Source organism: Schistocerca cancellata, chromosome 2, assembly GCF_023864275.1.
Source record: "Schistocerca cancellata isolate TAMUIC-IGC-003103 chromosome 2, iqSchCanc2.1, whole genome shotgun sequence".
In the NCBI taxonomy this organism is placed as follows: Eukaryota; Metazoa; Arthropoda; class Insecta; order Orthoptera; family Acrididae; genus Schistocerca; species Schistocerca cancellata.
The window spans coordinates 1,135,055,582-1,135,127,670 of record NC_064627.1 but is presented as its reverse complement, the minus strand read 5'-3'; the positions used below and the strand labels follow the sequence as shown (position 1 = coordinate 1,135,127,670).

The following is a 72,089-nucleotide window of genomic DNA, read 5'->3' as shown; positions in this document are numbered from 1 at the left end:
TAAAAGCAGCAGGAGATTGAATTTTGCGCAAGGTAGGGGGCAGTTTGTTCCAGAGGCGGACAGCGGCAACTGAGAAGGAGTTTGCAAAAGTTTTTGTTTTGTGAGTGGGCACAGTTAGGATACCAAATAAGAGTGACCTCGTGTTTCGATTATGATGGCATGACAGGTTTTTAATCTCTGAAGCAAGGTACTGGGGTGCTTGCGCGACGAGGAGTCTGTGAAGTAGACATAGAGTGTGATAGTCACGCAATTTGTCCGGCCGCAGCCACCCTAGCTCGGAGTATGAAGCACTAACATGATCATATCGGCGAATGTTGCAGGTGTAGCGCACACAGGCATTCATGGTTAGCTCTAGCCGTCTTTTATTTTTACTACTCGTGCCTTGCTGAATCACATCACAATAGTGGAGGTTCGGTAGAACGAGTGCTTGCACGAGCTGGCGTTTCAAGTCCTGTGGAAATATGTTCCGAAACTTTTTGAGAGCATAGAGACAAGCAGACGTCTTTCGGCACACTGCGACTGTATTCTCCGCCCAGTTGAGATGCTCATCCAAAGTTACACCCAAGTTCTTCACTGTTTTCTGATATGGTATTGGAGTACCGTCGAGCAGAATAGGAGGTAGCCGTTCGCGGAAATCTGAACTTATTAATTTCTGATGGGCTATTAAGATTACTTGCGTCTTTTTTGCATTTAGTTTAAGCCCCAGGTTTTTCGCCCATGTCACTACTGAAGACAGATCATCATTCATCTGAGCGATTGCAGTGTTTACGTCTTCAGGTCTGACGCTTAGGTAGAGTTGGAGGTCGTCGGCATAGAAATGATATTTACAATAGGACAGAACCGACGAAATATCGTTGACATATAAAGAAAACAAAAGTGGTCCTAAGACTGATCCTTGTGGCACTCCCGAGGAAACATGTTTCCAGGAAGATTTTTCATTTACGCAGACAACACATTGCTGTCTGTCTTTTAAGTAGCTTTCAAACCATCTCATTGCACTATCAGAGAAATTAAGCTGTTGCATTTTTCTGAGCAATATGTCAAAGTTAACAGTGTCAAAAGCTTTGCTGAAGTCCAGTAGCGTCAATACTGTTGCCTTTCGATTGTCGATGGCACATTTCAGGTCATCAGTTACTTTAATTAGAGCAGTGTTTGTGCTGTGATGTTTACGGAAACCGGATTGAAATTTGTCATATAGGCTGAATTCATGTAAGTGTTCAGTGATTTGGTCATGAACAATATATTCAAGTGCTTTGGAAACAGCAGGCAGTATGCTAATTGGTCGGTAATCACTAGGCAGTTGCGGGTTTTCGATCTTAGGGATGGGTCGAATTATGCTTCTTTTCCATGCAGTGGGGTATATTCCGTTCACGAGGGAAAAGTTAAATATGTCAGTTAAGACAGGTATTAAGATATCGGCAACATTCTTAATCATGGTTATACCGATACTGTCGTTGCCTATTGCATCAGAAGAGATTCTCATTATTGCTTTTCTTGCCGTATTTGTTGTTACATGTTTTAGATGGAAGGTATCGTTGTTAGTTATCCTGTTTGGGGACTCTTGTGGACGGTAATTATCAGCCGTGCTGGTATTCAGTGGTGCAGAGAAGAATTCATTTAATTCGTTAGCTGACACATGAAAAGTAGTTTCCGATTTTGCCTTTCCGACCCCCAAGCTACGGAGATTCTTCCATAGAGTCGTGGGCGTCAGATCGCTGCATACAAGGGAGCGAGCGTGCCTGATTTTAGCATTGCGAATGCATTGTTTCACTCTGTTCCGTAGCTTTCTGTATTCTTCGAAACGCTCGGGTTTCGGATCTGCCTTGAAACGCCTGTGGGCAGCATCCCTATTAGTCATCATTTGACGTAATTCAGCTGTCAGCCATGGAGCAGGAGATTTTCTTACACGGATTGTGCGCACAGGAGCATGTTTGTCATAGAGGGCAGTGAGTTTATCACCAAGTTCATTAATTTTGCCGTCGATTGTAGGTTCTCTGATTATTTGATGCCATGAGATTTCTGAGCAATCGGCTGTTAGAGCGTCATGGTCAATACGTTTCATGTTCCTACAAGTTATGTAACGCGATTTGATCCTTGGGGGCTGCACAGAGTAGGCCAGGAATATTACATCATGTGCTGAGAGGCCAGGGGCCGATGTTTGCCCAACATCTCTTACTTTGTCAGTCTGTTTCGTTGCGATTACGTCTATAAGGGTATGACTGTGCGCCGTATGGTGTGTAGGTTGTAATGGAAGAATGTTCATGCTATTGCAACTAAACAGTCTTCTTAGGTTTATTGCGGAGGGAGTGTCTCTTAGCAGGTCTATGTTCAAGTCACCCATTACGATGACATGTTCATATTGACACTGAAGTGAATGTAATTCCGACTGGAAGGAACTCATTGAGTTTATTTTTGGCGGCTTGTACACGACGCCAGTCAAGAATTTCCGACTTTGTATATTTATTTCAATGAACATGAATTCAGCCTCTTTTTCTTCAGCAGGATTTGACGTACTTAAGACTTTCGCTTTGAGATCTGTTCGTATATACGCGCCGACCCCGCCACCTCGCTTTTTTGATCTGTCTGCCCTAAGAAATGTGTACCCTGGGAGATGAATAGATGCAGAGGATATGTGTGGTTTCAACCACGTTTCGGATAAGAGGATTACGTGGTAGTTCAGTTGGTTGAAGAGGAGGCTAAGTTCTTCGTAATGTGCAGGTAAAGACTGGATGTTGCAGTGAGCTGCTAAAAGCTCTGACGCGTTCCGCTGGGCGGCCTGGAGTAGGGTGGCAGACTGGTTTGTCCCTTTGTTGGGCACTACCTGCCGCGAGGGGCACTGGCCGGTGCTTCCGCCAAGTGACATAACACAGGGGTGTCCGAGATTTTGCGCGCCCTGTTTGTGACTCCGCGAGTGCCGAAAGAAAGGCGACTGCAAGAGATTTCCTGAGGTTGCGGGAGTATAGAAAATGGATTAGTGGTATTCGGTGCAAGGAGAATATGACCAAAATAGTGACGGCTGTGTGTCACTGTGTATCCTATGTCGTAAGAGGAGAAATGTAATTAGTGTATTTGAAACAGATTTGGGTGGAAATTAGGGAAAGGGGAGAGATTTAAGACGCCGATGCTGCCAGCAGAGAGAAGTAAGCTTAATAATTAATAGATTATCGTAGGAAGCTAGAATTAAATTGAAATTTACTAAAGTGATACTGGTAGTGATTATTGTAGGAAGCTACAATTGGATTGAAATTAGCTAAAGTGATACTGATGGTGATTTTTGTTATGAACAATTTAAACCTAAGAGATGGGTGATTACTGAACTAAAGGAGAGAGTAATAATTGCAGTAGAACTATTACAGAATGGAAGAGAATAAACTGAGAAAATGAAAAAAGTATTAGCAGTAACTAAAATTAAGTAATGGTTAGAGCTATAGACACAAAAAAATAGTGAAAAGTTAATACAGTTACAAACACAATTAGTTGAAGGTACAAATATGGGTATAATTGAAAAAATTAATACAATTACAAGACTATATCAGAGTATAGGGCTGTTACAATTTGCAAATGGTGTTAAGTTTGCACTTTTGGCTCGAGTAGCTTCACTTAATACTATTCAGTTCTGTCATGTTTGTGACTGTCTTCTTTCCAGCTGCTGTCTTAATGATTACTCTGCCATCCTGGGTCCACACATTCTGAAGACCGAAATGGGATATGGCACTGTTTAAAATCTTTAGCCGTTCGTGTGTCAGATCTTCCCTTATTGTAAGCCCTGTCCTTGCTAACTTCTTCTTCTGGGTAAAGATCTCTGCCCTTTTTCGGTACGAGAGAAATTTAATTATTATTGGACGAGGTTTGGTAGCACCTGGTAGTTTTCGTCCCACCCGATGGCTCCTGTCAATGTCTGCCTTGGTCACTTCAACACCTAATTTTTCACGCGCAACCTCTATAAGCAGGTTGTCCGTGTCTTCTTCCTTATTTTCTGCTACTCCAAACAGTCGTAGACTATTTCGCCTTTGGTACTGTTCTAGCTCGTCTGTTGCGGCAGATAGTTTCACTTCCAACTCTCGTGCCTTTTTCTCGTATTCAGACACAGACTTTTTTAGTGCTGTAATTTCGGCAGTATTGGCCTCAACAGTTTCACGCATTTTGGCCAATACTGCTGCCGTTACAGTATCTGATATAGTGCCTGCTATCAGATCGAGATTGTTTTTATCGCGAAGCGCAGCGTTTACCTCAGAGCGGACCAGCTCCGCTATACAGGGAGCCGCGGCCGCACCTTCCGCCAAGAGCAGACCCGCCGCACCTGCTGCTTCCCCGCTGCTGGGCGCGCTGCTGTTGGCTCTTCTGTTTACCATTTTCTCGAAGATATTGGCGGAGCACAGAAAAAAAAATAGCACTACTGCACAGAACACTGTTGTTTACACGATTTCCACTTGTACTAGACAACACCACCTACGAGAACACCTTCGAAATCAACTAAATTTCGCGAGCCGAGCTTAACACGTGTTACACTGCAGCCGCCATGACACGCGGTGTAGGATCCGTATCAGATGGAACTGACAGAGGACATCAAAAGACTTCAAGGAGGGGCAGCTCGTTTTTTATTGTCACAAATAGGGGGGACAATGCCACTGAAATGACCTGTGAATTGCAGTAGCAGTAATCAAAACGAAGGCGTTTCTCATTGCTGTAGGATATTCTTGTGAAACTTCAGTCACCAGCTTTCTCCTCTGATTCCGAAAATATTCTATAGGCGTCCATCTACATAAGGAGAAATGACCATCGTGATAAAATAAGAGAAATCACAACTCGCACAAAAAGATCTGTGTTCGTTTTTCCCGCGCGCTGTTCGAGTGTGGAAGGGCAGAGAAATAACTTGAAGGCGGTTCGATGAACGCTCTGCCAGGCATTTAATTCTAAATTGCGTAGTAATGTAGACGTGGATGTAGTTGGTTGCTGAACCTCAATAGATGAAGTCTGGCTAATCCTAGGCTAACTGTAGCAGTTCCTTTGCGTTTCCACTTCACAAGCACATGACCAACAGGTAATCTGGCAGTTTTAGAAGGGTTGAAACGTTCTTGGTGGATTCGTTATTCAAGTGACATCCAATCATTTGTCCTTGTTTGAAGTTACTAAGCTCTCCTGGCCGAACTATTGTGCTGTTGCCGCATCTCTATTGAGAACACTACATTCCCTGCGTCTTTTTATACTAGGGGAAAAGGCCTTGCCGCTGTGGATACACCGGTTCCCGTGAGTTCACCGAAGTTAAGCGCTGTCGGGTGTGGCCGGCACTTGGATGGGTGACCATCCAGGCCGCCATGCGCTGTTGCCATTTTTCGGGGTGCCCTCAGCCTCGTGATGCCAATTGAGGAGCTACTCGACCGAATAGTAGCGGCTTGCTGTCAAAGAAAACCATCTTACGACCGGGAGAGCGGTGTGCTAACCACATGCCCCTCCTATCCGCATCCTGAAAATGAGGATGATACGGCGGTCGGATGGTCACGATGGGCCACTTGTGGCCTGAAGACAGAGTGCTTTTTATACTGGCACTCCCGCCTCACATAGAAAGTGGTGGTCAACTCCGCGTGATATGTCTGGATACTTTTCATTTCAGATAGTGCAGAGGCAAGAAAGAGGGACTGTAGTGCTGAAAGTTTTGATGCTTGGTTTAGGGAGGTTGGTTGGTTGTTTCGGGGAAGGAGACCAGACAGGGAGGTCATCGGTCTCATCGGATTAGGGAAGGACGGGGAAGGAAGTCGGCCGTGCCCTTTGAAAGGAGGTTTAGGGAGGATGTAGGGAGGAGGAGGAGGAGGAGGAGGAGGAGGAGGAGGAGTAGGAGCAGGAGGAGGAGGAGGAGGAGGAAGAGGAGAATCAGGTATTACGAACTTTGTATAAACTTGAGCTGTGTGTGGACTCATGTCGACACCTGCGCTTGCGGAACCTCTTTGCTTTCGTTGTTTAGCAGCAGTTTCTATGGTCTCTCACGAGGCAGCGACATTGCAGGGCCTCGAGCGGGATTTAAGATCACCCTTAGTTCACACTGAGGTCTGTCTGCTGTGGCTGAGTAGCTCGAAGGAGCCTCGCTGGATCTCAGACTATGCGCATTAACCATGGACTTCCGCGGTCGCTGTACCTGCTCGGCGCTTGTTTACTTTGGGTAGCGTGTCTACGTCTGCTAGAGAGTCGCTGCTTCCCTTTGTCTGTGCGGCGCCGAACCACACTCTGCAGTTCGACTGGTGCTGTTTCCTGCTGCCTTGGGGGGTGGACGGCGCCAGAAACATAATCTTTGTTTTCCTGGGTCCGACGGAGGAAAAAACGTGAGCACCACGCAGTTAAATAGCCGCTGCAGTTCGTGAAAACGTCTGTGGTTTTCCACTAAATTTCGTTTGATGTTCTTGCCATATGCTCATTTAGTTTACACTCCTAAACCTTGCTTTGATGAAGTCCTTAATGTGGCTCAGCATCTCGGTAGTAATGACGTGCCAGCGCTAAGCGTTTACTCCATTATAAGAGAGCTTGCACATTATCGTGCTCTGGTTGCAAAAACTTTGATAGTCATGCAATTACAGATATCGAAACGAGTCTACATGTTCTACACACTGTACACAAACGAGAAAACATAGATTTACTGGAACAATTAGAGATTTTCGTCCATAATAATAAATCATTCCACACCACGAACAAAGTGACTTAGCAAACAACTCATTCTTTCTAAATTTCAAAAAATCTTTAAACCTGAAAACCTAAACAACTCAGGACAAAAAAGTCTTGCAGAATCCTAGCCACGCGCGATTAGCCGAGCGGTCTCAGGTGCTACAGTCATGGACTGTGCGGCTGGTCCCGGCGGAGGTTCGAGTTCTCCCTCGGGCATGGGTGTGTGTGTATTTGTCCTGAGGATAATTTAGGTTAAGTAGTGTGTAAGCTTAGGGACTGATGACCTTAGAGTTAAGTCCCATAAGATTTCACACACATTTGAACATTTAGCAGAAACCTAACGTTTATTTCGTAAGTAATGATCAGTGTTTATTTATCATGAAGGTAAATGTCGGACGTAATTTCAGCACTAAAATTGTACATGAAATATTATCCAAACTCATCGTGTAGCAGAGTTTATAAATAGGACATGCCAAATTTGTAATATAAATACATGGTGTTTTGGAAATAAGGAATATAATATAAACAGATATATGCTTACTCTCTCCAATGTGCAACCCAAGTACTGAGCAAAGCAGCTCTCTGCTCCAACACAGACTCTTAGAGCATAACTTTTATCACGCTCTTTGGTTTATTTACATTTTGTAAAGCGTGTTGTAGCTGTTACCTGTGGCAAAATTTGTGAATGGTGTAAAATTAACGGCATTGGAAAACATACGTTAAATTTCCCAAACCAACGTGAGCACCAAGAACAAACCAGTAGATACTAATATTGTAAGTAACACAAATAAATTAATGTGAACAACTTTAGCCACATTCAGTGTTTATATGTTTCGTTTATACATTTTGCCACAGTTACACGTCCCCACAGTGCTGAAAACACGCAATCTGATGATGAAACGCTAAGCGATTAGAAACCAGTAATGAAATATAAAAATTGGAGAATAAAACAAAAGGCGACTGGTTGCAGTAATTTCTGGAAACCGTTATTCAGCACAGTCGCAGTGTTCCACTCCATAACGTTTGAAAGGTTTAAGGTTAGAAAAACCCATGTCTGTGTAGTAATTTCTTTTGTTATGTAAATTTTCCCCTGTTAACCGTTTATGAAATGTACAGGGTGTTTCAAAAATGACCGGTATATTTGAAACGGCAATAAAAACTAAACGAGCAGCGATAGAAATACACCGTTTGTTGCAATATGCTTGGGACAACAGTACATTTTCAGGCGGACAAACTTTCGAAATTACAGTAGTGACACTTTTCAACAACAGATGGCGCTGCAAGTGATGTGAAAGATATAGAAGACAACGCAGTCTGTGGGTGCGCCATTCTGTACGTCGTCTTTCTGCTGTAAGCGTGTGCTGTTCACAACGTGCAAGTGTGCTGTAGACAACATGGTTTATTCCTTAGAACAGAGGATTTTTCTGGTGTTGGAATTCCACCGCCTAGAACACAGTGTTGTTGCAACAAGACGAAGTTTTCAACGGAAGTTTAATGTAACCAAAGGACCGAAAAGCGATACAATAAAGGATCTGTTTGAAAAATTTCAACGGACTGGGAACGTGACGGATGAACGTGCTGGAAAGGTAGGGTGACCGCGTACGGCAACCACAGAGGGCAACGCACAGCTAGTGCAGCAGGTGATCCGACAGCGGCCTCGGGTTTCCGTTCGCCGTGTTGCAGCTGCGGTCCAAATGACGACAACGTCTATGTATCGTCTCATGCGCCAGAGTTTACACCTGTATCCATACAAAATTCAAATGCGCCGCTACCATTGCTGCACGAGAGACATTCGCTAACGATATAGTGCACAGGATTGATGACGGCGATATGCATGTGGGCAGCATTTGGTTTACTGACGAAGCTTATTTTTACCTGGACGGCTTCGTCAATAAACAGAACTGGCGCATATGGGGAACCGAAAAGCCCCATGTTGCAGTCCCATCGTCCCTGCATCCTCAAAAAGTACTGGTCTGGGCCGCCATTTCTTCCAAAAGAATCATTGGCCCATTTTTCAGATCCGAAACGATTACTGCATCACGCTATCTGGACATTCTTCGTGAATTTGTGGCGGTACAAACTGTCTTAGACGACACTGCGAACACCTCGTGGTTTATGCAAGATGGTGCCCGACCACATCGCACGGCCGACGTCCTTAATTTCCTGAATGAATATTTCGATGATCGTGTGATTGCTTTGGGCTATCCGAAACATACAGGAGGCGGCGTGGATTGGCCTCCCTATTCGCCAGACATGAACCCCTGTGACTTCTTTCTGAGGGGACACTTGAAAGACCAGGTGTACCGCCAGAATCCAGAAACAATTGAACAGCTGAAGCAGTACATCTCATCTGCATGTGAAGCCCTTCCGCCAGACACGTTGTCAAAGGTTTCGGGTAATTTCATTCAGAGACTACGCCATATTATTGCTACGCATGGTGGATATGTGGAAAATATCGTACTATAGAGTTTTCCAGACCGCAGCGCCATCTGTTGTTGAAAATTGTAACTACTGTAATTTCGAAAGTTTCTTTGCCTGAAAATGTACTGTTGTCCCAAGCATATTGCAAAAAACGGTGTATTTCTATCGCTGCTCGTTTAGTTTTTATTGCCGTTTCAAATACACCGGTCATTTTTGAAACACCCTGTAAATGTAAGGAATTTTCCTGTGAGAGTGTTTCAGCATATCTACTGAACGGAGCAACTGTCTGGGGCGTCGGCCTGGTTACCGTATTTGGCTGATGGGCCCTCACAAGCTCAACATTTATTGCGTAATAATATTTTGTCAATATATTGCGCGAAACTGCGAGGCCAAGAACCGTACAATATTGTTGCGCATTATTTATGTCCCGCGCGTCAGAACTTCGTGTTCGTAGTGAACATGTCGAACCTCGCTGATATATAGCTGGTATGTATTGCGGCTGCAATCGCTTGTGCTGCAAAAAAGAAAACCAAGAGTGTGAGGCAATGGGGTGGGGGGTGGGGGGGGGGGGGGAAGGCTTCGGTTACGTTCTACACACGCTGATGTATTTGTATTTTACACCAGCACTGTATCAGTTGTTTGCATGTCCACAAATCACGAAATCTCGGCAGAAATTACAGTATATTGAATAGTATCGTTCTTAGTAGGTACAGTATATTGCGCAATGTACTGAGCGTGCATTAATATTTTTAACGCTCTGCGGTCTCTTTCCACACACAGTGCAAACCGTCAATTCCGCTCTCAGGCACAATACTCATATGCTTCAGCCCCCTTTACTTGCCTTGAACTTTGTGCTCCTATAAGTAATTGATAACACCTAATGATTTTTAATGCTCTCTTTCGTAATTTTATAAGTCGCTTCTTCTATCATCTTGAGTCTTTTGGCGTTTTACACACATTGTAAAACTGTTTTTAATTCAGTGAGTGCCTCCGAGGACATTTTATAATGTTTATAAATCTTAAAGAATTTGTTTGGATATGATTTTAAAAAGGAATTATTTCCTATTGTAGAAACATTTAAGGTTTTGCTAACATATTTGGGAATTTCCTGGAGCTTAATGGTTCGTAATTTCTGTCTTTAACTTGGCCTGTGTGCCGAATAAGTATTTCTTGTCGTTGTATTTTAAAGTTTGGCCTCTGTGGTAACTAAATAAATTTGTATAAAGGTAATTATATTTATGCTCACCATGCTACCACTCCCAGACCCTAGCTTACTGTCATTTCAAAACCGTAGTGGTATATGATAGAACAGTATAGGCAATAGTGGTGGTGTTTAGAAGGTACACTGAATAGAGAGATGTACAAAGGGCAGTCAAATGAAAACGAGACAGATCGTAAAAAATAAGTAAACTGTTTATTATTTCAAGAGCAACTGCCATAACATTTAATACATTCATCCCATTGTGAAAATTTTCGCGGTTGTCTCCATAACCATGACTGTACCGAGGCGTTCACCTCTTCGACGGGCGAGAATGTCTTTCTTCAGGGCCCCAAACATATGCAAATCGCATGGGGAGAAATCAAGACTGAATGGAGGACGTGTAAGAGTTTCCCAAAGAAACTTTTGCAGCATACTCGGAGCAACTTTAGCAACATGTAGACAGGTCCACATGTTGCCAAGGTTGTTTCGAGTACTCTGCAGAAGTTCTGCTGGGAACGTCCTCCATACAGTCTCGATTTCTCCCCATGTGATATCCGTATTTTTGAAGACCTGAAGAAAGGCGCACGCTTGGTTCGTTAGGCAGCCACAAACATTTTTGTATGAAGGCACTGACCCGCTTGTCTCACCGTGAGATGAGTGTATTAACAGTTATGGCGATTACTTTGGAAATAATAAACAGTTTTCTTACTTTTTTCCATATGTTTCGTTTTCATCTGACTCCACCTTATATACGTGTAAGAATGGATGACCAACAGAGACAGAGAAACAGCTGAAGTCCGGCAAAGGCAAGCACTGCTCGCCTTTCCCGGGAATGCAGGTAGCGATGTGGAGCAAGCTCCTCAGGCGATGAAGCTGTGCAATTTTATTCAACCCGTGTAAGTTGCTGCAGCCTTCTGGAGGTTACTGGCTGCGACCTTCTTAACAATGACAATGACATGCAGTTAGGCACAAGAGAATAGCCACTGAAGTAGTTACCTGGAGCTTAATGGATTCCAAATATTATTTCCCAGATGATTCCCTATGCACGCACTTTACGAGGTGCATTCAAGTTCTAAGGCCTCCGATTTTTTTTCTAATTAACTATTCACCCGAAATCGATGAAACTGGCGTTACTTCTCGACGTAATCTCCCTGCAGACGTACACATTTTTCACAACGCTGACGCCATGATTCCATGGCAGCGGCGAAGGCTTCTTTAGGAGTCTGTTTTGACCACTGGAAAATCGCTGAGGCAATAGCAGCATGCCTGGTGAATGTGCGGCCACGGAGAGTGTCTTTCATTGTTGGAAAAAACCAAAAGTCACTAGGAGCCAGGTCAGGTGAGTAGGGAGCATGAGGAATCACTTCAAAGTTGTTATCACGAAGAAACTGTTGCGTAACGTTAGCTCGATGTGCGGGTGCGTTGTCTTGGTGAAACAGCACACGCGCCGCCCTTCCCGGACGTTTTTGTTGCAGTGCAGGAAGGAATTTGTTCTTCAAAACTTTTTCGTAGGATGCACCTTTTACCGTAGTGCCCTTTGGAACGCAACGGGTAAGGAATACGCCCTCGCTGTCCCAGAACATGGACACTATCATTTATTCAGCACTGGCGGTTACCCGAAATTTTTTGGTGGCGGTGAATCTGTGTGCTTCCATTGAGCTGGCTGGCGCTTTGTTTCTGGATTGAAAAATGGCATCCACGTGTCATCCATTCTCACAACCGACGAAAAGAAAGTCCCATTCATGCTGTCGTTGCGCGTCAACATTGCTTGGCGACATGACACACGGGCAGCCATGTGGTCGTCCGTCAGCATTCGTGGCACCCACCTGGATGACACTTTTCGCATTTTCAGGTCGTCATGTTGGATTGTGTGCACAGAACCCACAGAAATGCCAACTCTGAAGGCGATCTGTTCAACAGTCATTCGGTGATTCCCCAAAACAATTCTCTCCACTTTCTCGATCATGTCCACAGACCGGCTTGTGCGAGCCCGAGGTTGTTTCGGTTTGTTGTCACACGATGTTCTGCCTTCAGTAAACTGTCGCACCCACGAACGCACTTTCGACACATCCATAACTCCATCACCACATGTCTCCTTCAACTGTCGATGAATTTCAATTGGTTTCACACCACGAAAATTCAGAAAACTAATGATTGCACGCTGTTCAAGTAAGGAAAACGTCGCCATTTTAAGTATTTAAAACAGTTCTCATTCTCGCCGCTGGCGGTAAAATTCCATCTGCCGTACGGTGCTGCCATCTCTGGGACGTATTGACAATGAACGCGGCCTCATTTTAAAACAATGCGCAAGTTTCTATCTCTTTCCAGTCCGGAGAAAAAAATCGGAGGCCTTAGAACTTGAATGCACCTCGTACATTGGTCGCAGAGAGTGTTTGCATATTTCGAGTGATCTTTTTTCGTTTCATACACTGTTGATCTTCAGCATACCATCATTAAAATACAAATAAATTTTTACAGTTTAAGCCAACAGCTTATTGAGTATTTAAAAAACGACAATAATCAAACTAATGTTGACTTTCTTACATAAAACACAGCTGACGAAGGAGAGTGCGATGCTCTAATACAGGTAACAGTGCTGTTTCCATTGAGTGAGTAATGCATCTTATTTGGCATAATGGTTACTTTCTAGAACGTGTATTGGGTGTGGGAGGGAAGGACGGTGGGACGAGGAATAATATGGATGGGAATAGCTGTTGAACATTGGGAAGTGTGTGACTAGAATGTTTGAGCTCAAACAGGCAGGTATGGGGTTGGGCAGAGGTAAAAGGAGTGTAAAACCCCAAATGACAAGCTCAACATAAGCCGCAAGAAATTAATAATTGTTGCTGTTTTTATATCTCGTTATTATTTTACATTTAATATTGAGTCGTTCTAGCCAACTACATGTGTTGCTATATGTGTGTTGAATCGACATACTAGAATACAAGGGCAGACACAGATAGAACAGCATTCTTAAAATAATCAATTGGGAGGTCAGCAAAAGAATATGTTGACTTTAACAAAGAGTAATTACATAACGCTAGTAAAGACTTGTATCATTTTCAGGAGAAGAGTAGCTCCAGCAGTTGAAAAAGCGACACTCACTCACAACTTAGATTATAACACACGGAATGACACACGTACTAAATGTCACAAAGAAAAATTGTAGCATTTGATATTTTATGGCCATAACAACCCTTCAGCAAAACATGCAATCAATAAATAATAAAATGGAACAATGTGAAATTGAGCTCCAGTCGTTGAAATGTGCAGTAGCTTGTGTCACCTGAGCACTGGTGCAGTGACACAGAAATCCAACATGTAGTACAACCATTATATCAAAGGACAGACTCTTATGGTAATATCGTAGAACTACATCATATGGTGGAGGATCATGCACTAATGTCATAAAAGGAACACAGTTCAAATCAAGACTTCAGATTAGTACATTAGGTGAAGACAAACATTTTGAAATGTCAACTGTAGAGTTAAAAGGGCTTGATATCATCAAGAAATTAATAATTTTGTGTCTCTACCTATCTCTTAGTAGCGCTTTGGACACTTTTTTCAGTAAATTAAAACAAGTTGTAAATAAAGTCTCAAGTACAAAAGTCTACATAATTATGTGTGTAGACAATTATAAACACAAAAATAGCAAATGGAAGTAGTAGCACCTTCAGAACACATTCTTCAGAGCTTTGTCATGTCCCTATTGGACAATGATTCGAATGGCTCTGAGCACTATGGGAATTAACTTCTGAGGTCATCAGTCCCCTAGAACTTAGAACTACTTAAGCCTATCTAACCTAAGGACATCACTCACATCCATGCCCGAGGCACGATTCGAACGTGCGACCGTAGCGGTCCCGCAGTTCCAGACTGTAGCGCCTAGAACCACTCGGCCACTTCTGCCGGCCCTGTCGGACAATAGTACAACAACAGTTGCTACAATGACTGCATCAGTAGTAGACCATATGGCGACAAATATAGAAAGGGGCATTTGTACTGTAGCCATAAAAGCTCTTGGATTATCAGACAATTTCTGCTAAATAATAACAGTAAAATCGGGTGTGGAAAAATTTCCTAAACAGGAAGCCTACAAAACACATTTATCAAAATACAAATTGTTTTCTACAGAACTAGAAAACGAAACTGGACTGAAGTGTATAGAGAAACCAATTTAAATGTGGAATTCTCAACATCATTTTAGTTAAACTTCGAAAAGACATTTCCAAAAGTGCCGATATCGGTAACAATGCCCCACAAACACAAATGTGTAACAGCAGGTATTATTAAGTTTCCCAAACCCTTAAATACCTCACTTCAAAAAAAAAACTTATAATGAGAGTTATTAAATTATTGGCATACACACAAAAAGATATGTAAGGAGTTGCAGACTGCTGCAAAAAAGTCAGTTTATGAATATACAGTGCAGAGAAGAAAAGAAAGAGGTCTCCAATGTCATAAAAAAAGAAACTAGGGAAATACAAACAAAGGGGTAATAACATACTGGTAAGGGAGGGGGACAAAGTAAGAAATGATCCACACCACCAATCAGACTATGTGAATTAGCATTTTTGCGTGTATTGTGAGGTAGTTACAACAAAAATTCGCAAATACTAAAATAACAGCTGTAAATCATATGCACTTAGAAAAATGATGTCACTGGCACCACAGAGTTTGAAGTCAGTGAAAGTGTACAAAAACTAACAAATGAAAAGTCAATAAGCTTAAGTACCATTGCGTTTACTGAAGCAACGCTTAGAGAGCGTACAAGTACCCTCAACAAATGTAATAAATTAATTCATCGCATCAGGGAAATTTCCAGAGTATTTAAAACAGGCAAGTTGACCACTAAATTCTTTGCCACACTCATATACAAAGCACAAATCAATACGTATTTTACTTACATCGACGAGGTCACTATCCTCCATGCACCCTCAGTGCCTAAAATTCCCCCTCTTGCACACGTATAGTGCCACAATAAACTAACAAATTACTAATGTATCCCCAAGTAAAACCTATAAAATTATCCCTCCAAAATTACTACCACTAATTACAAATTAGAACAGCTTTCCATTTCTCCCCTTTCTGTATATACTCTTGATGGCACCGATCACTGCCTTAAGTCTGTTATGAATATCGACTTCCTCACTCCAACCCTCAGTAACTATGGTACGAGCAATCTGATTTTCACCTGTTAAAAGTCTTTTAAATTTTACTTGCCTTTTTTCATACTGAAATCCAAATTCTAGGAATTTCCCTACACAATTAAGCGAAGTATTGTATTTGCACAGGAAGTCAGTTCCTACAATTACCTCCTTTACTAGACCACTTACTACAAAACATTCAATCTCGAATTTATTTTCTCCACATTTAAATTCTAAAAGTATTTGTTGTCTTATTGGCTTACTCGTACCACCAACTGCCATTTTAATCCGAACGCCAGTGACTGGGAAGATTACTAGTTTCCTATTTTTTGTCACATTCATAAAACTTTCCGACACCGCTGACACAATACTACCTGAATCTAGAAGTGCGTCTTCTATTTCTTTGCCAATTTTAATTTCGATAATTGGCTGTACATTTACCATTTCCTTTCGTTCTAAATATTTCTCCCTTAATAAATAATTTTCTACGCCTTGTCCCTTCTTTTCCAATTCTAGCGTATTCACACCCTGTTCTATCCATTCCTCAATCTCATGCTCATCCCAGAGTAATTCATTAAATATTTCCTTCGCCCCAAATTCATTCCTTCCCTTTTATAAACCCCTAGCAATTTTAAACCTCTCTCTTTTCCACATATGCGGCAGTAACGATCGTAACGTTCTACCATACCAACGCCACTCAGTCACACTAAAATCACATTCCTCCTTCATATAACAATTCGTACGAACTTCATTACACAAACAACCCCCATCCACACAATTTACTTCAGCACTCTCTAAATTTTCTGTTAGTTCTTCCACACCTTTCGCCGATTCACTACCCACAGCAAGCACAACATTACTGTCTTTCCTCTCCAAAATATCGAAACTTGCAGCTTTAACAAAATTACACATCAATTCACTGTTAAACACTTTATCTTCCTCAAATAATACATCGATGCCTAAACCATCATCACCATAAATATTCATCTCAGAAACCTTATCTGCTGACATACCATTTAAATCACGACATAAATTCACATAAGAAACATTTCTTTCCTCCATCGACAAATTAACTTTACTTGTATCAAACACAACTTTATTCTCCACTGCAACATTACACAAATTGCTGCTACCTTGTCGTACAATTTTGGGACTTACAGACTTGCTACATTCCGCTGTGATCGATCAAAAATCAGCACACACTGCCATTTCTACACACTTTTCATCCAGATTAACCCCCGATCCTACTTTAGATACATTCTCACATTCATACTCTGACAAAAATTTTAGATTCACACATTCATCAATAAGTTTCGTTTCGCCTTCATTCGTGATTAGAAACGCTTAAATTCCTTCCTCCGAAGTATCAATACCAGTAGCTTTTACATCATTACATAAATTACCATTACTCTGTTTCTTTAAACAGAAATCATCTACCTCCATCAATACATTTTTAATTTCAACTGCTGGCGAGACCAATGCTAAGTCTCCCTTAATAACATAGACGCTTTTCGCCGAAACACAATCACCCTCACTTGCAGCTGGCGAGACCAATGCTACGCCGTCTTCACTAAAATCGACGCTTTCCGCCGACTTACAAATACCTGCTACTACAACACCTTCCTTACTGCAATTGCTACTTTTTGCTACCACCTCTTCAGAACTCTCCACACAATTTTCTTTCACAAAATTAATCCACTCTTTAACTTCTTTTTGAACAACTGAATCTTTCCATTCATCACCATTCATCATCATTCATTACGCATTCATAGCTTACATCATTCCCCGAAAATTTATTCCCATTACTTTTACTTAAATCTCTCACACATCTATGCTTCCACCGTTCACGCCTGCTTTTATTGAAAGAGCCATCTATATAGCCTTCCTCTTCAATTCCCATTTTGATAATTACAACCCGGTTTGCTCTGAGGTTTGAACTTAAAAGCCCTCTCTAATTTTTCTACGAATTCTAGAAATTCGTCCAAGGAATCACATGGACTATGAACCAGATACCACTGCAAATTTTCGGGTAATCGCCTTTTTAACGTGGTGATTTCCGTTAAAACCCTCAACGGATGTTTCACATTCAAATGCTTGCCAAGTTCGCGCTTGAAAAAATCTCTCATCATCCCATTACTGTACCTGTAACTCAGCCCGTTTAAAAATTCATTTTGAATCTGTTTTGCCTCGCTCCAAAATTTATCGAAAAAACACTTTTAGAACTCTTCGTACGATTCGCACGAACTACATTTAACATTAGCCCAATACTGTGGATCTCCCTCAAATGCCGTTTAACGTATTTTATTTTCGCTTCGTCCGACATGACATGAACAAAAGTGTCCCTACACGCATCCAAGAAATTTACTGGGTGATATCTTCTGTCATCCAATAACACATGTACTATTGAAGCTACATGCCTTTGTAATTCATACCAATTTAGGTGACACCAATAGCTTTCTAAAGACATGTCGATCGGCAAAATCGGATGAACCGTTAGGATTTTGGAAATTAGTTGCTGGGTGTTACTTGTATAGTTTACAGTCAGATACTAAACTTTAAACTAATAAAGATATTGGAAACCTAATTACATAATCAGAATCGTCATGCGAATAATGGTAATATACGTGTTTCTTTTTGAGATATCATGATTCCTCTGGCTATTATTAATTTCTACATGAGCTGTGAAATGTCTGCCATTATGGTTTCACAAAGACTGCCATCTTTGGCACTCCCAGCATACATATGTCCTTCATCGACGCAAATCACAGTCCTCATCACAGCGTCAACATGGAATTCCCAGCCGTGCGGTCGGCCTGGACCACGCGCTGGGTCCGCCCACCCCTCTTGCTCCAGCCGATGCTCGGCACCACGCAGCTGCTGACGAACTGCGGCCCGCCGACAGGCCCCCAAACTGTCACGCCAACTCCGAACTTGGAATATTTTCAGTGCGCAAAACTCGCCTGTTACCTCACAACTGGAAGCACCAAAAATAAAAATAAAAACCGATATTGGAAATCAGGTCGTCAAGAAGATGACTCAGGCAATCTCGGAACCAAAAGATCAGTTAAAGCTAATTGTTCGCAGGTCGCGGAGATAGGAGAGGAACAACATTCACTGAAATGCACAGTCGAGTCTCGGAGAAAAACAGCTTACTTTAGTACTCTTGTGAAAAGAGTAGAAGGTACATTGGAACATGTTGAGTAAAATCTGGCACTTGAGATTTCAAAAATGGTAATAAATTAGAGAGTATTAACGCTTTTGTTAAACAAGAAAATTCCCAATTTAGCGTAAAAGTAGTTGAGAACAACCGAATTTTTGAGGAGAAAGTTTAAACTTTTAAAACTAACACCGACCAGCAAATTTCAGTAATTAGTAATCGCATCAGTGACTAAAAAGTGATGTTGATAACAGAGTGTACAATTTTAGTAAAAAAGTTATTAGAGCTTCAGGAAGGGGTAGTGGTAAAAAGTTTCATTAGCTGTTGTGCATGGGGAATTTACCCATAAAATGCTTCCCCGGGGACGGGAAACTGCACTCTACAGACTTGATCAAACACTGTAACGAAAACGTTTGAGAGTTGGCAATACTCTCTTAGGATTTAAAGGTTGGCTACAGCGTGCATACACAAGCTCTGGAATCTAAGATATTGTTGTCACGCTTCGCAGCCCACGGATTAACTAGTGGCAGTTTGGAAGCCAGTGTAGGAGCCCGCCTGCTGTGCTGCGCACGTGTGTTGGGCGAGGGGTCGTCGCCGAGCTGCCGTACTGCCGTGTCCTCCAGCAGCGACACAGGATTTGGTAGTGAGTAGATATTTTTTATAATTTGCAGCGCGCTTATTAATTTAAAGAAAAGGGTTTGTGTATGTGCATAGCAGCAGACGGTAATTTTGATAATAATACTAGTTGAATTCTTAAGGGAAACCATTGTTAGGCGAATAGATTAAGTATTGATTTTCGTCATTGATTTCTTTTGTAATTGTCAGGGAATTGTTTCACTATGTATTTAATTGAGAAGTATTTCAGTCTGTCTCAAGAGTTTGATTAATTTGTAATATTGCTTTAATGCCACAGGAGGTAGATTTACATACGAAGCGATTTTTCAAAGAGCTTCTAGCGTTTTGTTGACTGAATGAGAAAGAATCGCTTTCAGAATATAGTTTTGGAAAAAAAAGAATTACGTGTTTTGGTTATCATTTATCAGGTTTAGATTTGACCAAACCCTTTCTCTTGAATTATATGTAGTTGTAGTAAGCAGCAGCAGCCGTAGCAACAGCAGGAGCCGCCATACAGAACATGCATTGCACTCAGCATGAATAATAGGTTTTTTTATGTTTTTGTTAAATAATGGAATGCAGCAGATCAAGCAATGACAACAGAAAGACCAAGTAAGTTATTTGTTGCGCAGAGGACCAATTAAAAATACTAAAGTTTAGGCGATCTCTGTAATGGCAAAGTTAACAAGAGTACAAGCACGAGCTTTTCAGTAGAAAACACGAGATAAGAAGATAGAGCTCGCGACTTTCACTTTATGTGTAACATGACCGATGCTTCAAAAATAAAATTTGATAAAAATTTGCCAAACAGAACACCAGTTCTGAAATGACATTTAATGATTTCGAAAAGCGTTTCTTAACGCAATTTTGGTCTGCAGCAGAAGAAGCGCTAATTAAAAGTGAGTTTCTGAACGGTCCAATCTATAGAGAGAGTGATGGTACCATGAAATCGTTCTGTGTAAAGCAGCTCGAAAGTTAATTCATCTTAACTAGCCATTCGACGAATTAACAAAAACATGCACTGAAACGTAGATCACTGAATAGAGTTCAGTGGGGACTGTTCTGTGGGTGAGATGAGTCTGCTGAATAATTTCTCAAATACATGCTCAAGCCAGACAGACCATATGAAAGAAATAAGAGACCAAATTTTAATCAGAATAATTATGAAAGACCGTCACATGGAAGATGGGCTCAGAACTTCAACGGTGGAAACTAGGAGAGGAGAAATTACTGTAGCAATCACAACGAGTTCCATCACAATGAAAACAGACGAAATTCTGATGGCAATGATAGAGTCAGAAACTGGAATAGTCGTTCTGATAACCGAAATAGGTCATTGGGGGGCAGTGAGCAACAACAGACAAAATGATAACCAAAGGCCACATGATGATAGGAATATACCTTTAAACGATTAGACATCCCATTGGGAGCCTATGAATTTGGGGAGAAATACTTGAACAAAAACCAGGCTAGGCGCAACCAGATAAGACATGATAAGAATCAGGGACGTCTGTCTTCTAGACATAATGATTTCAGATCATTACTTAATAGAGATAGTCACAGAACGCGTCAGATGAACAAAGTTCAATTCAATAAATAGTTCTTGGAAGTAATGAGGAAAGGTACAGAGAGTAAAAATGATACCAAACATGAATCAGTAGAAGAAGTAGCTTTAGATGAAGAAATCATTACAAATTTGTACGATCAGAAGAGGAAACTAAAGTAGACAGTGCTTTTTATGAATTGTGGGATAATGAGTAGTGCAGAAAATTTTGCAGGGAGTCACGACGTTGTTACTGGCAGATCAGATGATCTCGTGGAAATAGCAGAAGATGTATTAGTGTTGAACAGTGTGGATGTTGGGAATGTAGTATCTGAGAGTAGTGTTGATGAGTATGATGACGATAATTGTAGTGTAGAAGAGTTTGATGCAGAATTCGATGGAATGATATATGAATTTAATGATTATGAGGTAGGTAGCAGTGACAGAGGCTCTGAAAATCTTCAACTTGAGAATTATATTTTACCAGTACAGTTCAGTAATCCACCAGTGCATAGAAGGTTTAATAGTGCAGACAGTGTGTCTGATGAGTCACTAAAAGCAGTATAGTGACAAGATTAAATCAGAAATAAACTAAAACAATTTGAGAGGAGTCTCGTCTCTTTAAGCCAGTAAAATCTGACCAACATGACTCTGTGGCTACTGACTAACTTATTTCTGACAGTCGTCACTATACAGGGCGATCTTAGCAAAATACAACCGGAAGGGAAAAATGCTGTGACAGATCAAATGGTTGAAATGGCTGTAAGTGTTGTGGGACTTAACATCTGAGGTCATCAGCCCCCTAGACTTAGAACTACTTAAACCTAACTAACCTAAGAACATCACACACATCCATGCCGGAGGCAGGATTCGAACCTGCGAGTGCAGCAGCAGCGTGGTTCTGGACTGAAGCGCCTAGAACCGCTCGGTCAAAGGGGGCGGCTGTGACCGATCAGGATTTTGGAGACACAGTAGATTTGTTACATGAAAACCAGGAAAACAAAGAAACTGAAACTTATGGGAGTCCTTACATTCATAGTAAGACTGAAGGTTGGCAAGGCTGTAGCTTGATTGCTGTAGGTAGTCCCAAAAGTGCCGTATCAAGGAAATTAAGGGAAAAAATAAAACTAAGTACAGATTTCGTAGAATTACCAGTTGTTGGAATAAAAATAAGAGAAGCCACTTGCAAGGTTAGGAGAATTGTAAATAGGTAAGTACTTTTATCTTTCTATATAAAAATATTCAGTTCACAAAGGCTGTTTTGTTGTCTCTGACCTGAATGAAAATGTGTTGTTGGATATGAAGTGGACACTGAAGAAAGTGGCAAGTTTTTATTGGGTGAACCAGAAATTTATATTTACAGAAGCGAAATGGGAAATAAGTTGAGTAACAAATATATTCATTCAAAACTGAGGAGACAGCAGCATTCAAATTCTAGAAGCGAGTTTTGCAGATGACAAGAGATAATGGGGAAAAGTCCGATGATGACGAATCTAGTAGCTTAGTTGAAGCAAAATTACAAGAGCCTCAGAAATTAAGTCCTGATCAAAAATAAATTGAGGGAATTGCTACGAGATTATTATGATGTATTCGAAGGAAATCTGGTAAGGTAAAGAATCATGAGTGTAGACTCAGATTAAAGCCACATGACCCTTTTTTCATAAAGCCATATGGGGTACCAATCTGTAGACGAAAAACTGTAGAAAAGTAATTTTAGAGAGAGAAGTATTAGTGAGTATAACATTACATTGTTACTGGGTTCTAAACATGGTATTAGTGTCAGAGTAGTGTTAGAATCGAGACACCTGAAAAACTTTCTAAAATGAGAAACAGATCTTCCTGAGAGTGCTGACGAGCTCATATATAAATTCTAACATATGACGTTTATGACGACAGTCATACTCATAAATAAAGGAAAACTGCAGAATGTGGAACCCCACAACGTGGCACTACAAAAAACTTGCGCTAATAGCATAGGTACATAGGGAACACACATGACACAAATCTGTAAGTCCACTGTATTGGTGATACATTGAGAAAACCGTCCTGAATCACATGTGCTACAAAACGCCACTGTTTCCTGCGCAGGTACCCCGACATCAATATGGGACATGCTCACCATGCACATGTACACAGGCCATGCAACGGGTTGGCATACTCTGGATCGAGCGGTCGAACATCTGCTGGGGTATAGCCTCTCATTCAAGCACCAGTGACTGTCAGAGCTCCTGAAGTGTCGTAGGGGTTTGAAGATGTGCAGCGATACGTCGACCGAGAGCATCCCAGACATGCTCGATGGAGTTTAGGTGTGGAGAACAGGCAGGCCACTAAATTCGCCTGATATCTTCTGTTTCAAGGTACTCCTCCACAATGGCAGCTTGGTGGGGCCGTGTATTATAATCCATCAGGATGAAGGTGGGACCCACTGCACCCCTGAAAAGGCAGACATACTGGTGCAAAATGACGTCTCGATACACCTGACCTGTTACAGTTTCTATGTCAAAGACATGCAGGGGTGTACGTGCACCAATCACAATCCCACCCTACAGCATCAAACCACGACCTCCATACAGGTCCCTTTCAAGGACATTAAGGAGTGGGTATCTGGTTCCTGGTTAACGCCAGATGAAAACCCGTCGAGAATCACTGTTCAGACTATACCTAGACTTGTCCATGATAGCACTGTTTCAATGACCATGTACCGTGTTCTTGACACCAGGCTTTACGGGCTCTCCTGTGACCAGGGGTCAGTGGAATGTACCTTGCAGGTCTGCGGGCGAATAAACATGTCTGTTCAGTCGTCTGTAGACTGTGTGTCTGGAGACAACTGTTCCAGTGGCTGCGGTAAGGTCCCAAGCAAGGCTACCTGCAATACTCCGTGGCCGTCTGCGGCCACTGATGGTGAGATATCGGTCTTCTTGTGGTGTTGTACACTGTGGACGTCCCGTACTGTAGCACCTGGACACGTTTCCTGTCTGCTGGAATCGTTGCCATAATCTTGAGTGCACACTTTGTGGCGTACAGAGGACCCATTCTACAACCTGCTGTGTTTGACTATCCTCCAGTCGCCCTAGTTATCCACCCCTTATAACGTCACCAATATGAGTTCTTTGAGCCATTTTCAACACATAGTCGCCATTGGCACATCTGAAAACTCTGCACACTTACTCGCTGCACCGTACTCTGACATGCACAAACACACCTCTGCGTATGTGGACAGATGCCAGCGCCACCATGCGACGACCGCAGGTCAAAAGCAGCGCATTTTCATACCCCGAGGTGATTTAAACTCGCAAACCGCCCACCAGAGCGTTGTTTCACCATGTATCAGCATTATCCTTAATTTATGAGCATGAGTATAGTTTGGACCTCACCTCTGGATTTCATCTGCTAGCACTGGAACCAAATTCAAGGAAATTTACTGCATTTTTTAATGGGGAAAGAAGCTGCCAATACTGTATTATACCCTTTTGACTCAATGTTTCTGTTACAGAGATTATTAAGGCTTTAGATTTTGTTTTAGGAAAGGAACTTCTGACTAAATTAACAATTTATGTTGATGATGTTTTGATCACTGGGGAACGTTGGGAGAATCATTTCAATACATAGAGGGAAGTTTGCAACAAATTAAGGCAAGCCTGGGTGCTTCTAAAACAAGTAAAATGTAAATTTACTGAGAAAAACTAAAATTTCTTGGCCACAGCATCTCAGAAGAGGGAATTTCGCCAGACCAAGAGAAAGTCGAAGCCAAAGCAAAATTCCCAATTCCGTAAACAAAGAAACATTTAAGTCTGTTTTTGCCTTGTGTGGATACTACCGAAAATTCCTGAGTAATCGAGCTTTAAATGCATCCTGTTTGAACAAACTACTCAAGAGAAATGCTCTGTGGGTATGGTTACAAGGTTGCCATGAAACCTTTGATAACCTAAAGTCACTGTTGTGTAACAGTAAAATATTATACAGGTCTAATTTACCATTCCATTTCGTATCACGGCAGATAGCAGTAACTATGCTGCGAGCTCACCTTTTCCAAGAAGTAGAAGTAATTTACCATGTAGGAGACAGAGCCATCGCCTTTGCTAGCTGAACGTTACAAAAACACGAGCAATCTGAAAAGGAATTGTTGGCTATTTATTGGGCTTTTGTCATATTCCGGGCCTCAGTCTGTGGTCTACATAGACCATAAAGCACTGATCTAAATACTGGGACGTTAGTTAGACCATGGCTGGACAACTCTCTTCCTCCAACAATTCATTTACATCATTAAGTATATCAAAGGCAGGACAAATTAATCGCCGACGCACTATCAAGACTTCCAGTGGGGGATGATTTTGATGATGGTAGTGGGAAGTGTGAGAAAGACTTCAGGATTATGTATCTAAAAGGGGTAAGTGATGAGCAAGAAATTAGAGACATTTGTAATGACAAGCCATGGGAAGCTAGTTAAGAGTTATCTGAAAAAGTAGGAAAGTATTATAAAGTATACAAACGGATTTTACTTGGGTTAAACAGTACTGACCATGATTTTTGGAAATTATGTTGGCCTGAACAATACATTGATCTCTTAATTAAATATACACACACAAGTTTTGGGCATTATGGAACATTATGAAATGCATATCAGACTCCCGGAAAATGTTTATTTCTATGATATCGCTAGGAGAGTTAGGAAGCTGTTAGCGAACTATAACAGAACCAAAGAGTGAAAGTGACGAATCAAACTTGCAGAAGTTTTCTGCAGAATCTTCTGTGAAAAGACTGACATGAACTTGTCTCAGTAGATCTGTATGGAGCTTTACCAAACACTAAAGATCGTTTCCGCTATGTCTTTGTCATGATTGATGTATTTTTGAAATTTATAAAATTGTACCCACTTAAGAAAGCAGCTAAACAGGAACATTATCTTTAAAATTAGGAGGGACTACTTCATTAATGTGGCAAAACCGAAAAAGATATTGTCTGATTATGGGACACAGTTCACTTCTAGATCATGGAAATCATTTACAGAAGATGAAGGGCTAGACTGTATTTTGATATCTGGCTACCACCCTTCGAAAACCCTACTGAATGATAGAATGATACATATGCAAAATAGAGAGGTTGTTTCAAACTTATTGTAACAGGAACCATAACAGCTGAATTGGTTGTGTAAGCGAGTTTGAAGACATCTTGAACAGTATCCAACACTCCTTGAGACGGTGTTCTCCTTTATGAGATTTTGTTTAGTAGCAGACAAGCCTACATAACTGGTAAAATAGTGGAATTCCCAGCACACAAGTGCATGAGCAATCAGGAGAGAGAATAGGTTGTTAGGAAAACAATGGAAACTTAGGGAAATGTTAGGAGACAGAGACATGACAAAAGACTGAAACCGATACACTTCAGAATAGATGATATGATGCTTTTTAAAACTATAAAGTCCTAATCAATTCTTGACATTTATATTCGGGTATTCAGAGTGCAAGGCAACAACAACCATAAAGCTTATAGACATCTGTATCCAAGATCTGGCAGACTGTTTGGTCTGCGAAATGTGACAGAGTTAATACCCTATAGGCCAGCGAACAATGCTAAATACTGATAAAAACGTGTCGAAAAAAGAGACCATACCTTTTGTAAATAGTAACCTATAATTTTGTGTATAAATTTTGCCTTATTCTGTATGTGTAATTATTGTCATGTGTACCTCAAGAGGACATACAATCTCTGTACGAGTATGTCAAATGCGTGGTGAGCATTACACATCCTAGCTATGTAGCACCTTTCTTCTTTTTGGTTTATCAGTGCTGCATCTTCCCCTCATTCTGTAAATTGGTCAGTGCAATTATCACCTACTGTCATGGTTAGTTCAAGTAATGAAAAAAATTAGTACTTAACTCAGGAAGATTTACTGGTCTTGTTTACAGAAAACTTTGTGCTAAGTTTTCTTGTGTTTCACATGTATCCATAAATACCTTAACTAAGACAAATCTTACTGTAGAACTAGTCGACATTATACTTTTTGAAAAATCATCATAAGACAAGTAAGAACAAATCCTGCAAGTAATGCAAGAGTAAATCTAATGATTTTTCACAAAAATAATGTGTAGCATGTGAGTATAATGAACTGCTACATAGTAAAGAAAAAAAATAACTAACTTGACCTTTGACTTTGACACAGATAAGACAGGTGTTGCATTTAAAGTCTCTTTTGATTTCTTTTGCCTAGATGCATGCATTTTAAAAATTTTTACTTGTCTAATATAAAAATCTGTGAAAAAATTTGACTGTAGAAGAATATTTTTTCTGCATGTCTGCTGTAAGGAGAGAACGTGTTATGTACAGGTTGAGTTGGCGGTCGGAAGTTTCCGTTTCTCCAGCTCTCACAGAACGCCAGGTAAAGTCGGAGAAAACTGCTACAACCTGCGATGAAGACTCTGTCTCTCTTGGTAGTTAAAGTACTCACAATCGCCATAAGATTTTCTGGAAACACTTGCAGAATGAGAAGGTTGAACAACAGTGGCAGTGTGATATCTTCTGACTAACAAACTCGTCGTTTAGGGAATATCTTGAACACATAAGCCGATGGCGAAATGCTGCATGTCGTTCGGACCGTGATAGTAGCAGATTCGCCCAGTAGTGTTAATTTGCGAAGTAATCACCATGAACTGTACTGCTAAACACACTAATCGATTTATGAAAGTCCAGGGATCCAACACCAAATAAAAGTTCGTAGATCACATGTACCTCCTTTTTCACAAAAATAAATTTTCGATACTCGGTAACTGCAATTACAAGTTGTATCTCCTCTGCACTTCAAATTACGTCCATATGCAAACTTATCTGACCTCCCAAAAACAAACAATCTCCAATCGGCATTCCTGTATCCAACAATTACAAAAAGCATATAGGCTCTTTTTTCACAGCAAACTGCATTGTCATCTCAATTATGGTAGCACATCATCGCTGGTACTTGCAGCCAGAATATTACAGTAACATTACATTTCATAGGGACATTACAAGAAGCTTTTGAAATAATGAACTTGATTTTGTAAATTTATCTATAGCATATAACTTCACTTGTGTACCCACAACTTTGACTAAAGACAACATCCAAAGCCAAGAACACAGTCAGAAAACAGGTAAAAACTCCTGTAGCAGCTAATATAGAATAAATGATGGTAAGAATCTAAATATTTTGTTTCTACAATACGACCACTGGTCATAAATTATGTTCTTTTTCATGTATTACCAATTACTTTTTCACACGAATATCTATCTACCCATGTGCTTATCCCAACCCAGACTTAATATGTAATATTGCGCACTCATAGTGGACTGTGCTATTGAAATGATGGTGCTAATAATAAAAGAAAAACTCTGACAGCCTGTAAGTAGGCTGCTTAGGTTTTTATGTTGGTAACGCCACATAGCACTCTGTATGAAAATCACTGACTGTGCTGTGTGTAATCTGTGGCTGGTTGGCATTGTTGGAATATTCGCTATTGTAGTATTGGGCAGTTGGGTGTGAACAGCACGCAGTGTTGTGGTCTGTCTGTACTTTGTCAACTATTCAAATTTTTTCGGAACCACTGCGATAGTATGAGAGTTTTGAATGTTGTATTTGGTAAGGGATCATGATTTTTGATGTACGTATGAGGTAGATGACTTTATTGAAGGTTTTGAAATTACTGAAAGAAGCTGCGACGATTTTGAGATGTGATTGATCTGTTATGATGTTATTATTACGACGACTATGTGTTTTATGCTGTTGAGATATGTTTATGATCAATAAGCTGATGCTATATGAGGAATGTGATTATGTGTTTATATGTATATGAATAATGAACACAAGTTAGGGACTCTGGTTTGTGAGAAAGGATGTTGGAAACCAAGAATCGTACTTTAAGAGTTATGACATGTGTGTCCATGCGTGAATGTGAGTAGCACAACACTGTTGTTCATGAGATTTCGCTTCTATGCATTTCTACTGTAATTTTTCGACCTGTGAAATATTTTAACATGAGACTGTCACTGTAGATGAAAATGTTGTCGTAAATAATTCAGTAAGAAAGCTAAGTGACCTTGACGTAATACACTGTAGGTGCCCAGCTATGCAACAGTTGCCTGGGAAAAAAAAGCCGTGCATTTCAGAGCCACAAAAAAAGGAGAGGCCATTAACCTCGCTATTGACATTTTTTTGTAGAAAGCATTGCAAATACGACACGCTCATACTTGAAAACATATGACTTCACTTTGAAGCTCGTAATTTCTGATATTTACTGAAATGCCTAATGAAATGACGAGAAACATTATACGTCTATTGTCTTGCTAGTTGAGAGATTTTTTACTGCCTTATGAAATGCCATATGGCTAGTGAATGACGATTCACTCCTTGCTTTATGTATATATTTGCTCATTTTGTTTAATATCTAATTTCTAGCTGCACTGCAGCATTGGTTAAAATAAGACTTAATAGATGCACTAATAGAAAAGTTTTCTGTCTACATACCCAGTAAAGAATAACTTCATGATCTACTTTCTTAGAAAAGGGAGCACATATAGACATTTCCCTTCACAATTTTTTCAACGATTTGGTAAATTTTTTGATAGAGTAAGTTTTTGTGATGCATCATTCTAATGTTAAGAGCTGATTTAGATATTAGACATTTCCTACCTTTCCTGTAATATTTTTTCTGCTTAAGCTTTGTTAAGTTTAGATATAAGTTACTGCATTTGCTGCTGAAGTTTACCTGGCATAGTGCTACTGAATTTTACTTTGTGTTACTCTGCTAAGCCAGTTTTACTACTGATTTATTTTTCTTGTTGCTGCACATTGGCTCATATTAGTTGTAATGTTGCATTTGCTTTGCTAATTTAGATATACTGCTGCTTGATTTGCCAGTTTGCATTTTTTTTGTCATTGCTGTTTGTGTTAATTGTTTTGCACTGCTGCATTGCCTTGTCCATTAGTATACATATCTAAGCTCAACAAATTTATGTTAGCTTAAGAGGGGATAGGCTATATAAGAGAATGAGTTGCAATGAATTGGAAGACATGCATTGAGAAGATATAAGAAAAAAAGTTTGAGAAAAAAAGTAGTGTACAATGAAGAATAAGTATTTTGAAAGAGGATATGAACAAAAAAGTAGGGTTAAGGGACAACAGGTACAGATAGGACTTTTTGGGAATAATGATAAAAACTAGGGAGATCTCCAAGAAGTAAAGAAAGTTTTGTTTGCAAATCAAATACAATAAATACTGCAGTACCAAATGTCATACAGAAAACAAACCCTGTCCTTTCTTTTTGTGTTATTCCTCTATGTGTTTATGTACCCTTGTGTATTTGTGTTCATCCTGTCTTTATGTGTTTATCTGATAAGAGTTATGTTGTAGAATGATTCTAATAATATGTTATTTACACGTAAAGACATTATTTATTCTGATCTGTTTTAATGCTCATATGTGAAGTTGATGTTCCGAAAGCTATTCTGATCTTTTATATATTTACTTATGTCATAATTCCTGTAACACTGATGCATACGTTTATTTCTTTTCTTTTGTGAAGTTCTTGTTACTACAAATGTTATCTGTACTATTATATTCTTTAATGATGTATTTTGCACCTTTGTCATTGTATTCTCATGTCGTAAATTTGTAATTGTATAGACACCAGTTCTTCAGATTAAGTATTTTCATTTCACTGCACACATTTCTGTTGGTCATAGTATATGCACAATATGTGAAAGAAAAGGGACTGTTAGTGCTTGCATGTGTGTTGATAATTCAGCAAGGGTCTGGTTACTAGCATTGCTGGTTTTAAGGACATTTCAAAAAATTTTTTGTGATGCACAAGTTGTGGTTTATGGACTTGCTATATTAAGTGCAAGACTCCTCAGTGCTGATTGTGCACCCACACAGTTGCAACAGATGGCTGCTAGCCATCTCTACCAGGACTGCAGTGGGTCTACACCTTTGATGGCCCACCAATACCATTATTTCTACAAGGACTACAGTGGGTCTGCACCTCTGGTGGCCCACCAATACCATAATCTCTACCAGGACTACAGTGGGTCTGTTCTGTGATTACCTACCTACAAACATTCTTCAAAACCTGGACTGACTCTGCTGCGGGTGTGCTCTATTGTGGCCCATTACTTGTCTGCATGTTCCGTTGGAAGGACCACACTACTTCTTCAAGGCTGCATGGAAATCCACTACTTCTGTGTGCATTTTCTTTTACTGATCAGACTTTGTGCAATGTAATTACTACTGTGATGAATGATCAGGACTGTCTTTATGGACAGTGGACAATTTTTGCTTTTGACCAACAGTGTATCAATAATTGTGTGCATTTGATATATTTGTTAGCGTTAATATAAAAAAATTAACAAGTATGTACTGGGCACTGCCCAAAACAATTTGTAAAATTTTTTGTGGGGAGCATGGGGGCTACGTAAGTAGGCTGTTTAGGTTTTTATGTTGGTAACGCCAGGTAGCGCTCTGTATGAAAATCACTGACTGTGCTATATGCAATCTGTGGCTGCCTGACATTGTTGGAATATTCGCTATTGTAGTGTTGGGCAGTTGGTTGTGAGCAGTGTCTAGCGTTGTGCAGTTGGAAGTGAGCCTCCAACAGCGGTGGATGTGGGGAGAGAGATGGCAGAATTTTGAGAGTGGACTATCTGGACGTGTGTCCGTCAGAAAAAGGAAATTTGTAAGACTGGATGTCATGAACTGATATCTATGTTATGACTTTTGAACACTATTGAGGTAAATACATTGTATGTTCTCCATCAAACTCTTTCATTTGCTAATTATGCCTATCAGTAGTTAGTGCCTTCAGTAGTTGGAATCTTTTATTTAGCTGGCAGTATTGGAGCTCGCTGTATTGCAGTTGTTTGAATAACGAAGGTTTTGTGTGAGGTAAGTGATTCATGAAAGGTATAGGTTATTGTCAGTCAGGGCCATTCTTTTGTAGGGTTTATTGAAAGTTACACTGTGTCGCGCTAAAAATATTGGGTGTCAGTTTAGTGATGATCAGAATAAGTAAAGAGAGAAATGTCTAGTACGTTCTGTTTAGCTCAGCTGTTTGAAAATCAAATAACGTAAGAGGTTTACCAGCACAGTAATTTACTATTTTCCAAAGGTGACGTTTCAAGCCATTAGTGGAACAGACAGACAGCAACTGCAGAAATCTACTAAATGTTCCAGCCTGTTCGAGGACAATAGAAGATGCCCAAGGTAAGTTTCATTACACATTTTTATGCATAATGTGTAAAGAGAGACTTTCCTATGTAAATATTCAGATTTTTTTTAAAAAAAGTGGTTATTCAGCTGAAATCTATTCATCTTTGCATTCTTTTGTAAATAGTAGGCTAGAACCAGAAATTTGCTATCTGTTGTAAGTAGCAGCTACGAATTACGATTTTGCAATATTTTGTAAATAATAGAACTCGAGAATTGTGGAACCTCTTTGCTTTTAAAATTTTGAAAACTGGTAGGTTTATTAATTAATAAAGTTTGTGTAATTATCTGTTTTGTCATTGGTTATGTAACTTTTTTGGCACTGCTTCAGACACCATCTCTTACATGTTATACATGGAACTGATGATGAGGATGTTGTGTAATAGGACTTAATGAGGGGCACTTTATGAAATTTTCGATACTGCTCAAGATAGATTTTTGGTATACTACCCAAAACACATTACACAGAACACAGTATGTAATGAAACATCTTTTGCTCCATAATTTATGATATGATAATAATTAATACCTCATGCACTTAGCTTACAAGCCTGCAAAGTAAAAGTAATTAGATAGAATCTGTAATTACCAATAATCCATCATTTTGAAATCAGGCATTTGAGTGAAGATGTCATGATAAAGTTAGCACCAAATTGCAGCGTGTATGTAATCAGAAAATTAATTACTAAGACATGGGTGTTTGGAAAACTGGTTTGTTTGGATAATCGAACAGTACATGTTTATTTGCCAAAAAGAAGTACTGTACAGTAAATTTATTCATAAAAACTGGCATCTCCTTTAGTATTACAAAGTAACATACAAAGGCAACTTCAGTAGGAATATATAATATGTGGCACAGTTTATTAAACAAAAATATATACATATTGGATACGCATTTTGCATGAACAATACACACAGTATACAAAATTAACGTTTAAAAAAATCCTTTATTTTGGACTGTCTAAGCAAGCCTACACGCTTACGAGCAGCTAAGTCACGTACTTTTTTCATTACAGATATCTGAAACTGGTCACTTTCATCTTGGGTTTCCAACCATCGCAAGGCAGTATCTAAACAAGTGAACGCCTCAGAAGCTGTTGGTATACTTTCATCTTCACTTTCTGGAACACTGATTGATGAGATGCTGGCGGCGACATCTTTATCAGTGACGACGTTTACAATCTCGCTGTCCTGCATGATTTGGTGTCCTGGATCTGCATCATAGATATTCATCCATTCATGAACGCCTTCTTCATCACATTCGTGGCAATCTATTTCTTTTAGCATACCGAGAATTTCGGACATATCATTCTGTTCGTCATTTTCAATCATACCTTGTAAATTTTCTTCTGTGTCCAAGATTTTATCCCAGGCTTTCTTCAAATTCTCTTCCTTTACACTATTCCATGCTGCACTGATCATGTAGAACGCGTCTTTCAAGTCAATATTCTTATGATTTCTTAAGAGACTTTCTTCTCCATCCTCTTCTCTTTCTAACAATAACTTACCCAACAATTCTTTCCTGTAATATCGTTTGAGTCTCAATAACGCCTTGGGCGTTAGGTTACGTTAGGTGGAAGAAATATTACCTTTATGAACTCGTCTTTTTCGTTTAAAATATCACATGACGGATGAGTTGGTGCATTGTCAAGGAGAAGTAGTGTTTTCTCCCTCTTCCCATTCTTTAGCTGATGAGCTTTTACAGATGGTACGAAAACGTCCAGAAACCACTTCATAAAAATCGTACTATCCATCGAGGCACTCTTTTGTGAGGTGTACACAGCAGGCAAGGCTGACATATTAACGTGCTTGAAACAACGCGGTTTTTTACTTTTACCAATGACGAACATAGGCAGTCGGTGACTTCCAGAAGCATTAGCACAAGCCAAAGCTCTAATACGACCCTTGCTTGTTTTAGGACTAGGTGCTGCTAATTCATGACGTGAAACAAGAGTTTTTCTCGGTAAAGCTTTCCAGTTAAGTCCAGTTTCGTCAGTATTGTAAACGTTTTAGAGAGCATAATCTTCTTCCCTTAATATGACCCTTAGTTTGACTTTGAAAGAATCAGCTGCTGAAGAATCAGCCGACAGTTTTTCTCGCTGTATTGTAAGCTCACGAATGCTGTGTCTTGACTGGAAGTGTTTTAACCAGCCCGTGCTCGCTTTAAAGTTCGAAGGTCATCCAAGTTTTTTGTTGAACTGCATTGCCTTCTCACACAGAATGGGACTTAAGATAGGTTCTCCTTCCGATCTCTTTTGTGTAAACCACTTGTAAGCAGCATCGTCTAGATCTGTGTTAGTGGCGAGCTTCATAGTTTTATGGCTTGTTGATCCATCAGTAGAATCAAGCATAGCTATAAAATTTGCTATGCTCGTCTTTTGTTTTTTTTTTATATCCGTACTTGTCGACTTTTCCACCTTGTACTCATTGGATAAAGTGGTTGCAGATTCACCTTCTTCTAACATTTTAATAATCTCGTACTTGTCCCTCATAGAAAGGACAACACGTTTACGTTTAAGCATTTTGTATCGTCAAGTTTACTTCTTCACGCAGCAACACACAAGTGGTCGTAACAGAGAACAGAAGGTGACTGTTTGCAACGTGAGAAGCTCTTCTTGGGGGCGTGCAATCTTTTAAACTGCGCGGAGCGCCACGCCTCAACTCTGAATTGGCACAGCTGTTGCTGTGAACAGCTTTGATACTTCCGCTACTTCTGCTGTCAGTGCCAAGCCGATAGGAGTGTGCCGATTGTTGAAACGCAGCGACTGGCGCCTTGGCCTGTCAGCAGTGCCTTGTGAAGGCCCCATTAGAAGCGATGTTTCGCCAGCGGTGGCCCACTGTGGCGACTACTGTGGGAAACTTGGTTTGGGAGTGAGGGGGATGATGGACGGTAGGGGGGGGGGGGAGAGTAACAGGTGTGAGCGAGTATACAGTTCGGTTAAGCGGTCGTTCGGTTGACCGACGTTCGGATAATCGACGCTCTACTGTAATTCGACATGTTTCACGATATCAGATGTACGTACTCACGTAGGATCTTAGGGAATCATGTTATTAAAGATGCCAGACTCAGAATACCTTTAATTAATATTGTATTTACTACCTCCAGCAACTTCCTATACAAACAAACGACCTTCTTGGGCTTTCGACAAAATAAAGTTTCTGCATAAAATGTGAAGCTTGTAATCTTATTCCACAGTCTGCAACGTCCTCCAGTTTATGTTTGCACAAAAGTTATTGAGTAATTAATAAAAAAAAACTGTGATTTTGTGTCAACTATTGTTAATCGCATTTCATCACTTTAGTTTCGTCTCAAAACTAAAAACCTATACTTGAAAGTGTAATCGTTAAAAACGAACACTTGTTTACCTCAAAATTGTGTTAACACAATATTTTTCTAATGAAACTTTCTAATTGTAGTTTGATATATCTATTTAGTAAATAATGTTAGCAAAAGAGCACGTATTGTTGAGGAAGTGTGTAAGCAGTGCCAAATAAAATAAAAAATTCATATTGTGTTGTTAGCTGCGAATGTATTGTTGAGGAAGTGTATAAGCAGTGCCAAATAAAAGAAACAGTTCAGATTATGTAGTTGTTCTGTGACAAAAGGTCTGTGTAACTATGTTGTTTGAGAAAATACGCAACTGTCAAATTGAGTATTTTTGGGGTTGACTTTTATTTAAAACACCAGGTCCTCAATGTTAACTTCTCAGGACTATCTGGAAGTGGATTAAGCAGCCCATTGTACAGTTTCGGCAACGTGGTTGCGACTGACATTATAAAAGATAAGTAGTCAGCCTTCTAAAGTTGACAGAAACTTGTTATTAAGTTAGTCAATTTCTTCAAGCGTTGTGAAGTTTAACTTATTACTCAGATGATGTCTGTATTAGAATGTGTAAGGCCTGGTGAACTGTCTGTTTTGGAGTGTATTTACCCACGATACATCCCAGTATTCACAGTGGTTGGGCCTTCAGTTACTACTTATGCTCACATTTGGTGTTTGCAGGAACTTACCTGTTCTTCAGGGGCTGAAAGAACAACTGACGAATTGCTACAGAAGGTGCAAGATACTTGGGACAATCTTTTGCAGTATCCAGTTCGTCTCCTTTTAGAATGTTTCCATCTGAGAATACACACCTGCATTGCCACAGCAGGAATATATTGTGTATTGATGCTATGTTTTGAGCCCCCTTTACTTTGATGTGTGTTTCACTTGGTCTGAATTTGGTATCATATACAGCTGCAATTATGAACTAACTGTCACCCTACTTGTCAATAAAATGAGCTTGTCCTTAAGGGTGTTACAGATTCTTTTCCAGCAGTGTATTTCATTCTCGACAGCCCCCTTCAGATGCCAACTTCACAATGAAGTTCACAATTACATTCTCTGCTTCCTGTTAGTTAGATAAGGCTCAAAACATTTTATGGGACTGCTTTTGACACCGTAATGTTCTAATTTACTCAAGAGAATGCTGTAATTTGCACAGTCAAAGGGTTTTGACAGGTCACAGAAAATACCAGTAGCCTCTAATTTGTTATTTAAAAAAATAAGTACATTCTCACTGTAACAAATAGGCCTTCTCTATAGTGGAACCCTTATGGAATCCAAACTGTGTCTTGGACAATATATTATTTGTGATCATATGCTTAAGAAGATCCTTGAACACAACCTTTTCAAATATTTTAGAACAAGCTGCAATAATGAAATTGGTCGCTAGTTTCACAGTATCTCTTTATCCCCCTCTTGTAAAGAGGCTTAACTTCAGTATATTTTAGCCAATCTGGAAATGTTCCACTGCTAAGACTAAGAGACTGATTACACAAATGACCTAAGATGGGACTCACTTCACATGAGCACTCTCTGATTAACTTCATTGATATGTTACCATGACCACTAGAATACTTTGATTTTTAAGAATGTTATGGTGGATGTTTGTTCTTTGGAAGACATGAGTGTTATTTCCATTTTACTGAAGTTGTGTGTAGAGACTGGTCTCAGATATTCCATTCTACTGTTTACTGACCTTTTTCTCATAGTAAAGCTGCTCAGATTTCAGGAGTACTGGCTTCTATATATTGCAGTGTTCTTTGAAAGCATTACAATGCTAACATCAGAACTGTTCCTGATATGAGGTACAGTCACCTTTTCCAGTAACTTTATTAATGGAAACTTTGTGTTTTCAATTTGAGTCAGAAGTATTGTAAACATGTATCCAGTTCATGTCTTTGAGAAATCCCCTACAATTCTCGATCTTTGACTGATTTATTACTCTCCTGTACTCATATGTAATAATTTTTATATCTTGACATGTTTCGAAACTTAAAATGAGATGAGACATATAATAATCAGATAAAATAAAATCACTTGTGAACATGCACACGCATGTGAGCAAACATCCTTTCAAAGTTTCGTTATAAGAACAATGTTGAAAGAAACAAGTGCATTATGAATTACATCTGGTCATGTAATCCAGAATTGTTGTTTGTTTTAGATATATATGAGGTACTTCTGCATAAAACTTTGATGGTTAAGATTTAAATCAATGAATTTTAGTTACTAGTGAAAAATGAAACCTCAGTCAAAAGTGTCACATTGAAATATATATTCATTAAAAACTTGTAGTATCTTGCAGGAGAAGAAGACAATACCTATCTTAGAATGATGAATGTGCACTAACAACTGCACACTGCATTTGCTTATGAAATGTGTATCAGCTTTAAAACTTGTTTATTCAGTAGTGTTACAATATCGAAAGTCTGGAAACATTGTGTAAAACGTAATATACATATTAATGAAAGATAATACAATAGCAGCAACTTATGAATTATGGAAGACATCTGGATTACATTATAATGTCACAATTCCTTCACAGTTACTTAGTGCCTCTCATAACATTACCAACACTATTTGCAGGAACATAATATAGCAATGGACATAATACTATAATGTACAATTGAAGAAGTTTTAACATGGTGCTGCTTATTGTATGAAAGACAGAATGTCAAGCAATTTTAGCATTACAAAGTGGTTTTTTGATTCCATACTTTGAGAGTACATAGACTGTTGTTATATTTGCATGTTATATATGCATCATAACTACATGAAATAATTTCTACAGCTACATATTTTACTTATTAAGTTACTTATATTTTTCAGTACACTCCCTTTAAATGAAAAAGTATCACTCACTCTTACTTTTTATTAAATTAATCTTTTACATTAACTATTGGTATATAAACGAAATTATGCACTGATTCTGAAATTTTTTTTTCTACAAAAGAAAAAAATTCTGTCTTCTAGGTTACAGTAAACTGACATACTACCACAGGATAATAAAATATTTGAAAATATATAATAATTTTCTGTAGTTATCTTCAATCATTTTATATATCTTTATAAAAATCAAGGACTGCATGCTAATAACTTGTACATTTTATATACAAATTATATGTCTTATATGACAAGTGGCTAGCTCACGAAGAGCAGTAGATACACCAGTAACACCAACTTCAAATATAATATTGTTTTCTTTTCGAATTATTCCTAAATCTACCTTCACATGAATGATATGAGTGATCATAATGTTGCATCAATACTGTTGCTAAAGAATGATTCACTGATGTCTCTACCTTTTATTTTAAAATAATCTGCACCAATGAGAGTTTATTGTTTTTATTCAATATCAAAAGAGACAGCTCTAAATTACTAGGCATCAACAAAATAAATGACTTCTTATCACTGCTCTATGTCATATAAATATCATCACATTAATCATTTCTTCACATATCTCACATTGAATGAAATGCAGGAAATCTGTCCTAAGAAATGTTAACTCCATCATTTAGTATTTATAAATCTCTTCCAGTAAACAATTAACAACCATTAATAAGTATGTAGCACACTGGTATAGCCTTGGATAAAAACTCTCCAATTGAATTAATGATATCATATACACAAGAATTCACAAACTCATCTATCAACTCTTAAGAGAATGTGAAATATTTGGGGATTAGTTCTTGAGTATCTGGCTGTACATAAATAACTTAATGTTATGTTAAGTATTTCATGCTACAGCTAATGATTAGGTTGACTCTTAGTCATTTTGCTATTAATGATGTTTGTTAAGCTATATCTCCTGAAATGAAACATATTGTTGTCATACTGAACTATGTATGATTGGTTCATATAGTGTATATATGTTAGTACGCATATCACAAAGTATCTAAAACAATGAAGTGTAATACTTTAAAAGTCCTTTACTTTCTTGAAAATCAGTTTTCCCAACTTGTACATATATCACTTCATAATCTGAGAAGTCCATGTGATGTTTATAGCAAAAAATTTACCTTCTTCAATATTTCTGGTATTTTTTCTAAAACTGAAATTTAAACCAGAATCTTTGATAAGTTATCTGTAAATTGCATTTATGATTGTTAGCAGCTTTTTGCTACTGATGTCTACATTAAAGTTCTAAAAAATAATTGTCACCAATGGTATCTGCATTTTTCATGTGTCTACATGTATTTTACATTGTTGTATTTTATCATAATTAAAATCTTCCTTAAAGCTGCGAAACGCCTATTTTTATGCTGGAAAAGTTCTGTAGGAGACATATTTACAGCATTATAAGTAAAATCTGTGCATTCAGCTAAGTCAAATGTAGCTTTCAGAGGTTATATATTCTAAATGCATTTTTTTGATTAAGGTATTATACAAGTTTGTAAATATTTTCTATTTACACAAAATAAAATGTGTATAAATGCTTGTAGTACTTGAAGATAAACTGCAAATTAGTCCAGTGAATCAATGAAGTACTACCTCACTGATATTGTCCTCAAGCATGTGCGCTACATTGTTGCTCTCACTGAAAATATGAACTGCTGATGATGTGTATTATTGTTTCTTCAGGAACTGCAACAAAGTCAAGATCTCTGAAATGCTAACATTTTTTGTTTAAATTGTATTTTTGAAGCGTATTTGCTGTTTGAAGAATTGTGACGTTGTGAAGTCACCAATACAGCGAAAATCTTGGATTTTAATAAAAGTGTTTCATTAAAAGCATATCATCATGTGATCGGAGAACTAAATGTAGTAATTCTGTTCAAATATGATATTGATAAAAGTCTATTTTTTAAAGATGACATATGCTTCAGTGAGTGTGTCCAGTTTCATCATGCAGTGAACATTCATTTTGAGAAAACACTACCTTATACTTTTATACTACTGGTAAACATTTGGCACAAAAGTCAGACACTGTAAAGATTTCACGATAAATATTTCTGGGTTTTCAGTATCTTCAACAACTTTTCTTCTCAGATTGCACTTTAAAACAGAATTTGGATCTTATTTCTAGTACTGTTAATATTCTACAAAAGAAGTATATGGAAAAGATCTAATTTAAGTTTGTTATGGTATGGTATAAACGTCCTATTTTCAAATGTACCTCACTTTCCATATAACAAAATAATTCTGAAGTCTATTTGGTCCTTTTGTCTTTCCTTTCTCTACTTGGTAAAATAGGTCTAATAGTAATAGTTTTTTATTTTATACTGACAAATGTAAAATAGTATTACTCTATTTCCATGTCGCACTTTTGCATACTGGTGTGTGGAACAAGTAATAGAAATGATGAACTCTGGAAAATCATGAAGAAACTGTAACTGTGTTTGTTAACTTGGTAATAAATCTTTGTGAACTAACAGCACAGTATTTTTGAAAATTAGATGTATTTGGTTTTAGTACCATTCCTGACGAAGAAACAGTTCCAGAGTAGTGAACATGACTGCTATAAGTGTAAAGCTAATTAAAACTTTATTTTCTATATTTTCATGTTTATGTGATGATTTATCATTAAAAAATTCAGAGTAACGATGCTTGCAAACGAAAACATACTGTGAATGTCAAAACACTTTGTAACACTGTATAAAATACATTTTTTTTGGAATACACATGAAAATGATGTACCTATCAGTTGGTTTTAATGTCATAGACAAATGATACAGTTGCTTTCAAAAGTTTAATTATCAAGTGACAGTGACAAAATTAAGTCCATAGTTGTATGACTGATTATGAATAAGCATTTTCAACGAAAACTTTGAAATCCAAACATAACCAGCAGTTCTGCCAATAATAGTTGTAAATATTAGACTTTTTGTTGTAACAGGTCATATGCTACATTTCCACTTTTTCTGCATCGCCTGTGTTTAGTTTCATGTTGGTGTTATCCAATAAAAAGTTCTTAAAAATGGGAATTTTATTTAATTGTAAGAAATGTTGCTTTACAGAATGTGTACATACTTGAGAAATTAATTAAAATTGTAATGATCATTTATGATGTTGAAATAAGTCTTTTCTGTCACCATTGCTAAATGCCAAACGTCAGATTGTCTATAGCATTGTATTGTCAGACATTTCAGAGATTTGACAACATAGAAAGAACACTATCAAAATAAGAAGTAGAGACTGTCTGATGTTGGTCAGTTAACAGATTGCAGGTTATGCAGTAGCACAATAGTTTCACCACTGACTGACTCTACCTGTCCCCTTAAAGTTACTGAGAGTCTGTACACATAAAATACATTGTCAAAACTGATGCTTTAAGAGATTTTATTCACAATCCATTTACTGAAAGCAACTTAAATGTGCCATTGTTATAATACCACATTTTGAAGAATTTTCGCATTATGTGTACATTGTCTGAGTCCTTACTGTTGTGAATGGTTGGTTGATGGAATGAGCCGTAAATGACTTTTCTGGTTAATGATGAGACCTTTGTTCTGAAGAAAATTATACTTCTAATCATTCTGATTTTCGAGAAGTAGCTAAAGAATGAATAATTGTGCCTGATTTGTATGTACCATTCATTAATTATATATATTACATACAATGATGTCATAAGGCAGTTGAACATGTCTCAGTGCTATATCCATTGTACACTGAGTGATGTTCTAGGAGTACAGATTGAAAATTAGTGCCATTTTAAACTCACATAATGTGACTGGAACAATATTGTACCACATACACACTTATTAACTCTGTTGAAAGATTTACAGAAAGGCAGTTCAGATACAACATACACACTTTATAGCACTACATATGTGGGCTATCTGAAAGAATATTAGGCAAATAGTAGTCCTAGAATGTATCAACATCAAACATGTCAAGGCTGTTGGCGGCATGGAAATCGTCATGGCTTGCACAGTTTTTAGGTGAACAGGTAACCCTTGCTTCAGAATCACACACACATTCCAGACATGTTCCTGTATCTCGTGGCAGAACTTCACCTATCTTGTATTCAGTTCCTGAAACAAAGAAAGAAGGATTTTCCTTTTAATAACGTCAATAATATTGTGAATTTAAAAATTTTCAGGGGTATGTCCACGGATTATTTCCTAATGGAGTCCCAAAAAGATGTTGCTCTGGTGCAGAATCGTTGATTTATAATATTCCGTTGAAGACCACTGGAAATATAGTGTTCAGTAATAGTGGGCTTGCTTGGTTGCAAAAGGCGAGTGCAGCATTGATGTTCAGCGCAGCGCTCTTTCGCGGTGCATGTCGTCTGACCTGTGTAAACCATACCACACTGGCAAGATACGTTGTAAATGAGGACCATCCACAATTAAAAAAAGCCCTTCACTGACCCCAGAAGATCTGCAACCTCATATGGTGGGCGGAAAACCAATTTCACCTGAATTTAATGGAGGGTTCTTACTGTCTTAAACGATATATCTGCATGTTTTTCTCTTTATACACTTCCTAGTTATTGGTTTTAACTGATATTTGTTTGCTAATATGCAGGGTAGAATATCAGTTTTCTTTTGGTGGGAGAGATTTTTAGGCAAACTGTCTATATCTGACACATTGTGAGCTCTGTGCGCAATTGTTCTAAACACACTCATAGTTTGTGAAGGATGACGACAACTCGACACTCGTAAACACAGATGAGCATGAGTGGGCTTATGATAAATAAAATTTCCCAGAGAGCCATCACTATTTTCTCTAATCAAGGCATCCAAAAACGGCAGACAACCATATTCCTCTAGTTGCACAATGAACCCAAGAAACAGAAACTTTATTAATCTCTCTTCTCCAATAGGCCACACTATGAAGGTATCGCGCAAATACTTTCAACATACGGTTGGTTTAAGGGCAGCTGATTCAAACCCTCTCTTCTTGAAGTCCTCAATTAAATGGTTGGCCACCAAGACAGACAGAGGGCTGCCCATGCCGTCGCCATCAGTCTCTTCAGAATATTCTTCGTTGAACATTGAATAGGTTGAAGAAAGATTGTGCTGAAACAAAGCAGGAATGTCCACGTGAAATGTAATATCAATTAGTGTCTAAATATCTGCAAGATGGACTTTTTTTGTAAAAAGTGATACAACCTCAAAGCTAAGTAAACTGCTTAGTGGGAGAGCCGCCAGTATATTGATAAAGTCAGCGGAGTTACTGATGTTATATGAGCATTTACCTGCAAGCAAGATGTCCTGCTAAGTCATAACAGGAGGACTGATTACGACCCTATACGTGCGACTTAAAACTTCCATATTCCTGAATATCCCCTCCTTCCCTCAATAGATCAATAAGAGGTTAAGACCACATGGTTGTGCTGTGTGAAGACAGTAAGGCCTTCCACAAATTAGTAATGAAAGTCAACCTTTACATTCAAAAGTGAGTAACACTGAAGCTGTTACATATGATTTAGCCAGACATATCGCTTCTTTGCTGAGACCATTGATATGCAGATGCTCACATCACATCCATAACTCAATTGACTTTACCAATATACTGTCAGCTTTCCTCCTAAGTAGTTATGACCAGTTAGTTAACTTTGATGTAGCTTCTTTGCTGAGACCATTGAAACAAAGATGCTCACATCACATCCATAACTCAATTGACTTTACCAATCTACTGGCAGCTTTCCTCCTAAGCAGTTCAGACCATTTAGTTAACTTTGATGTTTTATCAGTTTTACAAAGATCTCTTTTGCAGATTATTTGGCATTATTGGGCACTATAGTCGAATTAAATTTACTTGACAGTTGACAGTTCACGGATTGGAGTTGGTTTCCTCCAATCAGAGCGCTCAACGTGACGCCCAAACCGACCGCCGTTGCCAGGCAACTGCATCAATTGTTTGGTTCACTTTGTTCGACTCTGTTGTTGTGTTTGGATCCAAAATCTTGTATCTGGCCCTTTTATTTCGTATTTCATCACACATGATATCCACAAAAAGCAACACACACACACACACACACCACCATCACCACCACCACCACCACCACCACCACGATGGTAATGACCGATAACGAGATACAAGCGTTTCATACACAGCACTAACCAAACACTATTGATTCCTTCTGCACTATAGGCGATTCAGCGTCACTCATTGAGTTATTGTAATCACAGAGATTATCTTAGATCAGAAAAGTTTTGCTCGACGTTAAAGGAAGCCAAAATTTTGAAGACTGCAATTCATTGTTGCTAGTGGAATACCAGAACCATCACCATTACAACATAGGCGTACTAGTGTCATAGCGCGTAGTATCTTTGGCTAGCAACCAAACAACGCTAATAATTCGGATCGATCTCAAAATTAATTTAAAATGTAGTTATATTATTAACATTTCAACGTTAAACTGTGTTAACTGACAAACAAAATATCTCAACAAGCAGCAAACAAGTTCGTCTGCGACAGCCGTGTGGAGCATTCCGGCTCCGGCTGTCAACACGGTGAATAGTCTTTTTAGTGTGGTCATCTGATCCACGCTCCGTGTTTTGGAGAAATCTCGCTTGTGACCGAATATTGTTCGCCACTGAAGAAAATAGCTGACACCATACCCTAAAATACTCCGGTGTTCTCATTTGAGAAGGAAACTCTTCCGGTTCAACCTAACGCCCCGTAAATCTACGTCTCGCTAACGGAGCTAATTGCAATAAATGATCATTCTGTACACACAACGAAATTAATTCTGATAACTACTGTGTCTTTCTGAAATATCTTAGTCCGCTGACGGCTGATAAGATGTAGGGGAAGCGGGGTAGCGTAGGTGACTCTGTGTACAAAGACAGACTGGAAAATAATGTCTCTATATAAAAAGCTGATAACGCATATAAAACTGTGAGAGTGTTGAGCGTCCCGATCAAAGTTAATAATCAGTTAATTAAATTTACTCTTAAATACGGAGAGGTGAAATCTATAATTAATGAAATATGGTTGGACTGTATAAACTGCAATGTTTCAGCGGTATCCAGCAGTGTCTTACATTTCTGAGCATGGTCACAAAGCTCACATTGTATGTTCTGGTCATGTCCCGGCGTTTCACATTTGCAATGAATCAGGCGACTTCCGACAAGAATGTCTACGCCGTATTCTTATACTGAAAAATAATTTAACTCAGCGCCAAAAAAACTTACACTCAGTGATGTTTTGTTGAGTAACGAAATACCTCGGTTATTAGGGTCATAGCAGCTCGTACTTCTGATATGCTCATCAAATCTGACAAAGATTTTTCTCCCTTGGAAACAGAGACAACTCACGGCTCACCTGTCCGTGAATGCCATCTATAAAACAAAAAGAAGCCGCTAGAAACAACTGGCGACTGTTCAGATGACGACTCCTTCCGCAGATCACACTCCGCCTGTAAACAGAAACGCTGAATGCTGAACAATCTGAGGAAACAGAGAGCACATGAGTGAAACTTACGAGATCAGCAGAGGCAACCAGGTCGGTACAGAATAATGCGTGAAACTGTGACAAGGACGTCGTTCTCAGAAGAACTAGAAATGATACAGCAGAAACAGCCTCGGTTTGTTGTTGAAATACACAATCAGTCCCAGACAGTCCAGTGGAAACTACAAAAGAATATAAACAGCCAAGCAGAACAAAGAAACACGAAACTGTTGCGATCACTATGGAAACAGTGCCAGACGAGGACACTTCGAAGGCAAACACGGTGACTCAAGACGTCGATCGACGCAAGATCAAATCACAACCAAACCCAAATAATTCTGGTAATCAAGAGAAACAAAAACGTGAGAAGGAGAACAAGAAGCCTAAAAATTTACATTGAGATAGTTAAGATAACATCTCAAGAGAGGAATTAAAAAAAAATAGTGACACATAACCCCTCAGTTCTGATGAAATCAACATCGAAAAGAGACATCGAAAGTAATTTAAAACTGAAGTGATGTTTATTCGAGAATATATTATTGTAAACTACAATGACAGAGGGATTTATGATTTATTAACTTCCATTTATTTGTTCATGTATTCATATACTTCTTTATTATTGGAGTAGTTATTTATATTCTTGTTGACTTTTATATTTTTCTCTTTTAAGACGAAATTAAAATGGCGAAAGACTATACGATTACAACAGTAAATTTTAACCTCATAACAGAAGAACTAACAGTTGCTGCTCTAAAAGAATATTTATATTACTCAGTGACAGATATAGCCTCGTAAATACATAAAACTGCAACCACTTTTTTCAATAATTATTTATTATACCATGAACCGGGTTCATCTCCAGATGGTTTCTGGAAGTTACATCATAAGAATAAACATGAGGTAAACATTGCACTATGTCTTCTTCCGCGTCTGCTGGAACCACATTGGCTTTTCGTTTCACGTGGGACTGCAGCCAAGCTGTCTCAAGTACCGTCAAGTACGACAATAAGGGTATGTTTTGTGCTGTGCATTACGCGCACATTGACTTAGCGATAATACGGGACAACAGTTTCATCGGCGCATTCAACTTGGACAGCACTGGCCAGTCAGCTGGTACAGCTAGCCAGCAGTGACGTGGCCAGCTGCAGTTCACACGTAAAAAGAGACGAGCGTTGGAGCAATACAGCTTCGAATACCATTTAATTTCTAAGCAGAATGAAATAGTACACTGCAAATCTCCTACAATACGCCCCTTAGACGACTAGACGAAAACCGCAACACGTTGTCGTTTTTAGCTAACATACTATTGTAATTAAAAACAAGAATGATGAAAATTCCTGACTTAACCACAGGGTAATTTTTCTGCATAAGCTGTGTGTAACGTAAGAGAGTATTGAAGGATTTCACCGTATAGTTAAATATTGAAGCCACTGAAGGTATTACTTACATTCAATCGTCTGGTAATCTCTTAGCTGCTTCCTTATCCGAATCCGAGAAATACGTTTTGTAAGTAGGCTGTTTATGTTTTCTTATTGGCAACGTTACGTAGCGCTCTGTGTGAAAATCACTGGCTGTGCTGTGTGCAGTCCGTGGCTAGTTTGCATTGTTGCCTGCCATTGTAGTGTTGGGCAGCTGGATGTGGACAGCGCGTAGCGTTGCGCAGTTGGAGGTGAGCCGCCAGCAGTGGTGGATGTGGGGAGAGAAATGGCGGAGTTTTGAAATTTGTAAGACTGGATGTCATGAACTGCTATGTATATTATGATTTTTCAACACTATTAAGGTAAATACATTGTTTGTTCTCTATCATAATCTTTCATTTGCTAACTATGCCTATCAGTAGTTAGTGCCTTCAGTAGTTTGAATCTTTTATTTAGCTGGCAGTAGTGGCGCTCGCTGTATTGCAGTAGTTCGAGTAACGAAGATTTTTGGTGAGGTATAGGTTAATGTTAGTCAGGGCCATTCTTTTGTAGGGATTTTTGAAAGTTAGATTGCGTTGCGCTAAAAATATTGTGTGTCAGTTTAAGGACAGTCATGTATAACTGTTCAAAGGGGACGTTTCAGTTTGAGTTCTGGAAGTGTCACCTGCCACGCTGATAACGAGCCTATTAACAACAGAATCCACGGAGCCAACCGGGCGCAGCATTTTCTCTTCTTTCATGACGAGCCGCTCTATATCCCGCCAGAGTTTGGGAGTGACGTGTGAAAAAGACGTGTGCGTTAGTTTCAGTACGTCTGACAGCTTAAGTCTTGCTACTTCTCGGGCCAAATCCCGCAGATCGGTTCCACATCAGTTCTGTTGGGTTCATATTGTAATGGTACAGAATCAAATGTAAAAATGCAGCATTTGTATGATGCGCTCGATGCTGTGAAAATGGATGTTTTTCATGTTTCTGTGGTACTGATCTACCTCTATGGTATAAAACGATGGACATAGTCTAAATAAAGGGGATTTGTTGTTTCATTTTTGCCTTAAAAATTAAATTGTTATGTTTTCTTAATTTAAACAACTTTTATGAACAGTCTTTCATAATAACATCGATAGTTAAGAATTTGTATTTGAAATGGAAACAGGAATTTTGCGTCCAATATGTAATTTGAAACAAGACGACGTGCATTATTCATAAAAAATGATGAAGAGCTTTATAATTACGAGATGTAGGTATTTCAAATTGAACGAGGAGAAAAAGGATTCTGTGGAAATCTGAACCGACGTACGAATAACTGCATTTAGAGCACATTCCATTACGCTACCGACTGCGCTACTGTGGGTTTGTGTATCAACTGTATTATATACAACGCTGAGAAAAGTTCAAAGTCGATTATCTCCATAAATTTATGAAAAACATTAAGAACAACCTATTTCTCGGCACTTTTTAATCGTGTGCCACGCACGTGTTTCACTACACAACAGAAAGCAGCCTCAGCCATTTTCATACTGTGCATTAACAGCGCGACAACGCTGCAGAGGTTATGACTGTACACGATTTTTGAAATAAAAACTATGTAGCTAAAACTTGATTAAGAAAAATGTTGATGGCTGTTAATACATTTGAATGTCTTAAAGTTTCATTTAACGTAACTTAGTAATAATGTGTTGTTGTTGTGGTCTTCAGTCCTGAGCCTGGTTTGATGCAGCTCTCCATGCTACTCTATCCTGTGCAAGATTCTTCATCTCCCAGTACCTACTCCAACCTACGTCCTTCTGAATCTGCTTAGTGTATTAAAGCTGCATGCCCTCGGGAAAAATTACAGGTGTAGCTTCCCCTTGCTTTCAGCCGTTCGCAGTACCAGCACAGCAAGGCCGTTTTGGTTAGTGTTACAAGGCCAGATCAGTCAATCATCCAGACTGTTGCCCCGGCAGCTGCTGAAAAGGCTGCTGCCCCTCTTCAGGGACCACACATTTGTCTGGCCTCTCAACAGATACCCCTCCGCTGTGGTTGCACCTACGATACGGCTATCTGTATCGCTGAGGCACACAAGCCTCCCCACCAACGGCAGGGTCCATGGTTCATGGGGGGGGGGGGGGGGGGAGTAATAATACATCTAATACATAAGTAGGACCTACTTTCAAGAGCGTAACAACACCAGTGTATGTGAGCTACGGCTCCTGACCAATCATCGCGTTTGTGTTTGCTTATACAAGGTTTATTCTTATGATGAACGGATTATAGCATAGTGCTAGGTGCTGGCTCTGTGACAAGAAGATGGAACACGCTTTAATGTATCGGCATGACTATTGTTTATCTGTCGGTATGGATGCAAATTTAGTATTTTACTTACTGTGGCAGTATGGGTGGCTTGTTTCGTTAGTGTCCATCCGTCTGCTTCCATTTTGATGGCCACGTGGATAAAAGTGAGTGAAGTTGTATACTAACTGGCCATGGAAATGAAAGCAGACACATGGACGCTATCGAAAAAAGTCGCCCATACAGTCGCAGTAAGTAAAAAACTAAATTTGCATCCATATTGACAGATAAACAATAGTCATGATGATACATTAAAGCGTGTTCCATCTTCTTGTCAGAGAGCCAGCACCCAGTATTATGCTAAAAATAATTATGTAACTTCCAGATACCATCTGAAGGTGAACCGGAAAAGGTTCGAAAACCGGTTCATGGAATAATAAATAATTATTCAAAACTGACTGTTTGCAGTTTTATGTATTAACATTCAGTTAAAAGTCACGGGTTCTAAAATATCCGTAATGGGTAAGCTTAAGATATAGCCTTGTTGCAAGAAGCAGTTATGTTTGATTTTAAGATTGCAGCAGATGCTGAAATACTTAGCGTTTCACTCGAAACAAATATAGAAACGGTCATTTTAATCAGAGAAGGGATACCTGTTCCTGAAACTGAAAGATTAGTATCTGGTGTAATTATTAATCAGTGTGATCCTACAAGAACTTCAAATAAAAAGTACAGGGCAAGATTTTTTTAAAGACGAAATTGTTTATTTATAACAAAGAAATCCGGAAGATCTTTTTATTGGAGGTGATTTTAGGCGTATTTTAAACAACAAAGATCTGATTCCGAATTTTAAAGTCTCTAATTAATTAAAGCGTCTAGGCAATGACTTAAAACTTAAGGATGTCTCGGAAGTCAAATATCCCACATTTGTTGAGTTCACGTGTGTGATTCCGCAGTATTGTAGCAGAATATACGCTCTACAGAATCTATGTCACAAAGTCTGGAAAGATCTTTGATTAAAGTTTAAACAACTCCTGTGTATTTCACTGACCACGGCGGGATTGCCTCAATCTTGCAACACAACCGACTTGACGGTTCAAGAATCAGCGGAACCTAAGCATGTCATTATTGCATGAAAATGTCTTACAAGGTAGTCTGAAAGAAGCATGGACTTTCGCATTTGGCCAATAAGATTGTAAGTCAACATCAGTCATGTGCACTTGGCAGAACCATATTCCACCGCATAGCAGCATATAGATATATAGTTACTGTAACAGGGATTTTCCCTGCCTCGAGATGACTGGGTGTTGTGTCGTCTTCATCATTATCATCATTCATCCCCATTACGGTCGGAGGAATGCACATCACCATCATCCAGGACTAATATAAAATGTGCACCTTTGTTCACTGATTTTCATAAGGCTTTTGACTGGGTGGACTATAGGTTTTCTATTGAAACTAAGAGAAGAATGGCTTTTCAGGAACGTTGCAACAGGAATCAGTGCTAATATATCAGTCAACTGTCAAAAAACGAAGCAGATGGAATTAAGATGAGGAGTTCCTCAAAGAAGCCCTCTCTCTACGCTCTTATTTGTCCTATACTTAGAGAGATTCCTTCGTAATGTTCGTGCAGGTCTAATGTAGGTGTCGTACTGAGAAATTATGGTGCTATTTGCTAACTATAAAAATCTACTGTCTTACGTCAGGAGCAAACACCATTGAAAATAAAAGCAAACTTTAAATCTGCGAGGCTCCCACCAAATTAACGTAGAATAGCAAAGGTAGAAAGTCAGTGTAAAGCACTTGGAACAACTCCGGCCACTTTTCCAATGGAAATAACAGTTATTAACTGGAGAAATACCTCAGGGAAAATTCAAGGAGTCAAATAATATAAACCAAATTCAGAGAATAAAATTAACCAACAACTGAATTCTCTCGGAAACTTACTAAATGGCGCAGCTGTTTTCGTTATTCAAAATGATAAGAATATTATGTGAACCGTCACCAACTGCCTGCGGAAAGGGGAAGTATTCAGAGAACAGCCACTTTAGATACCAAAAAACGGAGGTTTAAGATTACATGACATAAGAAACAAGGCTCCTGCACTTTTTATAAAAAGGACCGCTGGTTTTTCAAAAGAAAATGCAGACAGTGTTACATCTAAATTATTTGAAATTCTCAGACCCGAATGTCTCCGAGAACCGATAGACGTGTAAAAAATAAACCAACGGCTCCAACATGTAACGACATATTTTGTGGAAATAAGTTACCTCAACAATGATTTTACCGATTCGCAACTGATAACGACCAGAGACATTATACTTCACAGAAAGACTATAAATGGAGAAACTATAAATGGAGAAACGAAACAAAAAGGAAATGCTCAAATATCTAACAGGATGGCTGTATGGAAAAGTATAAACATGGGTGTACTTTCATCTGAAATACGTACAGCATGGTATAAAATATAGTCAGCACAAATGAAACGTTGAATGAAATCGGAATTAGCCAAACAAACTGGTGTGGACACAGTAGTACGTAGATTTACATGTGCTGGCAGTGAACCAAACTGGAAATGGCTCAGAGATCTACTAGCTTTCCATACAAGATCTTCAAACAGACCTTTTTGTAGAGTCTGTGCAGGGTGTGACGGCCGATGCATAGTGACACATTTTCGTTCAAAGGGCTGGGCGAGTTCATTCGTCTGTCTGGAATGGGAGGCTGGCTTAGTCCACTGCCGCCTACCGTCCAGTGCACTTGAGTGTTCGTAGTGTTAAGTCTAGTTTACACGACGACATTGCGTGGAATGGGTTGCACGCAAATGGTTTCAAGTTTGACTGTAGACATGGCGAAACCAGTAAACACTTCAGATTCTTCGTTTCGTGGGTTCATGAGTCATGTCTGAAATGAAAGTTTTGGCAGCTGCACGTCGCACGAGTTGTGATGGAGTTAAAGCTTGTTGTGTGGAATCGCTGCATAAGAAAAAAAATAAGGAACGTGTTTCGATTCGTGACTGGATGAGGAAAAGACGTCAGCTCGGTTGCTCTGCATCCTTGCTGAAATGATTTATAACAAGAAGTTCTTTTAATTATCTTATAATGCCACCAGAACTGTTCACGTTTCTTTCATATAGAGTTATTTATGCGATAAGGAATAAAGATACTGTAATGCATGAAGGGCTGCAGCCAGAACTGAAATTACATATCACATTGCGTGGATTACAATCGAAAACACTCGCCATGCTATAAGATGCGGTTTTAGTTGGTGATGACTCTTTTTCATTAACACCAATACTTATTAACATGAACAGTAATAATTATTGACATTGATAGCATTTATTATTCGAAGCAGTCCGCATTAAGAAGAGAATGGTTAGTAAACTACTCCCTTGAAGATAGATCTGAACAGTGGCAGTATTTCACAATTCTAACATATATGAATGCGGAGCACTGCACCGAAGTTTAAATTGATAAATATTGAATAAAGAATGCAGTTTCTTGAATTACGTAGCCTTCCCTCTTGTCAAAAATAATCCGTAAAAAAGAAAAGAACAAGAGTCGGCCAACTTGAATGATGGGATTTTAGTCTTGTAGACGAGAGCATTTCCGCAGTTAGAATTACATTTACTTCTATTTTTCTTAATTCAGTTGTATATGTGCTCCCAATTCAATAAATTTTGCCCAGCAGCTCAGATATTGTTAAACTATCTATATTATGATCGCACGTGATGGTCTCAGGAGCAGCAATATGTTTCTTATTTTTGTAATCAGCGTCACTGAAATCCCACAAACACATGTGCAAAGCATAGATCTCCAAAAAGCGAACATTATTCTCCGTTCCCAACTTCATTTTTCAGTTTGTCTACACTCTGCGGACACACATAACCTCAAAACTCATGCAACTAGTGTCGCCAAAGTTGGAACACACCGAAAGTGTTTAGTTCCACCGATGTGTTGCGCAAACGCGCGGTTCGCATGCGCAGTGGCCGGTAGGGCAGTTGCCTGCAATCTAGTGTCGTCATGTAAACTACGCTTTATACGGAAAATGGCATCACAGTCTCCGAGCACTGTAGACATAGGAGGAGTTCTGCATAGAGAGGCACGAGAGATTATAAACAATGGAATTAACTTTATGTCAGAAGAGGCAAAAGAGAGGATAAAATTTCCATTAACAAGTATCCTAGAAATAGTGCAGGGTCTACTGGCGTTTTGCTTTGGATAATAAGAGTAAAGAAAGAGGGAGAAAAAGTTATTGGTTGTAGTGCTGAGGGTTTCTGTACTCCAGGAAAAAAACGGAATAAAGAGACAAAAATCATATATTTTGATGAACAAGCTGTGCGGAGACTGATACTCATTTTCCACATTTGCAGAATGGTTTGATAGTGATTGAGTTTGTATCAACTTATGTATAACACTGTAGTCATTGTATTTTAATACAATAAAAGATTTTGGAAAAAAGTAGCACAGTGATTAGCACATTAACCTGCGATGCAGAGGGGTTCAGGTCTAAAACTCGCGAAACTCAACAAAATATTTATTTAAATTTCTAAACCTAATCAAAAGACTTTCATTACTATTTTTATTGGATTAATTAATTTAAAATGTAATTTTTTAAGACTTGTAATACCTTACCACATCATTTTCATTACTGCATTAAATTTCTATTTGCCATTACTTTTCTTCCTATCATTCTTTTTCCATTAGAAATCTGCCGCAATCATCTATAACCTTCAACCAAGTAAAAGCCAGAACTGCTCAACCAGTGGTAAAGCGGCAGTTTGTGTAGCCATTGTGAGGATATTTTCAGGTAACCAATGAAAGATAGCGGGAAATTACAGTTTGTTCCTTAGCACTGAAATTGTACTTCTTCTGTCTTGAGTTTGCTCGTAGATGTTAGCTGTAATGGCTGTAACCAAAATGATAGTGATTTTAGGTCTGTTGTAGATTGTTGACAGCCGTTTTCTCGGATACAGTGCACATCACAAGGTTGTGGTTAGATTAGGACATGAGTTTAAAAATTCAGGGCTATAAAACGTGTCACCACAGTTCGGCAACTGGTCACTTAAAATCAGCTGTCGATGGAGCTCTCGCATATGCGTTATAACTCACGGCCGCAGCTTCCAACACTGGCCTGCGTTACACATTAACAGCATTTGTGAAGTGACCCGCCATGTTTGTGTGTCACCTATAACTGAGAGGTAGCCGGCATCCGATGTGGCAACACTGTAGCAGCAAGTGACAGATGTCAACTATCAAGCAATTTTAATTTGCTTCAGCACGCTCTTTCCTGAACCAACTAGTATTTTATATTCAAGCAAGAAATTTTGAACAGAATGACGGTGTCGTAATGGGCAGCCATTTTGGTGGCCAAACTTTTTAATGATAATTTCGAGAAGGCAGCACTTGTAGGGAAGCAGCCTACTCACGCCGTATAAAATTCACATCAGTCTTTCCATTGTGTGCCAGCCTAGTCCGCTGTAAGTAGCTCTGACGTCATAAATGTTGCGCAATACCCTACACGTTTCTAGCATGTCAGGAGTAATACTAAATCAATATGTGTTGAATGTCAGTTCAATAACTTTAACCATTTTCGAAATTTGGACGTTTTTCTGTAAAAATCATTGGCGCAACAGAAAAGAGCTAGAAGCTTAAAAATTTATATTTAGATTCCTTTTGCATAATAATTTAGTAGAAACAGTATTCTGGATCTCACAAATTAAAATTTTAGTTGAAATTCATGATTTTCTGGTTTTTGTCGTAGAAATTAAGGAAGCAAAATAGATTAAGTAGGCGAATAAATAAGGCTAGGATGTTTAAATTTAAGTAGAAGGGAGATCCGCTACAATCATAAAGATGTGAGAAGTTTCAACTGAATAACTATAAGACTATAGCGATAGCGTATCTCCAAAGAGCAAGTTTAGAGCTCGTGTACTGCGTGTAGTGTAATTGCATTAATTCTCTCGCCCAAAATATTTGACTTAGCCACGTCACACTTTTATTATGATTACTTACCTGTGTGCTGATTGCACATTTAAATTGAGAGCTTCATCGGCCATCAGCAAAGGAAGCAATGATTTATTCAATAACTTAAAGTGGTGCATTACTAGCCCAGCGGCTAGTCGGGAGAGCGGAATTGATCAGGCGTTCCCTTAGCCGTCCACACCCTGGTTTTATATGTAAGAACGCAGCGCGAGAGAAGAAGGCCCCAGTTCTCTCCAGACGCTGATTAGCACACCACCTGTGCCAGGAGTCGCGTCGCGTCGGTATCATTGCTATAAACAGCCTCGGATGCCGTAATAAGTTACTCGGGATACGCGCAACCATGAAATCGTTTTCGAGTGAAGTGTTAATTCTGGGATGATTTTAATGATCTATCTTCAGTTGCGTATGTCGTATTTTGACGTGCCGTCGCGGGACAGACATTCTACCATTATTTAGCGTGGCGTTTGATGAACATTATCATCAAATTATGGCGAGCATTCACTTAAACACTTTAATTTGAACCGTTATAGTTGCATCAGCGCATTAGACTCTGAACTGCTCTGTTACTTGAATTGTGTGGATTCTTTTTGGTCTGTGACTTTCAGAATATAGTGAACATTTTTAGAGAATCGTTTTTGATTATGAATCCCAGACAATCTCCTAATTTCTCAGAGCTATAAGCTGTAGCTATAAGTGTATTTCTCAGATGAAGTGGGCACTAGGAATTCTAATTACAGGCTTCACGTTTTGCTAATCACTTTCTGGTTGCCAATATTGTAGTTGGTGAGCCAATGTTGAGAACGGCAAAAGACTGCATAAATGATAGGAACATTTAAATAACAACATATATAATTCCACTGCCGCCCCACATATCGTGAATCGGCTGGGAAATGCATCCTTTCTACATTACACTCTACATTATTATTCTCAATTTACATCCACCCACCGCCCCACATATGTTGCTAATCGGCCGGGAAAAACAAACAAAACATTATTTTAAATTACAATAATTCCACCCGTCGCCCCACACACTGGAATCAGCTGCCTTCAACCAACTGTATTTTGGAGGTATGTGGAAGATACTTTCGTAGCGTGGACTCATGGAGAAGATACATTAATGGAGCTTTTACATCATCTGAACTCCATTCGTAGCAACATTTGGTTCACTATAGAGGTGGAGAAAGATGGTTGTCTGCCTTTGATGTATTGTTAGCCTGAAGAATGTTACCTCTACGGTGCATACAGTTCATCATACGCCCGCTGATACTGATTTGCATTTAGAAGGGTCGAATTTGTTCAGTCATCCCAGACTATGAGCTTTCTTAAAACACCCGCGCACGGAGATCACCCAGTCTCAGATACACTCTGGAAAAAAAGGAAGAAAAAGAAACGACGCCCTACGAAGGAGTTTTGAAGATTGGCCACAAACTGATATTCAGACAGGTTGTTGTTGTTGTTGTGGTCTTCAGTCCTTAGACTGGTTTGATACAGCTCTCCATACTATATTATCCTGTGCAAGCTTCTTCATCTCCCAGTACGTACTGCAGCCTACATCCTTCTGAATCTGCTTAGTGTATTCACCTCTTGGTCTCCCTCTACGATTTTTATCCTCCACGCTGCCCTCCAATACTAAATTGGTGATCCCTTGATGCCTCAGGACATGTCCTACCAACCGATCCCTTCTTCTAGTCAAATTGTGTCACAAACTACTTTTCCCCCCAATTCTATTCAATACTTCCTCATTAGTTATCTGATCTACCTATCTAATATTCAGCATTCTTCTGTAGCACCACATTTTGAAAGCTTCTATTCTCTTCTTGTCCAAACTATTTCTCGTCCATGTTTCACTTCCATACATGGGTACACTCCATACAAATACTTTCAGAAAGGACTTCCTGAGACTTAAATCTATACTCGATGTTAACAAATTTCTCTTCTTCAGAAACGCTTTCCTTGCCATTGCCAGTCTACATTTTATATCCTCTCTACTTCGACCATCATCAATTATTTTGCTCCCCAAATAGCAAAACTCCTTTACTACTTATCCTCCCTTCAAGTCACTGTCCATGCCGTTCAACTGCTCTTCCAAGTCCTTTGCTGTCTCTGACAGAATCACAATGTCATCGACTTTAATACCTACTCCATATTTTTCTTTTGTTTCCTTTACTGCTTGCTTAATATACAGATTGAATAACATCAGGGAGAGGCTACAACCCTGTCTCACTCCCTTCCCAATCCCAGCTTCCCTTTCATGTCCCTCGACTCTTATAACTGCCATCTGGTTTCTGTACAAATTGTAAATTGTCTTTCGCTCCTTGTATTTTACCCCTGCCTCCTTGAGAATTTGAAAGAGAGTATTCCAGTCAACATTGTCAAAAGCTTTCTCCAAGTCTACAAAAGCTAGAAACGTAGGTTTGCCTTTTCTTACTCTAGCTTCTAAGATAAGTCCCAGGGTCAGTATTGCCTTACGGATTGCTATATTTCTGCGGAAGCCAAACTGATCTACCCCGAGGTCGGCTTCTACCAGTTTTTCCATTCGTTTGTAAAGAATTCGCGTTAGTATTTTGCAGCCGTGACTTATTAAACTGATGGTTCGGTAATTTTCACATCTGTCAACGCCTGCTTTCGTTGGGATTGGAATTATTATATTCTTCTTGAAGTCTGAGGATATTTCGCCTGTCTCATACATCTTGCACACCAGATGGTAGAGTTTTGTCAGGACTGGCTCTCCCAAGGCTGTCAGTAGTTCTAATGGAATGTTGTCTACTCCCGGGGCCTTGTTTCGACTTAGGTCTTTCAGTGCTCTATCAAACTCTTCACGCAGTATCGTATCTCCCATTTCATCTTCATCTACATCCTCTTCCCTTTCTATAACGTTGCCCTCAAGTACATCGCCCTTGCATAGTCCCTCCATATACTCCTTCCACCTTTGTGCTTTCCCTTCTTTGCTTAGAACTGGGTTTCCATCTGAGCTCTTGATATTTATTCAAGTGGCTCTCTTTTCTCCAAAGGTCTCTTTAATTTTCCTGTAGGCAGTATCTATCTTACCCGTAGTGACATAAGCCTCTACATCCTTACATTTATCCTCTAGCCATCCCTGCTTAGCCATTTTGCACTTCCTGTCGATCTAATTTTTGAGACGTTTGTATTCTTTTTTGCCTGTTTCATTTACTGCGTTTTTATATTTTCTCCTTTCATCAATTAAATTCAGTATGTCTTCTGTCACCCAAGGATTTCTACTAGCCCTCGTCTTTTTACCTACTCGATCCTCTGCTGCCTTATTTATTTCATGCCTCAAGGCTACCTATTCTTTTTCTACTGTATTTCTTTCCACCATTTCTGTCAATTGTTCCCTTATGCTCTCCCTGAAACACTGTACAACCTCTGGTTTAGTCAGTTTATCCAGGTCCCATCTCCTTAAAGTCACACCTTTTTGCAGTTTCTTCAGTTTTAATCTACAGTTCATAACCAATAGATTGTGGTCAGAGTCCACATCTGCCCCTGGAAATGTCTTACAATTTAAAACCTGGTTCCTAAATCTCTGTCTTACCATTATATAATCTATCTGATACCTTTTAGTATCTCCAGGATTCTTCCATGTATACAAACTTCTTTTATGATTCTTGAACCAAGTGTTAGCTATGATTAACTTACGCTCTGTGCAAAATTCTACCAGGAGGCTTCCTCTTTCATTTCTTAGCCCCAATCCATATTCACCCACTGTATTTCCTTCTCTCCCTTTTCCTACTACCGAATTCCAGTTACACATGACTATTAAATTTTCGTCACCCTTCACTATCTGAATAATTTATTTTATTTCATCATGCATTTCTTCAATTTCTTCGTCATCTGCAGAGCTAGTTGGCATATAAAGTTGTACTACTGTAGTAGGCGTGGGCTTCGTATCCATCTTTGCCACAATAATGCGTTCACTGTGCTGTTTGTTGTAGGAAATGGATAAACTGACTAAACCAGAGGTTGTACTGAGTTTCAGGGAGAGCGTAAGGGAACAATTGACAGGAATGGGGGAAAGAAACACAGTAGAAGAAGAATGGGTAGCTCTGAGGGATGAAGTAGTGAAGGCAGCAGAGGATCAAGTAGGTAAAAAGACGAGGGCTAATAGAAATCCTTGGGTAACAGAAGATATATTGAATTTAATTTATGAAAGGAGAAAATTAAAAAAAATGCAGTAAATGAAGTAGGCAAAAAGGAATACAAACGTTTCAAAAATGAGATCGACAGGAAGTGCAAATTTGCTAAGCAGGGATGGCTAGAGGACAAATGTAAGGATATGGAAGCGAGTATCACTAGGGGTATGATAGATACTGCCTACAGGAAAATTAAAGAGACCTTTGGAGAAAAGAGAGCCACTTGAATAAATATCAAGAGCTCAGATGGAAACCCAGTTCTAAGCAAAGAAGGGAAAGCACAAAGGTGGAAGGAGTATGTAGAGGGTCTATACAAGGGCGATGTACTTGAGGACAATATTATGGAAATGGAAGAGGATGTAGATGAATATGAAATGGGAAATACGATACTGCGTGAAGATTTTGACAGAGCACTGAAAGTTATGAGTCGAAACAAGGCCCCCAGAGTAGACAACATTCCATTAGAACTACTGACGGCCTTGGGAGAGCCAGTCCTGACAAAACTCTACCATCTGGTGAGCAAGATGTATGAAACAGGCGAAATACCCTCAGACTTCAAGAAGAATATAATAATTCCAATCCCAAAGAAAGCAGGTGTTGACAGATGTGAAAATTATCGAACTATCAGTTTAATAAGTCACAGCTGCAAAATACTAACGCGAATTCTTTACAGACGAATGGAAAAGCTAGTAGAAGCCGACCTCGGTGAAGATCAGTTTGGATTCCGTAGGAATTTTGGAAGACGTGAGGTAATACTGACCCTACGACTTATCTTAGAAGCTCGATTAAGGAAGGGCAAACCTACGTTTCTAGCATTTGTAGACTTAGAGAAGGTTTTGACAATGTTGACTGGAATACTCTCTTTCAAATTCTGAAGGTGGCAGGGGTAAAATACAGGGAGCGAAAGACGATTTACAATTTGTACAGAAACCAGGTGGCAGTTATAAGGGTCGATGGGTATGAAAAAGAAGCAGTGGTTGGGAAGGGAGTGAGACAGGGTTGTAGTCTCTCCCCGATGTTATTCAATCTGTGTATTGAGCAAGCAGTAAAGGAAACAAAAGAAAAATTCGGAGTAGGTATTAAAATCCATGGAGAAGAAATAAAAACTTTGAGGTTCGCCGATGACATTGTAATTCTGTCAGAGACAGCAAAGGATTTGGAGGAGCAGTTGAACGGAATGGACAGTGTCTTGAAAGGAGGATATAAGATGAACATCAACAAAATCAAAACGAGGATAGTGGAATGTAGTCGAATAAAGTCGGGTGATGCTGAGGGAATTAGATTAGGAAATGAGACACTTAAAGTAGTAAATGAGTTTTGCTATTTGGGGAGCAAAATAACTGATGATGGTCGAAGTAGAGAGGATATAAAATGTAGACTGGCAATTGCAAGGAAAGCTTTTCTGAAGAAGAGAAATTTGTTAACATCGAGTATAGATTTAGGTGTCAGGAAGTCGTTTCTGAAAGTATTTGTATGGAGTGTAGCCATTTATGGAAGTGAAACATGGACGATACATAGTTTGGACAAGAAGAGAATAGAAGCTTTCGAAATTTAGTGCTACAGAAGAATGCTGAAGATTAGATGGGTAGCTCACATAACTAATGAGGAAGTATTGAATAGGATTGGGGAGAAGAGATGTTTGTGGCACAACTTGACTAGAAGAAGGGATCGGTTGGTAGGACATGTTCTGAGGCATCAAGGGATCACCAATTTAGTATTGGAGGGCCACGTGGTGTGTAAAAATCGTAGAGGGAGACCAAGAGATGAATACACTAAGCAGATTCAGAAGGATGTAGGTTGCGGTAGGTACTGGGAGATGATGAAGCGTGCATGGGATAGAGTAGCATGGAGAGCTGCATCAAACCAGTCTCAGGACTGAAGACCACAACAACAACAACAACATTTCTTCAATTTCTTCGTCATCTGCAGAGCTAGTTGGCATACAGACTTGTACTGCTGTCGTAGGCATGGGCTTCGTATCTATCTTGGCCACAATAATGCGTTCACTATGTTGTAGTAGCTTACCCGAACTCCTACTCTTTTATTCATTATTAAACCTGCTCCTGCATTACCCCTATTTGATTTTGTATTTATAACCCTGTATTCACCTGACCAGAAGTCTTGTTCCTCCTGCCACCGAACGTCGCTAATTCCCACTATATCTAACTTTAACCTGTTCATTTCTCTTTTTAAATTTTCTAATCTACCTGCCCGATTAAGGGATCTAACATTTCACGCTCCGATCTGGAGAATGCTAGTTTTCTTTCTCCTGATAACAACGTCCTCTTGAGTAGTCCCCACCCGGAGATCCGAATGGGGGACTTTTTTACCTCCGGAATATTTTACCCAAGAGGACGCCATCATCATTTAATCATACAGTAAAGCTGCATGCCCTCGGGAAAAATTACGGCCTTAGTTTCCCCTTGCTTTCAGCCGTTCGCAGTACCAGCACAGCAAGGTCGTTTTGGTTAGTGTTACAAGGCCAGATCAGTCAATCATCCAGACTGTTGCCCCTGCAACTACTGAAAAGGCTGCTGCCCCTCTTCAGGAACCATACGTTTGTCTGACCTCTCAACAGATACCCCTCTGTTGTGGTTTCACCTACAGTACGGCTATCTGTATCGCTGAGTCACACAAGCCTCCCCATTAACGGCAAGGTCTATGGTTCATGGGTGGGGTTCTGCAAAATGTAAAATGTGGGGCCGATGGATGAATGTGTGTCACTGCAGCAAAGTTTTACCATGCAGCTAGCAATGGCAGTAAACAAGCGACATGTCGAAACTTCAGTATAACGTCTTTGAGAATTTCATTCTGTTTACTCAGTTGGACAATAGCTATGTCTCTCAGACAGGCGTGTGAACAATACACGCAGTTGTCAGAATTTGAGAGAGGATGTGTACTCGGGATCAAAGAAGCCAGTTGGGGTAATTGGAAAATGGATCGGCATTTGCATAGGAGCAAAGGCACTATTCGATGATGTTCACATGGATGAGTGAAATATGTCTGGGTACTGCATCAAGAAGGAAGCGGTCCACCTAGAGACGACAGACGTGTGGACTAACAAGTTTTCAGAACACCGAATTCATCATTATCACCGATCCGACGTTCAACCTGTGCTTCATGACCACGAGGCCCATTGATAGGCCGCTCACAGAAAGTGGGCTGAGCTCACGGCTGCCCTAGTGCTGACTGCAATTGACCTCCATACACCAACCAGCCCGTTTGCAGTGGTGTAAGGCACATTCGCCCTGGAATTTCATTGACTGGAATAGACTGTCTTCAGTGATGAATCTCGCTTCGAACTGAACCCTGATACCAGTGAAGATGTATGTGGAGACGCCCTGCACAGTGGTGGGATACCAACCTGACTGTCGCCCGACATACTGCCCAATAAGCAGGAGTAATGGTCTGGAGTGCCATTTAATTTCATAGCTGGACACGTTTGGTTGTCATCCACAGCGCCCTTACAGCAGTACGTCTGCGATATTATGGGCCCCATTTTGTTGCCTTTCATGGAAGGCCGCCCTGGGCTTACACTTCAGCAAGATATTGCCTGCTCGCACGCGGAGAGGATTTTTTGCTGCTTGTCTTTGTGCTTACCAGACCATACTTTAGTCAGCAATGTAGCCGGATCTCTCCCCAATCAAGAATGTTTGGAGCATTATGGCCCGAGTCCTCCAACCAGCTCAGGAGTCTGACGATATAACACGCCAGTTGGGCAGAAGCTGGTATGATATCCCTCAGGAGACCATCCAATAACTCTGTCAATCAATGCCAAGCTGAATAACTGTTTACATGAAGGCCAGAAGTGGATGAACACTTTACTGACTTGCTCAATTTGTGAAGCTCTTTCTCTTGAAAAAATCATTCAATTTTTCTGAAATTGTAATCATTTGTTTGTCTGCACACGTGCGTCACATCTCTGACTTCCGTCCCATGCGAATGATTTCTTCGTGGTGGGCATTTATTTCTGTCAAGAATAGAGTTTGCCTAATTAGCTCTCCCACTTTCGAACACAAAGCTTTTCGCTTCGTACGTGTTAAATTTTCTGTTTCCACCGCTAGCTCCACATTGTATTCTTCGGGTACGTTCCGAATTTTCGTAGCTGTGCCTTTATTGAAGTCAGTCTGGTTGTCTTCGTATTAAGCTAAGAAAATCTTCAGATGTTTCCAAATGCTGAAAGAGATTTTCAATCATCTTAAATGTATTATTATTTCTCTCCGAATTTTCGTAGCTGTGCCTTTATTGAATTCAGTCTCTTAAGGTTGTCTTCGTATTAAGCTAAGAACATCTTCAGATGTTTCCAAATGCTGAAAGAGATTTTCAATCATCTTAAATGTATTATTATTTCTAACAGAAGGCATTTTTGTCAGTGATTCCGATACTGTCAATCCTTCGATGCTCATATCACGAGGAGTTGTCACTAACATCCCACAAGCACCAATGCATGACGTAGCTATCCCAAAACCAGAAATTTCCCCTGTTTCCCACTCCATGATGCATTTGTCAAAAGCTCACGCAACCTAAAACCACACGAAACCGGTAGTATCGTGTAGTGAAAGCTGTAATGCCCCGAAACTGAATAGTTTCGCCACCTGCGGGCCGTGCATACGCAGTGACTTGCATTGCAGTTTCGAAACAGTTCCGCAACGCAACGTGTAAACTAGACTTTCGATAGTCTGCAGATAATGCTGTTGTCAAGCGGCTACCAAAGTCGTCAGAAAATCATAACGAATCGCAAATGATATAGACAATATATCTGCATTTTGCGAAATGTGGCAAACGACCCTGACGAATAAAAAGTACTCCAAATGAGTACTAAAAAATCCGTTGAATTTCGGCTGTACAAGTCACACAAATTTAAAGGTTGCCGATTCAATTAAACACCAAGAGATTATTATTGCGAACAACACAGTACACTGAAAATGATGTGGGGAAGGCGAAACAAAGACTGCATTTTATTGGCAGAGGACTTGGAAGGTGTAATAAGTCTACTAGTTTTTTCTAAAGTGCCATATGGGATCCTTTCCAGATAGAACTGAAGGAGGACACTGAAAAAGATCGAACAGCTCGTTTTAAGTTAGCACTAAATAGGGGGGAGTGTCACCAATAAGATAAGCGTGTGACAATAATTAAATTCAAATGGTTCAAATGGCTCTGAGCACTATGGGACTTAACATCTGAGGTCATCAGTCCCCTAGAACTTAGAACTACTTAAACCTAACTAACCTAAGGACATCACACACATCCATGCCCGAGGCAGGATTCAAAGCTGCGACCGTAGCGGAATAATTAAATCAAAGGCTTATTTCATTACAGCGAGATCTTTTCACAAAGTCACAGTACTTTGTTGACTTTTACCTACATAGGTATAAACGTCCATAGTGATAAAATAAAAGAAATCAGAGTCCGCACATAAGGATTTAGTTGTTCCTACGTGCTATTCAGGAGTGGAAGATAGAAAGATAGTCTGAAAGTGTTTTCACGAATCTCCGGTCAAACACTTAATGCATGCATGCACGTCCGAACAAACTTTGCATCGAGCTACACGGACACTGAAAAATACAGACACTGTCCTACTGTATTTCATGCCAAAGCAAGGCAATCTGACAAGCAAATACAGTGTCTTTCCCTGTGCGGTAATTGCGCGATTTGTATGCGAGCACTGTGGGACGTAGACACTAGGACGTATGGAAGTCTGAAGATAGCTATAAGACATGCACGGCTAGCCAAAGCGGTTAAGGTGACCGCTCACGTAAAGCGGAAGATCCGGGTTCGAATCGTGCTCTGGCATAAACTTTCGTATGTTGCAAGTAAATCATGTAGGCAATGTATAATTGCGAATGTATTTCATAACTTACATATTAATCACAGAATAATCATGTAGGTGTAGAGAGGAACATCAGAAATGTATTCTTGACTATTCTGAAGGTGGTTCGAAAATCCTCTCATCATTCATCATTTGCCTGAGGCCTTATTCCCGCTGCTATGCGAAGTCGGCCTTGTGACTATTGATTTGGCAGTGTCAGTTGCAGAGGGTGGTTGGATGCATTTCCTGCCACCACCCCAAACCCCTAAACCCCAGCTGTCTGCATCGAGTGTAAGCCATGGAAAAGTGCGAATGTGTTTCATATGTCTGCGAGGCGCGGATATGAGGCGGAACATGGGGAGCAGCTCAGTATTCACCTAGCAGGATGTGGAAAACCGCCTAAATACCACATCCAAGCTGGCCGGCATACTGGCCCTCGCCGTCAATCCGCCGGGCGGCTTCGATCCGGGGCCGGCGCGCCAACCCGAGTCCAGGAAGCAGCGCGTTAGCGCTCTCGGCTACCCTGGCGGGTGGTTCTATAAATCCCCTGCCTGGCTCTTAAGTCGATTTGCAGAGTAGCCATGGAGATGTAGATGTAAATGCACATACTAGTCAAGTCTGTAGGTTGTACAGTTGTATTTAAGAACAGGTGGCGCCTGGGCAGTGTCTTCAACAGCCAAAGTCCTTGCCACACTGGTAACACCGGTTTATGCTCGATTACCGAAGTTAATCCACATTGTACCCAGCTACACTCCTGGAAATTGAAATAAGAACACCGTGAATTCATTGTCCCAGGAAGGGGAAACTTTATTGACACATTCCTGGGGTCAGATACATGACATGATCACACTGACAGAACCACAGGCACATAGACACAGGCAACAGAGCATGCACAATGTCGGCACTCGTACAGTGTATATCCACCTTTCGCAGCAATGCAGGCTGCTATTCTCCCATGGAGACGATCGTAGAGATGCTGGATGTAGTCCTGTGGAACGGCTTGCCATGCTATTTCCACCTGGCGCCTCAGTTGGACCAGCGTTCGTGCTGGACGTGCAGACCGCGTGAGACGACGCTTCATCCAGTCCCAAACATGCTCAATGGGGGACAGATCCGGAGATCTTGCTGGCCAGGGTAGTTGACTTACACCTTCTAGACCACGTTGGGTGGCACGGGATACATGCGGACGTGCATTGTCCTGTTGGAACAGCAAGTTCCCTTGCCGGTCTAGGAATGGTAGAACGATGGGTTCGATGACGGTTTGGATGTACCGTGCACTATTCAGTGTCCCCTCGACGATCACCAGTGGTGTACGGCCAGTGTAGGAGATCGCTCCCCACACCGTGATGCCGGGTGTTGGCCCTGTGTGCCTCGGTCGTATGCAGTCCTGATTGTGTCGCTCACCTGCACGGCGCCAACACGCATACGACCATCATTGGCACCAAGGCAGAAGCGACTCTCATCGCTGAAGACGACACGTCTCCATTCGTCCCTCCATTCACGCCTGTCGCGACACCACTGGAGGCGGGCTGCACGATGTTGGGGCGTGAGCGGAAGACGGCCTGACGGTGTGCGGGACCGTAGCCCAGCTTCATGGAGACGGTTGCGAATGGTCCTCGCCGATACCCCAGGAGCAACAGTGTCCCTAATTTGCTGGGAAGTGGCGGTGCGGTCCCCTACGGCACTGCGTAGGATCCTACGGTCTTGGCGTGCATCCGTGCGTCGCTGCGATCCGGTCCCAGGTCGACGGGCACGTGCACCTTCCGCCGACCACTGGCGACAACATCGATGTACTGTGGAGACCTCACGCCCCACGTGTTGAGCAATTCGGCGGTACGTCCACCCGGCCTCCCGCATGCCCACTATACGCCCTCGCTCAAAGTCCGTCAACTGCACATACGGTTCACGTCCACGCTGTCGCGGCATGCTACCAGTGTTAAAGACTGCGATGGAGCTCCGTATGCCACGGCAAACTGGCTGACACTGACGGCGGCGGTGCACAAATGCTGCGCAGCTAGCGCCATTCGACGGCCAATACCGCGGTTCCTGGTGTGTCCACTGTGCCGTGCGTGTGATCATTGCTTGTACAGCCCTCTCGCAGTGTCCGGAGCAAGTATGGTGGGTCTGACACACCGGTGTCAATGTGTTCTTATTTCCATTTCCAGGAGTGTAGTTCCTGGATGGGTATCCGCCCGGGGAGAACCGGATGTCGTTGGTTGTAAGGATGCAGAAGTCGCTCAAGCGGCGTCCAATTGAAAGACTTGCACCAGACCGTTGTGCCACACGACATTTTTTTTTAAATGTAATCAGTACGCCCATTGTGGTCAGAACAGTGTCCTGTGTAGTTGTGAGTGCAATGTGTCGGAGTTAATTGATTTCTAACGTGGGAAAATTGTTAGTCGTTGGACGGTAGCTGCTCTCATAATCAAGGTAGCCGAAGCGTTTTACGTTTCAAGACGAAGGTTTATACAGCAAACAGGGAAAGCGAAGAAACACCATCCGCTAATTCACAATGTGGACGAAATTGCGTGTTGAGCTATCGTGATACACAGTCATTAAAGCGGACTGTGACGAAAACTGCAAAAGTCACTGCAGGACAGAATGACGCACCTGTAATCATTGTCAGCACCAACTATCACGAAGGGAGCTCCTTTAACTGGAAATCGCAGTTGAAGCTGAAATTCCAAAACCACACGTCAGTGACGCAAATGATCACAACAGAAAAACGTGGTGTTGAAGCCATAAATCCTAGACGCTGGAGCACAGAAGAACTTCAGTTGGTCCGATGAGTCTTGTTTCACATCGTTTTCAACTTACGGCTGAGTTTACGTGCCTAGACTGAAATAAGGGGGGTGCGGTGTCCTGGTACAGCAAGTTTGATGGTCTACAAGAAGCTGTATGTGGTACGATGTTTCGATACCAATCCATAGCGTATCAAGGTTGTTAATGGAATGGTAAGTTTCCATCTGATGCTGATAGCGGTCGCACGGGCTCTGGTGGAGCCAATGGTGTGCGTCCGCTGAGCCACATCTCCAGTGACGCTGTACTACACTCCTGGAAATGGAAAAAAGAACACATTGACACCGGTGTGTCAGACCCACCATACTTGCTCCGGACACTGCGAGAGGGCTGTACAAGCAATGATCACACGCACGGCACAGCGGACACACCAGGAACCGCGGTGTTGGCCGTCGAATGGCGCTAGCTGCGCAGCATTTGTGCACCGCCGCCGTCAGTGTCAGCCAGTTTGCCGTGGCATACGGAGCTCCATCGCAGTCTTTAACACTGGTAGCATGCCGCGACAGCGTGGACGTGAACCGTATGTGCAGTTGACGGACTTTGAGCGAGGGCGTATAGTGGGCATGCGGGAGGCCGGGTGGACGTACCGCCGAATTGATCAACACGTGGGGCGTGAGGTCTCCACAGTACATCGATGTTGTCGCCAGTGGTCGGCGGAAGGTGCACGTGCCCGTCGACCTGGGACCGGACCGCAGCGACGCACGGATGCACGCCAAGACCGTAGGATCCTACGCAGTGCCGTAGGGGACCGCACCGCCACTTCCCAGCAAATTAGGGACACTGTTGCTCCTGGGGTATCGGCGAGGACCATTCGCAACCGTCTCCATGAAGCTGGGCTACGGTCCCGCACACCGTTAGGCCGTCTTCCGCTCACGCCCCAACATCGTGCAGCCCGCCTCCAGTGGTGTCGCGACAGGCGTGAATGGAGGGACGAATGGAGACGTGTCGTCTTCAGCGATGAGAGTCGCTTCTGCTTTGGTGCCAATGATGGTCGTATGCGTGTTTGGCGCCGTGCAGGTGAGCGCCACAATCAGGACTGCATACGACCGAGGCACACAGGGCCAACACCCGGCATCACGGTGTGGGGAGCGATCTCCTACACTGGCCGTACACCACTGGTGATCGTCGAGGGGACACTGAATAGTGCACGGTACATCCAAACCGTCATCGAACCCATCGTTCTACCATTCCTAGACCGGCAAGGGAACTTGCTGTTCCAACAGGACAATGCACGTCCGCATGTATCCCGTGCCACCCAACGTGCTCTAGAAGGTGTAAGTCAACTACCCTGGCCAGCAAGATCTCCGGATCTATCCCCCATTGAGCATGTTTGGGACTGGATGAAGCGTCGTCTCACGCGGTCTGCACGTCCAGCACGAACGCTGGTCCAACTGAGGCGCCAGGTGGAAATGGCATGGCAAGCCGTTCCACAGGACTACATCCAGCATCTCTACGATCGTCTCCATGGGAGAATAGCAGCCTGCATTGCTGCGAAAGGTGGATATACACTGTACGAGTGCCGACATTGTGCATGCTCTGTTGCCTGTGTCTATGTGCCTGTGGTTCTGTCAGTGTGATCATGTGATGTACCTGACCCCAGGAATGTGTCAATAAAGTTTCCCCTTCCTGGGACAATGAATTCACGGTGTTCTTATTTCAATTTCCAGGAGTGTAGGACGGCCGGCGGCAGCCGCTCAGCCCAGTTGCTCTCGGAGCCACTTCGTCACGTGACGATGCGCAGACGCCATTTCGTCGCGGTTCCAACACCGTAGTTCGTGCTTTGCACAGCGAGTATCTTCCTAGTTGACACTGATGGAGCTGGACTCTCCACCCATTGCAGAGGGGTTGGATTGGGTTGTTTTGGGGAAAGGAGATCATACCGCGAGGTCATCGGTCTCATCGGATTAGGGAAGGACGGGGAAGGAAGTCGGCCGTGCCCTTTCAAAGGAACCTTCCCGGCATTTGCCTGGAGCGATTTAGGGAAATCATGGAAAACCTAAATCAGGATGGCCGGACGCGGGATTGAACCGTCGTCCTCCCGAATACGAGTCCAGTGTCTAACCACTGCGCCCCCTCGCTCGGTCCCACTGCAGAAAGTGAAGTTTGAATATACACGTTTTATTTGGATGTTGTTTAATGGTAATGAATTTGTTGGAGATACTGAACATCTCGCTGTATTTTAAATGGCTGTAATCACAGCGGAAATCTATGGAAACGGAAAATGCAAATTCCGACCTGTGTCAGACCTGACAGAGCGTTGGTTCTGGTTCCGAAGCAGCACATAAAAAAGGGGAAGGCACAGATACCGACTATGAGTGGAGACGAGGGCGTACCCATGACGTGGCAGGCCGTGGGGGCAGTGGAGGCGGGCGCAGGCGGGGGCGGCGCGGCGGTGTCGCTGGAGTTGTCCACGTCGACGCCGGCGGGCGGCGTGCTGTCGCTGCTGGACGCCGCGGCGTCGACGTCCGCGGTGTCGTCGCCGACGTCGGCGGCGGCCGTGGTGGGCCACGCAGCCGCCTCCGTCACCACGTCCGGTCCCGGTGAGCCGCCCAGTAGCGCCATCGAGCTGTTCTCAGCTACAGCTGCGGACACAAGCAAACTGTCATACAACAACAGCGAAGGGCAATTGGGTCAGTTTTTGAGGTGACATAGCAAACTGAATGTTCAAATGTGTGTGAAATCTTATGGGACTCAACTGCTAAGGTCATCAGTCCCTAAACTTACACACTACTTAACCTAAATTATCGTAAGGACAAACAGGCACACACACACACACCCATGCCCGAGGGAGCACTCGAACCTCCGCCGGGACCAGCCGCACAGTCCATGACTGCAGCGCCCATAGACCGCTCGGCTAATCCCACGCGGCGCACACATAGCAAACTGAAAGGGTCGATGTTACACTCTGATGTAAATCAGTTGACATCTGATGTTTAAGGTCCAACGTTACGACATTTCCGCGATAGGTAGTGGGCGCACGAAACAAGTTTGTCTGTACCTGAGCAAACAGTGAAATAGAGAAGGGGACAATGGCAGTGATGGCGGTTAACCACTGGCCATCATAGCTCTGTAGGTGTGGTGCAATTCAACAGCTCAAGGCCTGTCACAAGCAGAATTTGTAAGCTACAGCCAGCCAGTCTACAAAAGACCGTATTAACAGGTTTTGCCAGTACAACACATAATTCGAAGAATGAACAATTTTTGATTAAAAACCATTATGCTGAAATTCCAACCGTGCGGTTCTAGGCGCTACAGTCTGGAACCGCGCGACCGCTACAGTCGCAGGTTCGAATCCTGCCTCGGGCATGGATGTGTGTGACGTCCTTAGGTTGGTTAGGTTTAAGTAGTTCTAAGTTCTAGGGGACTGATGACCTCAGAAGTTAAGTCCCATAGTGCTCAGAGCCATTTGAACCATTTTTTTTTTTTTGGTAATTCAGTGGAGTTTGCAATTATTAACCAAACAACTGAGGTTCAGATGGCTCTAAGCACTATGGGACTTAACGTCTGAGGTCATCAGTCCCCTAGACTTGGAACTACTTAAACCTAACTAATCTAAGGACATCACACACATCCATGCCCGAGGCAGGATTCGAACCTGCGACCGTAGCAGCAGCGCTGTTCCGGAGCGAAGCACCTAGAACCGCTCGGCCACGGCGGCCGGCTAAACAACTGAGGAAAAGTCATTACAATAGCTTATGCAAAGCTCGTTTTAAATGTAAAAATATGTTCAGTATACGAGTACACTTGCAAACCAGTACTAACTCTTATTTCACCAGCTATCATTGGTCCTTAAAATAATTACAATATTTTGATGACTTCCATATAAATACCGTGAGTTCCTCCTAACAGTCGTCAGGCTCACTAGATCTGTTGTTTCGGAGGCAGCTCCGGGCAGAGGTTCGAGTCCTCCCTCGGGCATGGGTGTGTGTGTGTGTTTGTCCTTAGGATAATTTAGGTTAAGTAGTTTGTAAGCTTAGGGACTGATGACCTTAGCAGTTAAGTCCCTTAAGATTTCACACACACTTGAACATT

General features: G+C 40.7%; 1 long non-coding RNA gene across 1 annotated transcript; it reads right to left on the bottom strand.

The window, feature by feature from the left end:
- Nucleotides 1-37,673: 37,673 nt before the first annotated feature.
- Nucleotides 37,674-70,489, bottom strand: LOC126163170 (uncharacterized). The gene is made up of 2 exons (XR_007535172.1): nt 70,391-70,489; nt 37,674-42,264 (listed from the first exon to the last, which is right to left on the bottom strand). It is a non-coding gene; the product is annotated as an uncharacterized LOC126163170 (long non-coding RNA).
- Between the last annotated feature and the right edge of the window lie 1,600 nt (nt 70,490-72,089).